At 32.7% G+C, this 72,089-nt stretch overlaps 4 protein-coding genes across 5 annotated transcripts in view; 1 reads left to right on the forward strand and 3 right to left on the reverse strand.

Annotated features, from left to right (window-relative positions):
- Window positions 1-22,516: 22,516 nt before the first annotated feature.
- LOC134687081 (dopamine beta-hydroxylase-like) lies at window positions 22,517-33,854 on the forward strand. Of its 2 annotated transcripts, XM_063547058.1 has the most exons (10): window positions 22,593-22,722; window positions 23,076-23,109; window positions 23,897-24,107; window positions 25,579-25,714; window positions 26,555-26,656; window positions 27,337-27,516; window positions 28,184-28,347; window positions 29,059-29,302; window positions 30,716-30,812; window positions 32,615-33,852. In XM_063547058.1, the coding sequence occupies exons 2-10, from the start codon at window positions 23,090-23,092 to the stop codon at window positions 32,949-32,951; spliced, it is 1,491 nt and encodes a 496-aa protein (XP_063403128.1). In that variant the 5' UTR covers window positions 22,593-22,722; window positions 23,076-23,089; the 3' UTR covers window positions 32,952-33,852. The 2 variants fall into 2 exon arrangements, with proteins under 2 accessions (XP_063403127.1, XP_063403128.1); XM_063547057.1 differs by lacking the exon at window positions 23,076-23,109 and having other exon boundaries at window positions 22,517-22,722; window positions 32,615-33,854.
- Window positions 33,855-36,543: 2,689 nt separating this feature from the next.
- On the reverse strand, window positions 36,544-37,607 carry LOC134686099 (baculoviral IAP repeat-containing protein 3-like). Its single transcript, XM_063545777.1, has 2 exons — window positions 37,264-37,607; window positions 36,544-36,817 (listed from the first exon to the last, which is right to left on the reverse strand). The coding sequence occupies exons 1-2, from the start codon at window positions 37,586-37,588 to the stop codon at window positions 36,615-36,617; spliced, it is 528 nt and encodes a 175-aa protein (XP_063401847.1). The 5' UTR covers window positions 37,589-37,607; the 3' UTR covers window positions 36,544-36,614.
- Window positions 37,608-39,889: 2,282 nt separating this feature from the next.
- LOC134687776 (uncharacterized) lies at window positions 39,890-43,527 on the reverse strand. The gene is made up of 4 exons (XM_063548233.1): window positions 42,824-43,527; window positions 41,849-41,887; window positions 41,083-41,216; window positions 39,890-39,994 (listed from the first exon to the last, which is right to left on the reverse strand). The coding sequence occupies exons 1-4, from the start codon at window positions 43,470-43,472 to the stop codon at window positions 39,890-39,892; spliced, it is 927 nt and encodes a 308-aa protein (XP_063404303.1). The 5' UTR covers window positions 43,473-43,527.
- A 27,165-nt stretch (window positions 43,528-70,692) lies between these two features.
- LOC134687082 (uncharacterized) overlaps window positions 70,693-72,089 on the reverse strand; it is a 5,941-nt gene continuing 4,544 nt past the window's right edge. Inside the window, exon 4 of the mRNA XM_063547059.1 lies at window positions 70,693-72,089. This exon is cut by the window's right edge and continues 950 nt beyond it. The gene's annotated coding sequence lies outside the window, so the exon portion shown is untranslated.

Below are 72,089 nucleotides of genomic sequence, written 5' to 3' on the forward strand. Positions count from 1 at the left end.
TTAATGACCCAACAATTACTTGTGTAAAACAATAAAAAAAACAACAAAAAAAACAAAAAAAAACCGGCCCAATTAAATATACAAAAAGACAAGAAATCTATCCCATCAAAAAAATATATATTGTATAGGAGCCTGTATTTCAGTGGTTGTCGTTTGTTTATGTGTTACATACTAAGTACTTGTTTTTCGTTCATTTTTTTTTTATATAATTAAGGCCGTTAGTTTTCTCGTTTGAATTGTTTTACATTGTCATATCGGGGCCTTTTATAGCTGACTTTGCGGTATGGGCTTTGCTCATTGTTGAAGGCCGTACGGTGGTCTATGAATGTTAATTTCTGTGTCATTTTGGTCTCTTGAGGACAGCTGTCTCATTGGCAATCATATCAGATCTCCTTTTTTAATTATAGATCCAACGATACAATTTTCAAAAAACATCAAATTTTCCACTTTGTCGCACATACATATTGATAAAACCATTACAGCTTATGTCCCATTGGATGTAGAGCAAAACTTTGGTTAGCTTGCTTGCTTTGTTTGTATATTGTACAACATATAAAATATACAAGTTAAACTATGCCTATATATATATATATTGTTTAAAGATGTCAATCTTATTTTCAAAGCTTGTATAAACAACTATACGTGACAAACAAAGCAAGCAAGCCAACCAAAGTTTTACTTTGCAGGTATAAAAAATCAGCTGTAATGTTTTAATTCAGTTTTTCAAATGTCCGAGCCCGTTAAAAAACGAACAAACTGAAACTACAGTTCTGACTTTACTACCTTCAAAACAAAGGGAACAGTTTGGGAGTCCCATATAATGAAATGTGACCAAAAATATACTTATAGATCGCGGTTTTGTTAACACTGCCATGTATGTAAATATTTCTTCGCCCTTTTTACGAACACACAATTCAAGGATCCCACATTTGCCTTTACTTATCTATACGAACATTGCTGTACTCGTGAATATCAGCACCAAGTGTTATCGACGACTTACTTTACACTAGTAAGTTTGTCTCATGGTAAGTGTGTTTTTTCGCTGTTGTTTCGTTGCTGTCTGTTGGACAAATACATGAAGTCTCTGTGCCATCATCAAACATGTTAATGACTATATATCGGGTAATTTAAACCCTTTTTTCTTCGCATAGAAACCACTCTTCGTTAATCTGAGCATGGAAGTAATTCTTTATATCACGAACTATAAATGAGGATACACAAAATGAAAAACTAAGCGAAATTGTGAATCCCGCATTGCACGAAAAAATGTGTTGTATTTCAGTAAATAACACGTGTTCTTGGTTGATTGTAAACACGTAGTAGTCCAATTTACATTGCGACTCATTTAGTGGATTGGTCAAAAACCTAGGTAAAAATAAATTGCGTCACATGTAAGTAAACAATTAGATGTGCGAGAACATAAGTATGCTAATTTATGCATTTTAATATAAGGTAGTGGTCCCGACCTGTTACAAGGAACACATTTACAAAATAAAGTTTTCTAATTACTTATAATAAGTGAGTATTTCACTCAACAAGAAAAAAAAACAGATGATATTTTTTCAGAAGTCGCTGAAGCATGAAAATGAGTTTAAGGCAACTGAAAGACGATGCCATTTGGGAATAAACATTTGAAAACTTCATATCAGAAGATACATCATGTTTTTGACGGACACTTTTCACACATCGGGTAGGAAGTATTCAGGTCTACTACCTTCTGAAATATAAAAATGTATACATATTTGAAGATTTAATATAGCTGACTATGCGGTATGGGCTTTGCTCATTGTTGAAGGCCGTACGGTGACCTATAGTTGGTAATGTTTGTGTAATTTTGGTCTTTTGTGGATAGTTGTCTCATTGGCAATCATACCACATCTTCTTTTTTATATATCAAGTAATTTAAGCCGCTTGATTGTACTCCCTTTGTCTCGCATTCTGCGACTTTCGTGGCAGACTTGACAAACATTCTAAGTTATATTAAATATACCAAAATATTATTGCAAAGGCCTACTGGAAGAAATAATCTTTTTTTTTAATATGCATTGCGGACATTGCTACATGTAACATATGAGACTGATCATATTTGAATCTAATAAAAAGAAATATGATAAATTAATCTGAAATATAAACCTATTTATTATTTATATATAGTTATTGAAAGGAAATAGCTACTGTACTCTCAAGTGTACCTAAATTAAAGTAAAATGATAATTATTTACATGTATGTATGTTATAATTTGTTCTTTCACTTTTTTTTTCTTTTTCCTCTAACATGACGTGTAATTATTATTACTAGTCTTAATAGCGAATTCTATATATGAATAGTGATCACATGACTGAAAATTTTCAACCTGTAATTTAAACCACAATAAAAAAAAACAAGATATACAGTTACATGTACACGACCGTCCAGTTCAAGCTGTTATGATTGTTTAAAGTGATTTACTAAGCGTTTCGTGTTTCTGTAGATTATATTTATATTACTGTAACATGTAGATAATTTTAGAAAAGGTTTTTCTCAAAAATTCGTTTTGTATATATATTTTTCTTTATGTTTATAAGAAGAATATTGATAAGAAGACACGTTCACAACGTCGTGCTTTTCTCAAATTGCTAAATAAAAAATGACGTATTCACATAACAGTGTTTTTAGTCTGGAAAGTCTTGGTTTATTTAGCTGCAATTGGGTTTGAACCAACTTTCTCTTTCCTTGTGTAAATAAATATTACATTCAATAATGTACCTTTTGTAGTTTTGTTATTTCATTTTGCGAGTTTTGCCGATCAATCAGGTAAAGCGATTTCCAATTATTTTCACGGTTTGTTCTAAATTTGTTCTATTTAAAACCTGATCAGGGTAGAGCTGTGCGCTAATGAACATTTTTTAACGTAGCAACATTATGTGTATGCCAATCCAAAGTCAATACCTTGAAATTCAATGGTTGTTGTTGTTGGTTTTGTTTTTTCTTTAAATTGTTTTATCCAGTAATAGTTACTTGAAAAAATGGGAACGTTGTGTAACTGTAATCCATAGGAACGAAAGAGTGATTGGTTCAACTATACTGATGTTTTATTTTCTTTTGTCTTAATAGTTCAAACTTATTTTACAATGTTAACGACTTTTTAGTTTTATAATTAGTTATTCGCATGCTTTTACTGATCTTAATGACCTTTTATGGCTGACTATGCGGTATGGGCTTTGCTATGTGTTGAATGTCATACGTTAACCCATAACTGTTAATTTCTGTGTTAGATGGTATTTTGTGAAGAGTTTACTCATTGGCAATCATATATACCACATCTTCTTTTCTATACTAATCAACATAAAAAGGTTTCATTTATCACAAGGTACATTTTAAACCAATCAGACAGTGACTAAACCTTTTCAATATCTCTCGACACCGACTAATGACACCTACAGTTTACAGGTAAAATGGATGGGTCGTCTCAAAGACAAAAAACATCACGATTCTCATTGCGTAACATATTGGATTGGCGATTATATACTGAGTTAACTATATAGCTTCAGAATATATATTAACCAAATAAATAAATACATATATATCTCTATCATATAATCTTCCTATTTTGTATGTATTTAGAAATAATTTCATTTTGAATTGATAAATTTTTTTATACTGCAATCATTATGCATCCCTACAAATTAATGATTATGTGAGTCTTCATCAAATATTTGCCGCATGCTAGTCACGATCAATTTGTTGGTGTAATAGGTTTTATGAAATATTTCAATTTTTAAAAAAAATAATTACTTTCAAGACTGTCCGTCCGTCCGTCCGTATAAACACTTGTGAACACGACCAACTTGGTGTTTTTTTCACCGATCTGTACCTTAGTTGATGTACATATTCAATTTCTGGAGCGAAAATCACATAATGATTGTTAAAGTGGAAGGAAAATGTCACATCTATTTTTCATCGACGGATTTCTCCGCTTCAAGATATCTGAGAGTTGATGTTTTTCCTTGATGAATTTCGAAAAAAAATATGACTTCTCGTTTCAAGGTTTCAACATTTAAGAAGTGCAATTTTTTTTGGTACATAGTTGCGTATGGAATTAAATTTATATTTTAAGTTGTTGGTTTATACTACAGAGTTTGTTTAAAACATTTCAAACTCTTTTTGGACAAGGAAACAACATACCTTGTCCCTTCGTCGAAGTGTCCTTCCCCCGTTCATGAAAATGACCTTTTGGTTTCTTACAAAAAGTTGATAAACATTGTGTTGATTTTTTTAATACACTGCCATTGCTATATTTTGTTTTGTTTTTATCGGGTCAATATTTTTTTCTCTATATAGATATAGGATAATGTGGTGTGAGTGCAAATGAGACAACGCTATGTTCAATTCCGGTATAAAGTTTCGGTTATAGAATAAAAAAGAGAAATGTGCCAAAGAGACAACAACCCGACCATAGAGCAGACAACATCAAAAGATCAACAACTGGTCTTCAATTCAGCGAGAAATTCCCGCACCCGGCGGTGTCCTTCAGCTAGCCCCTAAACAAATATATATACTAGTTCAGTTATAATGAACGACATACTTAACTCCGATTTGTACACAAGAAACTCAAAATTAAAATCATACAAGACCAGAGGCTCCTGACTTTATTTCTGATTAAATATTCACTATAATAAAACATGATATGTTCTTTTCTTTTTTCCAAATTCCAACAGGACAGCTAGAAGCTCAACGTCTTAAAACATGAAATGTGACTTAGATAAATAAAAAAATCCATGTCATTTGGACTCTGTAGGAAAGTTATATCATTGTCAATGAAAGCAATAAAATCAATAATGATCTCCTTTTTTTAATTTTTGAGACGACCCCTCACATTTTACCTGTCGTAGTCGTTCTCAACTGTAGGTATCGAGAGATATTGAAAAGGTCTATTGAGAAAATCACCGACCTTCGATTTGAAAACTGACACGAGCGAGATTCGAACCTCAGTGTTGACTGGCTAGCGATAACAGGAGTATAACTACTCAGAAGCTCCTAGCAATTATTTATTTATTGATTGATTGTTGGTTGCTTAACATCCAGTGGCAAATGTATCATGCATATTCAGGATGATGTAATTATTGAATATCTAATATACTCTACATGTCATTGTTTACTGTTGTTTTCAGCTTTTAATTAATATACATGTATGTAAGTTGTTGACTTTGTCATGATAGCATGTATACAAGTATATATGCATTTGCAATACAGATTCATCAATCCATTCATTGATGCTACACTGATACATTTAACGTACTTAGGGACGACATCAAAAGTTCAATGAAGGATAAAATACTTAATTCACATAGTTTTTTCACTGACCCCACCCCCCCCCTCTTTAACTTAATTTAGGAAAAATTGATTGACCAATAAGGATATATGTAAAAATCAATGTCGAATAAACAAAACTTGCAGCAGTTTACCCCCCCCCCCCCCCCCGCCAAACTATTTGATTTAAGTTTTTTATATTACATAGATCTTTTGATGTCCTCCCTTAGCGAATGGTTAAAGTCATAAGACGATAAGTGTTAGAATGTGGTCCTTAATGGGGTTTTGGTTAAAGCCAGATGTAAGTAGATATTGGTTAAACTTATCACAACTTGTGGTGTTACATGTAGCTTAGATTAAGTAACTTTTTACAATGAATGTTTTTTTACCTTAATATAATAATTTTATTGCTCCTTTAAACTGACTAAAATTATCCGATACACAACGAGTGTTGTCAAATGAATTGTTGTAAACTTTCATTATACTTATGTGACATAGATACAATGGATAAGCGTTGATTCTTGAAAAAGAAACCATTAGCCTTTGACTGTCTTTGAGTGTATTGATACGTGAAAATACATCTGAACAAATTAGTCTAAGCTATGATCTCACGGCCGGCACACGGCTAACCGAGAGATGGGTCGGTTAATCTATATTGAGTATGCGGCTATATTAGTTGAGCAGCTTACCACACAAATCATGCAAATGGTGATACAAGCATGAAACTTTGTAAGAACATGCCTTTAGGTGTATGTAATCATATTAGGGGGGTAGCCACGAAAAAAAATCATCCGATCATGGCGGCCATCTTGGATTTTTGAAATGACGTCTTCACAGCGAAAAGACATCATATTTATGGTCAGTTTTAGTTGTATTGTATCCAAAATGTTTCAAAATGGAGTAAATCATTGTTTTAAAAGATAAGGTATCACTTTCGGTAAAATTTCGGTCGATAACCCACTCCTGGTTTTATGAAAATCCCGAATGTGACTGTTTTATAACCAGAATAATGTCAGTTGTTATATTCCACAAATCTTTGACTAATCTTCGATTGCTACATTAGGTTCGATAGGTTATAGGCCAATAGAGGGCGCAATTTTATTCTAGTAAACCTTTTTGAGAGTGTGTGTTCTCATTGTTATAAGACGTGGCTCGGTACTTGTCTATCCGAAGTTCATATTTTTAGTTACGAAGTGTTTTTTTTTGCAATTCTGATCGGATACTGATTTGAAGGAATTCTGTCCTTATTATAAACTCCTAAACTTTTTAGGTGTACTCCTCGTTCTAAAGATCAACAACACAATCCAGTTGAAAATGTGCATAAATGTTTCATTTGTGATAAAGTGTCACCTTTATCTGTCTTAAGAGAGGCAATGACAATGAAACTAAACTAACGACTAGTGGATTGTGCAACAGCTCTTCAGGATAAACAACTGTTGGCAAAGCTGAGTAGTGGTGATGTTATAGCACAAGAGATGAAGTATCACCCGTCTTGTCTCGCAGCTGTATATAATAGAGAGAGATCAAAGAAGAGAAAAACAGAGATCAAAAGAAGTTGCACACAGGAGGAAACTATAATGAAAGAAACTGCATTAGCTGAGCTGGTCACATACATTTTTTAAACTCAAAGAAACTCTGAAGAGTCGGTTGTATTTCGATTAGCAGACCTGGCAAACCTGTGCGAGGAAAGATTGGCACAGCTTGGTTCTCCTTCTGAACAGGTACATTCTACTCGACTCCTCAGAGAGACGTGGGTCAACTGTTAAAGTGAGTCTAATCTGCTTAATGCCATTATTTCAAGAACAAGCTCACTCAGTTGCTACCATAAAACATTAGATGGATAAGGTCAGGGATGTTGTGTCGTTTTTTAATCCTGGCCAAACTCCAGTGATTACAGCAGACCAACCGCTATTTGTTTTGGCAAAGCAAATTCAATGGGAATGGCCAAATGAATACGGTGAAAACAAATTCGTTGTTATGTTCGGTGGATTAAATATTGAGATGGCATGTTTTAAGGTTTTGGGTGATCTATTGCGAGATAGTGGTTGAATAGAGGCTTTATCAGAAGCAGATGTTGCATCCTCTGGGACTGCAGAATCGTTCTTGTCAAATTCTAATACTACTAAAACTAGACTAGCACATCAAGTTACCGTATGTGTATTGTTCGATTTACTTATGTCTGCTTATGAATCTTCTATTAACGAAGATCCTAATGAATCAATAGAATTTGACAATTTTATACAATGGTGTGAAGAAAGAAAAGTAGGTAGACCTCATTTTGAGTTTTGGTATTCGGTTCTTGAATTTCAGCTGTTGGTTTTTTCGTACATTCGATCTTTACGAGAAGCGGATTTTGAGCTTTATAAACAAACTTTGTCTTCCTTGATTCCATACTTTTTTGGACTTGATCATAACAACTATGCTAGATGGCTCCCTATTCATCTTCGTGATATGGCTTCATTAGAAGAAAAAAAAAACAGACATATACAGAGAATTTATAAAACGGCATTTCACTGTTAAAAAATCAAATCGTGTTTTCTCAAACATGGCGATAGACGAGGCTCATGAACAGAACAACGCTATTGTTAAAGATGATGGTGGTGCTGTAGGGCTGACCGAGGATCCCGCTGCTTTGCGACGGTGGATGGTGACCGGGCCAGAAATCAGTAGACTGATTAGCCAGTTCGAGGAATATTCGTCTAGAAGAAAGAACACAGATGATAGACATCATGACAATTCTATATCTATGCAAAAAGATTTCATTGACAAAGTGAGAAGTCTTAAGACTGTCATGAATGATTATGGAAATCCATTTCTTGAGGATTCTGAAGATATTTACAAGATGGACAGTAAAGATATTGTTCAAGCAGGCACAAGGAAACTGTCACAAATTAAACAAACGCAGAACACGGCAAGTATATATGAGCCTATTAAGAAAAATAAGTTTCTGTTGTTCAGTCGCCAACCAAAGAAAAGTTCATGTGAAACAAAAAGCAAGCTTGACCTCGCCCGAGAAGACTGCAGTTTGTTTTCAAGGCTTTTCATATCCTGTCAAAGCAGACAATGTGATTTGGAAGAGTTTTTCAGCCACGAAAATCAGAAATTTCCTCCATCTTTGTCAAGTGGAAAAATCAATATTGGCGTCAAATCACAGCTAATGGAAATCCTAGAAGCTAAGGGAAATTTACCAAGAGAGGAACCTGTAACAGACATGGTAGTTGTTGATGGTGCGGCTATGGTCAATTCAAGACCACCGCGTGGAACATACACTTTTGATGAATACGCAAACGATGTGATTTTGCCGTACATTATCCAACTTGCTTCAAAACATGCCAGAGTAGATGTTATCTATGATATTTACATAGAAAACAGTCTTAAAGCACAAACACGTAAAGCGAGGGGTGCTGGATCCAGGAGGAAAGTTGTCGGCACCAGTAAGTCTCCGAAAGCTTGGTCAAGCTTCCTTCGAGTGAACGAAAACAAAACGGAATTGTTTTATTTCCTTGCCGACAAAATTTGCTCGATTCAATCTGACAAAATTATTTTTGTGACTAAAGGCGAAACTGTTATGACAAATTCTAATGATGACCATGATGATCTGAGTCCGTGTAATCACGAGGAAGCAGACACAAGGATATTTGTTCATATCAAAAGTGCAGCTGAAAAAAGGGTGTAAGTCATCACTGATAATCAGCTCAGACACTGATGTAGAGGTTTTGGCGGTGTCTCTTTTCAAAACACTACAAATAGAAAAACTTTGGGTTGCCTTTGGAAAAGGAAATGACCTGAGATGGCTTCCGATTCACGAAATTAATCATGCCCTTGGTCCTAAATCAGAAGCTTTGCCATTTTTTCATGCTTTATCTGGATGTGACACGGTCTCCGCTTTTCATGGAAAGGGGAAGAAATCGGCATGGCAGACGTGGGAAATATTTTATGATGTAACCGAGGTTTTTGAAAGATTAAGTAAGAAACCTGAATTGGTCAGTGACGCTGATATGGAGTTGATAGAGGCATTTGTTGTGGTAATGTACGATAGGACTAAAACAACATTTGACATCAACGAATCCAGACTTGAACTGTTTGCACGCAAACAAAGACAGTATGACACCATTCCACCAACTAAAGCTGCACTGCTTGGACATACCAAACGAGCTACATACCAAGGTGGCCATGTATGGGGACAGGCAGTCATACATGATCAACATCTACCTAGTCTTGGTGATTGGGGATGGGTTAAGGAGAGAACGCAGATGGAATGTGGATTCCTCATTGAACACAATTAGCAGCAATTGCTGCATCTTGTCAGATGTTACACAAATGTGGCTGCAAAAAACTTGTTCTGGTAGATGTAAGTGTTACAAAGCTGGCTTGACCTGTACAACTTTGTGTTCATGTAGTTGTTAAAACTAAACAGAATACATCGGAAAATATCGTAGAATATTACACTGATCAATCCTCCACATGTCTAACATAATTATCGATAGACCAAACGGAAATTTTTATCATATATCTATACCACTATTATCTCACTTGAGTGTACGAACTTTTTCGACCAAAACCGGAAGTGGTGCTTTTTTTTACAATTGTTGTGTGTTTGACATATTTTCATATCATTTTATTGTATTTCAAATAGTTTTAATGACATATATAGCGTTTAAAATGGTTAGGGCAGTTTTTCAATGTCAAAGATTGAGCAAAATGATGTCAATTTTGAATTCAAGATGGCACCCGTGAAAAAAAAATCGAAAACATGTTGGCTACCCCTCTAATATGATAAAGTACTACCTAATGAACGTCTATGCCAAATCCCTTGCTTGTATCACAGTTTGCATGATTTTGTCAAATTTCGGTACTAAGCCGCCCCACTATATCGGCGGTTGATCTGTTAATCGGGTGTTATCGATAAAATCATTCCAAGTTCAGTATGTTTCATTGTATAACTTTTTAAATATATTTTTATCATAAAGATTATTCATGTCTGACCAAACAATTCAATGTACAGAATCCAGTGGTGTAATTACTTTTTTCTATATAGCTCATAAACGATCTATGAAATGAAAAGGCGGGTTCCTCATCAATAAATTTATACACATTTTACACACACAAAATGTACACAAAATGACACGTTGGTTGAATTTACTTGCATGCAATATTTTGTACATCATTAAAAGACATGCATTTTGTTTGTTTACCATATTTATATCATTGTGTGAAAAATCTACACGAAAAACTGTATTTTGGTGACATTAATCAATTTTTATTTAAAAACTGGTCTGTTAATGGGTCGGATGTATAAAACCCGGTCTGTTAATTGGTCTGTAAAGAGTTATAAATGACAATAAAAGTATAGTTGTATTGCTATATGGGGTGTTATCGGATAAACTTGGTTGGCACAAGACAAGCAGCTAATATATACGGAAACAACACACGAACAATGGAAAATAAAATATACGGAAAAAACAGACGAACAATGAAAAAATTTAGACAATGGAAATTGAAAAATGACGAAAATGGTTTCAAATAGTGTAATATTAAAGTAATATTAATTTCATCCAAGAATGGTCACATATATCATGTGGATTCTGTTTAATTGTCACGAATGACATCAATTTGTCATCTTCATTGGTAATCAATACATGAATCAGAAATAAACGTCGTAATGTAACTAAACATCAGTGAGTAAACTATATTGGGAAGCTAAAATATTAAAAATAGAGAACAAATATTGAGAAAGATAAATAAAATGTACAAAAAAGTGACATAACAATTTAAAGAATACAGAAATAAACACCCCCAATCCGAACCCTCATGGCATATACGCGAATTTGGATGGAGTCGCAGAATTCATTCATTCATTTCTTTATTTCCTCTATCAAGAGATTCAATGAACAACATATATGTTAACAAATTAAATTTCAAAGTTTTACAAAAACAGGCAACACAATACAATATTACAATATTACACTATTTACAATAACTAAAGCATATTACCAAAAGAAAATTTTAAGACAATTGCTCTCACTAACGACAGTTCATGTACTTAGCAAGCTACCGTATTAACCCTCTCGTTACTCTGCTATACTCAGCAATACAGAGTGCAACGTGTACGTGGCACAAACTTAGAAAACTGTCAGTGTCGATATTTACTGTTGTTATGTGCTTGCCCAAAAGAATGCAGTATAATTGTTCATTATCGAGGGTAGTAAAGGGTTATTTTCGTGCAACGTTTTCGGCCTTTTTATTTCACGTGTCTTCGTGTTTTGAGTTTTCATTTCTCGTTTTCTCGTGTTTGGCTCGATGTGCGTGCTTCGTGTTTCCCCTTATTTATTTTCCGTGTTTCGTATCGGTACACCTAATTTCCCGTGCATGCTTGTCCCGCATTTGATGAAAAGTAAAACGGGACTAATTCAAAGTCAGCGTGTTATGATACCTTCTGAAACTTGTGTAATCTAATCATAGAAGTTGATGTACATTGACTTCGATACCATTCTACTTTTGCAATTATATTGTATATATATGTATGGTATGCGATAAGGTCCATCAAATTACTATGAATAAATTTTTTTTTTTTCAAATCAGATGCGACTAGCGAACCGTAAGTAAAAGGTGACCGCAGGGTCTATATGTCCATTGATAATGACTGCATGATCTCAAAGAACGGCTGACTTAAGAACTTCTAGTAATTTTTTCCTTAATATATACGATTTTATTTCTCGTGCTACGTTTTTCCTGATTTTTATTTTTCGTGCAACGTTTTTTCAATTTTTATTTCACGTGTTTCCGTGTTCAGTACCCCCCTTTACCACCCCCATTATCGTATGAATACAGTTCGACAAATAATTGCAATGGAAACCTTTCAATAATGAAATCCCACCATGTATCTCTGATTGATTGAGTACCACAACAACTACAACACGCATGTACGTACACATCTAGAAATGGTCTGTCGCATAGCTCGCAAGTGCTTCCCGTGTTGTTAGGGATGTCAGTTAGTAATTTTGTTATGAAGTATGCGTTTAAGATTTCTCTTGATGATCTAGCGCATTTCCAGAAATCAGGGACTTTGACCGAGAGATGAATATTTCTAAAACGAGAAAAGTTATTGTCACTCTGTATTCGACGAGTCTATTCATCAGTTTGTACTTTGTCTACCGTATTATTCACAATAATTTTCCAAGATTGTTTTGTAGGGAAAACTCCATCTCGCATAAAGATAATCACATATTCATGAAGATAATATTTATATAAGATATCCATAATTTCTTGAATAAACCCATAATGTTTACGTTCGGTGTCAATAAAATAAGAGTACAGGCGCGCAAGAAAAAGTTTTTTCGTAAGGAATTTACCATTAAGGCTACAAAGTTTTTGTAAGAAATATAACTTCTTTATCTCTATAGTTGAGGTAATGGGATGCAATCCAAGTACACTTTGACACATATCCGACCTAGTTGAAGTTCTCAAGTCTAAAATACGCTTGACTATAAAGTGCTGAAAACAATTCAACGTTGCTATATCGTTTGACTTTAAATTAGTCCACATTTCACAACCATACAGTACAGTAGGTAACACAATAGATTTATACAATTTAAGTAGAACGCATGGATTTGCTGACTTGAGACATACACCGTTAAGAGCGAAAAATGAGTTTTTGCCTCTTCTACATGCATTAGAGGTCCTTTCTGTCGATCTAAATTTATAATTTAGTTCAATACCCAAGTGAGTATAATCCTCTGCTAACGGGAGAACATTGTTTGCAATATGCCAATCGTATTGAAACCGAACTTCTCGTGGATTTAGGGAGAATTGCATTACACAAGATTTCTTCGCATTGAAGCAAAATCGCCATCTATTAGAATAGCCAGTACATGTATCTAACATTCGCTGTAAACCTGACGGAGTTGTGCTAATACACGAAATGTCGTCAGCGAGAGCAGTAGAGCAACTGGCTATATGATATACACCTGTTTTCTGGTAACATTTTTCAAGTTCAACCAACATTTCGTTTGTAAATATTAAATATAATAACCCAGACAATACTCCTCCCTGCCTTACACCTTGTAATACAGGAAAAAAATCAGAATGACATTGGTTAACAACAACAGAACTCATGGTACCAATATGACAGTCATTTATAATTGACCACATTTTACCCGTTACCCCTATATTATACAGTTTATACATTAACCCAATTCTCCATACAGTATCAAAAGCTTTTTTACTATCTAAAAATGCAACAAATATTTTACTGAATAATTCAAGGTTATGATAAATAGTCTCATGTAGGTTAAATGGTGCTGTTAAGCAACTAAGGTACTTTTGAAATCCTTGCTGTTGGAGATTCGGAATGTTTTTATCAAATAGCACAAAATTTATTAACCGAGCTTTAATAACGCTTTCAAATAATTTCAAAATACAGGACAGTAAACTAACTGGTCTGTAGTTATCCGGTGAAGTCTTGCACTTGGTTCCACCTTTAAAGATAGGAACAAGGAGGCCTAGCTTCCAGTTCTGCGGTATTCGCCCGTGTTTGACTATGATATTGAATATAGCGGTTACACACTTCACAACAGAGATACCTCCGTGACGCAAATGTTCGTTTTGGACTCTGTCATGTCCGGCGGCTTTTCTATACTTTAACTGTCCTATTAATTCAGTAACTTCTTTTTCAGTTATCAACCCACCAGGTAAGTATTCACCTTCAACACCACATGTTTTAATAATGTCATTGTATGTTCTCTCGATAGAACATTTAAAGTCATTGTCAAAATTATTATCTTACCTCCTATACATTTCTAGGAATATGATTGGTTAAAAGCGACCTCGTGGAGACCGTGTATATTCAATATTAGGTTAGTAGGGAGGCGGGGCTTATTTCAATATTAGGTTAGTAGTGAATTTGCGACTTAGGCACTGTTTGATTATTTCAAATATTGAAAGTTCTTTTTAATATTGTTATATCAAGGTTGTTTATTATAAATATCTATCGTTTACATTAGTTTTTTTTAGTGCATATCAATTGAAGTAGGTTCTTAAAATTGAACACCTGAACACTTTAATACAGAAATAAGGAGATGTGTTATGAAAGCAAATAAGACAACTTTAGTCTAAATTCAGCACATAAAGATAGTCGGTAAGATAAATTCGTTACATAGTGTGCTAGTGACCTAATATGATATATACAGGGTAAGTAAATTCCATATGGGGTTCGAGCTTCGCTCTCACCCCATATGGAATTTACTGACCCTGTATATATCATATTAGGTCACTAACACACTATGTAACTAATATTATCATCCTTTGGTTGGTATATATCATGGAAATATTTGGCAAAACAGTTTGCTACAGATTTAGGAGTATTACACACTTTATTTTCATACACAATCTCGGGATAAACTTTAGACGAACGACCTTTAAAACGTTTTATTTGTTTCCAAAATATACGCACATCACATTCGGCAGTTTCATTGAGATCATCATAACAGCTCTGTATATACTGTTCATTAGCCACTTGTTGTACACGTCTAAACTCGGACTTGGCCCTTTTGTACATTCGATAAGAGTCAATATGCATGCCTCGAGTACGACCTTCTAGTACCCAACATCTACGCTTTGATCTTTCGTTGTCATGTGCTCGTTTTACATCTGCGTTCCAGTAAGGTTTTGTATGTGGATTAAAACCGCATTTCGGGATTGCAACGTCAGCAGCAGTGTGTAAAATGTTAACGAACTCTTCATTGATGGCGTCGATATCGACATAAGAAAAATACCTAATTTTATCAATCAACATATCAACGGGATCATTCAGCAGTGTTTTGTATTCATTTGTCTGCGCATCTGAAACTTTATGCCAAGCAGGTAATTTGTCGCAAGAGTTCATCACACGGTGCGGGTTTGAGTCGATCACAAACTCAGCCATAACTGGCAAATGATCGGACGTGCAACTTATCTTCCCTTCATCAAGAATTTCATAGTACCTTAGTTTTCTAAACATACTTTCATTGCATAAGATATAATCTAACATTGTTTGTTTGGTTATATACGAATAATTTGGCCCCTTTATTTGTATTTCACCCCCGGCATACAACAAATGATGCCTAGATACAAATTTTAATAACTCTTTTGATTTATAATTATTTGACATAGGTCTGTCTTTATCTAAGCAGCTAGCAATTAAAACACCTGCAATTATACAATTACCATAAACACTATAGTATGTATATAAATTATCTAGTACATTTAATTCACTCTTATAATTTTCAATAGAGTCATCAGATGGCAAGTACGCACCAAGGATAAAAAGTGAACCATAAGACTGGTTTTTAAGTTCAATACCAGCTATTCTACTGGAATTAATGTCACTTATCTTACCTCCTATACATTTCTAGGAATATGATTGGTTAAAAGCGACCTCGTGGAGACCGTGTATATTCAATATTAGGTTAGTGGGGAGGCGGGGCTTATTTCAATATTAGGTTAGTAGTGAATTTGCGACTTAGGCACTGTTTGATTATTTCAAATATTGAAAGTTCTTTTTAATATTGTTATATCAAGGTTGTTTATTATAAATATCTATCGTTTACATTAGTTTTTTTAGTGCATATCAATTGAAGTAGGTTCTTAAAATTGAACACCTGAACACTTTAATACAGAAATAAGGAGATGTGTTATGAAAGCAAATACGACAACTTTAGTCTAAATTCAACACTTAAAGATAGACGGTAAGATAAATTCGTTACATAGTGTGCTAGTGACCTAATATGATATATACAGGGTAAGTAAATTCCATATGGGGTTCGAGCTTCGCTCTCACCCCATATGGAATTTACTGACCCTGTATATATCATATTAGGTCACTAACACACTATGTAACTAATATTATTTCATTTACAGAAAACTGAAGTGAAGTTTTGTATAATATGGCAATACCACCCTTACCATGATATGCGCTATACCCTATGGACAATGCATCAGCTTTACTTATACAGTTGTACCCTCTTTCTATAGTAGATAAATAATATAAAGACCTTTCCTTCAATTTATGTTCAGATATAACACATATATCACATTCAGTGTCCTTTAAAAATTTACTAAGACAAATAGTAGAGGACATGATACCCCTGACGTTCCATGCTACTACCTTAATACTAGACATAAAAAACAAAATAAGTAATACATTCAGCAACAATACAACATTTGAAATAATAGTTCTATTCATTATGACAGTTGTTAGTGTTCGCCTTGTTTTGGGTCGCTTGGAACCTCGGAACTTCGTTGATACCACGCCTGGTTACTAAGCCACTTCCTACAATGCACACCACTAGGCCAAAAGTTTTCACCTTCAATAATATCAGCACAGTGTTCGGATACGTTCAATTTAGCAGACACATTGCGTAAACTATTTCGCGATTGAAACAATCTCAGGTATGTCACTTGCACATTTCTACTCTCTAAATAAGTCATAATTCCGGAACGGGTTAACTTCGAATCAATTCCTGACAAGTAATATCTTGCGGACCTTTTCCGTGAAACACCAGTAAAGAAGTTGTCATCAGTGGACTGTACTGCAGCAGTGGAACCCTTTAAGCAAACAGGTATTTTGAACGTCGTTGGTTCATCATTTTTATAACTGTCGTCTTGTTTTGCAAGGACATTTGTATGGAGTGTTTCGTGTGTTTGTTGTGATTCTCTAACTGTACCGTTAGAAATCTCCGATTCGGGTGATCGCATTCGTGAATTATAACTCTGAGTTGTACTATCAGTTGAACTGACCGAAATGCTACCTGGGGTAATGTGTGGGTTAACTTTTGTCGCGTACGACTGTTGACCCGACATTTTTAGTTCGTTAAAACTTTTTTGTGCACTTAGAAGTAGTTTGCTATGTCGTATCTGTTCACTGTCTATCTGTTTATTTTTTTCCGAATACAGTACATGTTGAAATCAAATTCACCAATTGCTTTCGATTGCTGATTTAATAATTTTAAGTTTGCTTCGTATTGCGTGTATTTACGTTCGCTGAATACAATATGCTTACTCAGTCTCTCGTTTGAGTCTTCCAACTCTCGTCTCAACTTCTCATTCTCAGTTTGTAATTTTTCAATCACTGTACGGTTAGCTTTACCCAACTTTTCAACTTCGTTCAACCTATCAATAGTCATATGAAGCGTTGTTTTTAACTCGATGAGATGGCAATTCAGCGGTACTGTGTTATGTTCGCTTACAGATTTAGGCTCGTCCTTACGAAAAACTTCATCAATGCTAGACGGGTCGCCAGAAATAAATTGCTGTAATAAGTAACAGTCTTTTGCATACTTTTGAGAGGAGGAACCTCTGTTTGTACTTTTCCTCGTGATTAGTTTCCCTAAAGGACACCCTGTATTGACTTAGCTCGACTGGTTAACATACTCCTATACCATGTTATCGTATCATCAGAATCATTCGTTAATTCAATTAATTTTACAATATATGAGTCTCTAGGAAGATCTATCAATTCAAGGTCTAACATCGCAATAAAATCTTGGTTAGGTATAAAATGTGTCCCTTGACTACTGTCTTGAGAATCTTGACTATCAACAATGGAGTCGTCATTGTTTACATTTTGGCGGACAGGGGTGCCGATTTCTGTTAATATATGCACTATCTGACTGTTCTGTGGGGAGTATTGCTTGAAAGTGTCATTCATATTGTAAAAGGAATCTACGTTACCACTTTTATCAGCTCCTACATCAGACATAATACTTGTATCAGACAAATCAACACCTGTCGTCTTACATGTACGTCCATTCACATCGGACGCCATATTCACTGGGTCATGAAACGGTAACGGATTGCGATTTACTCAAATTGGTGACAAATGCTAAAAGTTTACATGCGGACAACTGCAGTTCTCCTCTGCACGTATATATGTAGAAAGGAACTAAACGGAATAAAAGGAATCTAAACCTAAGATAACCAAATGCATTCGCTCCTTTCCATTTACTTCTTCATGATGATTTGTAAACAATATAATTATGATTAAGTAATAGAAGAAAAGAACCAATTGGATGATGCTGGCGAATTAGGATTTAACTCCCAGTGACAAATATCATGTACATATAAGAACGACAACACGTTTCATTCCACTTCATGTTGAAATCAAAATTTAATTGGTTGAAACTATCACACATGACATCGAACAAAATTTCATATTCCCTTCTGCTCATGAGTATCATATTTCCCTCTGAACATCGGGCTTGCTTTGTGCGACGTAACCCACGGTTAGTGTTTTAATAAAATATTTTGAAAGGGGTTTGTTTAAAAAAAGATAAAAAATCTTTAAAAAAAAAATAAGAAAAAAAAAAATTAATCAATTAACTTTAAATCGGTACTGATTATCATTTTGTATGTAACAGTTACGTTTAGTTATAAATCCAAACGGATAAGAAATCAATTATGTGAATTTTATATTCAGAAGTAAAAAAAAGTATAGGCAGTGGAATAAAACATTCATTTCGCTTGGCTTCGTAAGCTATGAAGATTTGTTCACCCTCGAAAAGTCATATTTCTTTTAGGCGATGCCCTCGTGAAATATGATTGTTCTTGGATGAACAAATCAGCATATTTCCTTAAACACGGGAAATAAATGTTTAATATGTACCATGTGTTGTATTAGAAAGACACTTTCAGTCGGATTTATGAACGTGCTACTTTGAACAGACACAAAAATTAAGGTGAAAACGTTAATAATAAATGCATGTATATTCCAGTGAGCGAAGTGGCACACACTTCAATAAATGCAATGAAATTCAAAATAAAAATACACTTACTAGAAAAGGATACTGTCACACCATATTGTCATTTTTTTTACTCATGAACATCACTTTCGTAACCTTTTCCATTGGAAAGTATAAACTTTAAGGTAGCAAAACTATTGTCGTGGCTAAATAACTCTGAACTGGTACAATTTGAATTGTCCAACCCATTAACAGACTTATTCTCATAATTTTCGCTAAAACATGGTATTATTCACGTTTTATCACTTGTATCTATAGTTTTTAGAGAATAACATATCTATCTATCTATCTATCTATCTATTATATTATAAAATATTTACTAGTGTCAATTTTTTTTTAGAATCAAAGTACTATTTTCTGTCCTTTAAATGAGATGTAAAATTGTTTGTTTCGCCTTTTATTAAAAAAAACCCGCTATGCGTAATTAAGCATAAATACTGCATACTTACCCGACGCCTTTTAGTTTTACCGAAAACTGCACAGTCTATGAAACGTTTTTACAGGTGGAAAATGTTCGTTGTATGGTAGATATAATTTTGTCAGACACTTTTCTTTTTTTTTTTATTTCGTTCTTATAATATGCCAATAATTTATATTTTAACAGAGTTTAACATTAAATTGTGCATTTAACTCTTAACAGACGTATAACCAACCCGATTAACAGACCAACCGCCCATATAGCTGCATACTCATTTAATATAGATTAACCGACCAATCTCTCGGTTAGCCGAGTGCCGGCCGTATACCTTAATGTTAGTATTTTAGGTATGGTTTTGTCAGTTTAGTTTTAACTTTTGAGTTTGAGTATCCCTTTGGAGAATTTCGCTCCTCTTTTAATAATGTTAAGGTTCATCATAAGGAATTTAAAAATATGGCCGTGATTACCACTCAAAATTTACTATGAGTACAGAAAAACTGGTATATCTAGGAAAGTTTTAAGACATGGCAGGAACTAAATATATAAAAGTTATATGAAGTATACGTTTCAGAAAATTAAAACCTTACCTGGATTTTGATGTCCAGTTTTTTCCAGTCTGTAGAAGATAGCAAAAAAAACAAGCACCCGAGTTTCATTTGATACGGTCCACTCATTTACACTGTTTAAATCACCTATTGTCTGCAGATTTCAATTGGTCATCTAAATCAATATTAACTCGCAACATGTTTTTATGAGGGGAGATTCTCAAACCTCTTTCCCGACTTAGTTTATTTTGGCACCTTCTACAGGAACGAAAAAAACTGGAAAGCAAATTCTAGTAAAGTTTATAATTTTCTTAAACAGAAAATGCAGTTAAAATTTATTTATCTAGTTCCTGCCATCCCTTAAAACTTTTGCAGGTGAATAGGTTTGTCTGTACTCATAGTAAAACTTGTGGTGTAAATATGGCCATATTAGCCAAAAGGTTATGCTGAACCTTAAATGTACACACACACACTCTCAAAATTGTGCTAAATCGAGAAGGCTATGGGGTTTTTTCTGGGCGAATTTTTTTTTCGCCTGCGACGAAAAACAATCTATTTGTTTTCGCGACAAGTCGAAAACAATTTTTTTCCTTCAATTTTAGCATTACAGATAGTGGCAGCTGAGGGTGAAACAAACAAATTTTTTTTCAGAATCAAAAACAAATAATTTTTATCTTTTAAAAACATAGCCCCCCCCCCCCACCGAACATCAAATGGTTGGTGCCTAAGAGAGAGGCGAAAGATACCAGAGGAACAGTCAACCTGTAAAATCGAAAATGAACTGACAACGCTATGGCTAAAAAAGGAAACGACAAACAGAAAAATTATTGTACACACGAAACAGCATAGAAAAATAAAGAATAAGCACGAACCCCACCAAAAGCATGGAATGATCTCAGGTGCTTCGGAAGGGTAAGCATATCCTACTCCATATGTGACACCCGTCGTGTTGCTCATGTTATTACAAACCCTTTAAAATTAACCAGTCTACTATAAGTTGTGTTAGTTCCTTTGGTACTCATGTATCTTCCACTAAAGTCATAGTTGATAAACTTTTTATGCAATATTCACATGAATTCTAGACTTAACTACCGCAGATTTCCGGATATTTAATTTGCGATACATATGGGAAAATGAAAGGTTTCATTTAACCTTTTCGATACTGATCGAACTTGTGAATCATATTGACACGTTATCGTGATGACTAATATATTTGCCGCTGGACACTAAGTAGCCGACAATCAATGAATGTATCTATGATTTCATAAGCGTGTGTATTAGAGTAAATATAAAAACAGAAGATGTGGTATAATTGCCAATGAAACAACTATCCACAAAAGACCAAAATGACACAAACATTAACAGTTATTATAGGTCACCGTACGGCCTTCAACAATGAGCAAAGCCCATACCGCATATAAAGACTTGTATACACTTGCATTTAATGTTCAATCCGTTCTTTAGTCTGCTTTTTTTTTGGTTTAATTTGATGTTGGTCTACTTTTTAAACTTTGGATACCAAGATTAGTATAAGATTGGTCACTTGTATCATGGCTATGTTTTTTTCAGGTATGAGCGAAATCCATTGTAGTATCAGTCAACATAATTTGTGTTTAGCCATCATGATACCAACTCTCGCAAGGATTTGTATAGTCACTCAACAAATCCTTGACTCTCGTTATTCAATTTAAATAGTAATAATAAACTCGCCTAAGACTCGTTGATTATTATATTGAAATAAAATAACTCGAATTTATCATGCAATAATATCCAATTCTCCCTCGTTATGAAATCTAGAAATGTACAACAATCATTGAAGCGTGTCAGTCACAAATTTCATGTATTCGCTTTTGACATTTCTGTAAAAAATGTCTTGTCAACAATTACTGATTGAAAACTAGTCAATATATGTCTAATGGACGAAACAATGCACCCAGTCGGCATGTCGTTGCCTCTTCACTAAGCATTAAGGGGTAGATGTTAGGGTTTTGAACTATCAATATTTTATCACAGTAAAATTATTTGAAATTTAGCAAATGATATTTGGGCAAACTTTTAAGTTTGGTAACACACATATATTTTCAACGTACATTTTTCCAAATGGTCTTAGTTTGATACGAATTCGACGATTTTTGTGGTAGCCATGTTTTCGTGACTTCTCAATTCTATGTTATGTATTGCTTCAATCGTATTCATTGCCTTGGGCTGTCACGGAATAGAAGTAACTGTTCCTTCATAATATAATTTCCAAATGGAAACAATATTCTGGACTATTATTTCCACTGAAATAAATATAATAGTAAATGTTCCTTACGGAATAAATGGTATAGAATATTTTTTCCAACAGGAACAGGTATTATGACAAAGTTTATAACAAAGTTTCCATTGGAACTTCTGTTAGGTTGAACAAATATACGTTGACAGGGCCCAGGTTTCGTCTTTTAATGTTTTAATCGCGTAATAACCAAATATACGTGTATGGATATACCATGTTTCCGATCTTAAAATGGAACAGCCGAAGGCATCACGGAAACAGGAAGTTGAAATGATGACAAATACATACCTTTTTATCATACATGTAGGTGACAAAATATGTCTTCACGAATTCAGAAAATTCAGACATTTAGTTATAGGAAATTACATTCAGTTGAAGGGAAATTTACACATTGCGAGAAAAGAAACAAAAGTTGTTGGGTTAGTACTACATTAGTATACTATTGTCAATTTGTCACACAAGCAATGTAGTTTGTTTTTTTGCTGCTGCAAATAACAGGGATTGATTTGTAATGTGTAAAATCATTAATTATGTAAAAAATTACTTATAATGTAAAAAAAAATATCTGAAGGGGAAAGTACTCATTATAATTAATCTTTGAAAGGTTCAAACATTCCATTATATTACTTTTACAGACAGTAAAAAAAAATAAAGGGATTCATAAGTAAATGTACAAATAATATCATGAATTAAAAAATATACATGTACATGTAAAATAACTGAGACTAAAACTTAAAAACTGCTTAGTAGTTACACATTATTTTTCTTACAGATAATATTTTGAAAATGAAGACTGAATTAAAATAGTAAGTTACTGAGCCGTTTAGGGAGCTACCATTTGATTTTTATTGGGGGGGGGGGGGGGGGTAAAAAAAGTCAGGATAAACTAAAAAAAAAAAGGCAGGACCGAACAGAGTGAAAAATAAAAAGGCAGGACAGAGATTACAGCTAAAAAAAAAAGGCAGGACAAAATTTTTCATCCTAGCCCCCCCCCCCCCTAAAAATCAAATGGTAGCTCCCTTATAGTAATTTGAATTATGTATGAATTATTAGCGGATCTATTGAATTTTCAAATTGTAAATATAAAACAATAGATGTGGTACTATGATTGCCAATGAGACTACTCTCCTCAAGAGACCAAATGACACATAAATTAACAACTATATGTCACAGTACGGTCTTTAACAATGAACTATAAATATTATATATATATACTGCCATAATGCAATAAAAGGCCATGAAATGACAACGGTAACACGATTTAACCGAGAGAAAAAAAACAGCCTTCTATTAACAAACGACAACCACTGAAGTACATGCACCTACAATGTATATAAAAAATGAAGCTGGGGTTAAAACATATATGCCTGTTTTTAAATGAAAATTAAATTATTAATCAAGAAATTGTACTCCAAATCAACCAAATTATCAGCAATTAACTCCCTCACTGAATCCGCACTTGTGTACTAGTAGATCCATCGCTTTTAGAATTAGAAGGTAAAATAAAATTTCAAAGTATTTTCTTTAAAAATATTATAATTTTCAGTTTGAATTTATTACATTTTCAAGAGTGATCTTTTTTAAATTTGACAGCATAGTGATTTGTGCATGTTTAATGACCTTGTTTGACGGCAGCTGTTCCTACCCGTCATACCAATCGTTCATTCCAAATGGAGATAAAGTCCCTCACCCCTGCCACCAAAACAAACTTTGGAATGGTGTCGGACATGAATTACCCGGAGGAGGAGGAGCTCTGAATCCTTTCGGAATTGATCTGTATCAAAACAAAGTAAACACTGGAAAGGTAAGATTAGGAGCTAATTCCCTAATGTTTGTAAAGTAAAGCTTGCTTGCTCTGTACGTATGTTCACTCAAATCTTGTTATTAAGATTTTTATCTTTAAACAATATATAGAGGCATAGTTTAAGTTAAATCGTATATTTCATATTCAAATTTGATTGAATGTTTTTCATACAATGATTGTACAATATACAAACAAAGCAAGCAATCTTACCAAAGTCTTGCTTTACATACATTAGGAAATTAGCTCTAACTATGCATACACATTTCTTGTATGGAGGATTGTTATTTACAAGTACTAGCCTTTCAAAAAGGGCTAGTCGTCTCTTAGCTGATGAAAATGGAAAGTGCTCTCGCTTTGTAGATTAATCCATTTACTAGAGTAACCAAGTGCATCAATTAACACATTATACCACACACGTGAGGTAACATGTTATTGTTGTTTACGAAACTCCAGAAGATTCGGCTATTTATAGATAAAAGTTACCTGTGTACCAAATTAAATATCCTGAATATGCATGATTAATGACCTGGCAAAATTTAATAGCTAAAATAGAGAGGACAATTCAAATACTCTACGGGATTGAAGGACATTTACTAGGTTTTGATTGTCTAAAACAATCAATAAACTTTGATTATTCACGTCTCGTACGTTATATCTTCCAACCAGGTAGTAAGAAGCATTCACCCACTGACTGCCCACCGTTCAATTCTTAATGATAAGAATTTATTGTTCATGTAATGTATCTGAAATTTACCATAATAACTAATAAGTGCTATATTCGTATTCGTACATTCGTTTTTGTGTGTACCTTTTTATATATTGGTATTTATTTAGTATTTACATTTTTGTATATTCTCCTTCGCATTCGTATATATTCGTAATCATTCAGCAGTTGAAATTAGTGTACAGATCAAAACCGAAAATGAGCCTTTAAATGAATCTGTATACTGTTTTGTGACATTGTTTCTAGCACGTTCGGTGAATTATACGTCAAGCTCCAACATAACGTTTTGTAAATCCCTAATATATGACAGATGAGGCTTTCCATAACAAAAGTTGAAAAGTGTCGTAATTTCAATTTCCAAATGCAGTAATAGTTTCAGAAGATGTTTCATAAAAAATGAATTTAAAATGAAATCTTACTAGTATTTTTTTCTGTCATTGAAATGATACCTTAATTAATTGATTCTCTTCACATGCTTCAACTTTTTAACTTTTTTTCATTCGAGCGTCACTGATGAGTCTTTTGTAGACGAAACGCGCGTCTGGGGTAAATACCAAACTTAATCTTGATAATCTACGTAGAGTTTATTTACCACTGCTTGTATTTGTAATTAATATACATTATGTGAATCGATATACTTTTTTTTCTTTTTCCGGTTTAATAGTCAAAACCTCCCCTTTTTATTGATAATGATAACACATCTACGTTAGTAAATTAATTACAGTCCTGTTATTCTGATAATTTTAGATCTGGACTAAATCTATATGTGAAGCTGATTCGGATGGGGATGGTCGCACCAATGGACAAGAACTTGGAGATCCTGACTGTATGTGGACTGAGAATACCAGTCAGTTGTTCACGAATTCTACAATCACCCACCCAGGTAGGGTCATACACTGTCACTCAATTAAAATATAAACATATATATCTAAATCTACATCTACATCTTCATCTACATGTACCTCTACATCTAACCTACCTCTACCTCTACCTCTTCATCTACATCTAAATCGACATATACATCTACATCTTTATCTAAATCGACATCTACCTCTACATCTAAATCGACATCTACATCTATATCATTCTACATCTACATCTACATCTACATCTACATCTACATCTACATCTACATCTACATCGTTGAAATGCAAAGGTTCTTAGACCCATCACACACGTGCTAAACAATAATGGTCTTACATGTGTGAACTGTATCCTAGTAGCATATGTACTGTAGACCAACCTAATTTTTGAGAGCGATTTATTTTCGTGACCTTCGCGAGTAGAAAATAACGATAGTTTCAATCGTCGCAAAAAAAAAGAAACCCTGGACTTTTCTTATCAAACAACATCAATTAAGGTATCTTGAAAATTGCGAATTTAAATCGCCGAAACGGACTAGAAAGGTCTCAATGCGAAATAAAATAGCCACGAAATAAAGTATCCGCGAAAAAAAGTTGGTTTACAGTATACAAAAATCAGAGAGATCGCCCATTCGTGAATCTGCTACCTGAAAATAATACTATATCAGAATATTTCAAAGCTAATGTAATGTAATGGGAAAAGTTAGTGGTTTATCTGGTGAATAATATAGCTTACATGTATGTGCAATATATCATAAAGTTCATGTTCCAAACTTGTCTCACAAAATTGTAATTTGATCTATTCAAGACAGTTGTGTATTTCTGTATAATGTGTGCATTGATTATGTTTGTCATTTAAGGAATTTGTGAACCAACAGATAGCGAAAACTGTAGAAAAAAGAATAAATGGTTGAAATGTGATGACAATAATTTTCATTGTCCTGCAATTCAAGAAGATCCTGGTTAGTATGGAAAAAAATGATTTAAACATGTTAAGTAAAAGTACATTAAATGTAGGTACTAAGATATTTATTTCGCTCTTTTTTTCGCTTTTTTTTCAATTCTTTTCCTCAAACAATGGTTACAAAACTGTTATTTTAATAAATAATACCTTTTTTTAAAGAAATTCAATGTTCAAGAATTTAACCAATAATGAGGGCTTGGATGGGATTTACAAAATAAAAAATATTGGACAAATACTAATGAAAAATGGACCAAAAAATTTAGAATAGACAAAATAAAAAAAATTATGGTATAAAATATAATTGGATACATAAATAAAGGAATTGAGAAAAATGGACAACAAAATATTAAGTATAAACAAAAGGGATTACAAACTTTAGGATGTATTTTCTAGGTGAAAATTGAAAAATCTAGAATCGAAAAAGCATCAGTTAAGAAACGAAATAAGCTAAGATAGTGATAGCTAAGTTATTGGCTCCTATTCAAGATATTTGATATCTGACACAAATTCTCAAACCTCACTTAAAAGTACATCATTAAACAGAATACAGAATCGGTGGACCAACCATCCCGAGACCCTTGATAAACATAGAAACAGTGTCAATGGCATTTGAGTGTTTGAAGTTTCATTTACAATATCTACCCATTAGTATATCAGATTTCACATGTTTTGTTTCAGATGTTAAAGAGTTGACATTGAAAATTCCAAAAACTAAAGTGCAACACAAAGGCAGTAGATACGTATGTACACACCTACATGTACCATTGGATGGAGATTATCACGTGATTGCAGTTAAGCCTCACGTTGATAACAGACGTGTTGTTCATCATATTCTACTCTTTGGATGCGATGCTGTAGGTCTGTACTATTTATTTACACCTTGCATAAAGAAATATCTCAATGCTATAATAAACAATAATTGACGAGCCGCGTACCCAGTCAAACTGCCTTTGCATCAGTCGAGTCCATAATTTAAAATATTCAAATACGGTTATTTCGGTTAGTAGTAATTATTCAAATTTAATGTTTATGCATATATATGGATTTATAAAATTGTATCTTGATCGTTAAGGATGTTCGCTTGTCCAGTTTTCGAATGTTTGTCAGATTTTCGAAATCCGCTGGTTTATCCATTTGAATGCCTAAACATACTTTGCCAATTAACTAAAAAGTTTTTTCAGAAATTAAATCAATGATTAAGCTATGAAAAATCAAGAGAGAAAATTTTCCCGCAAAAAAATCAATGGCTTATATCTCGAAAAAAAGGCAAATTGATATGGGCGTCACTGATGAGTCTTATGCAGACGAATCGCGAGTCTGGCGTACTAAATTATAATCCTGGTACCTTTGATAAGTATACATTGACCTATTATATTTTATTTTTGCTCTTTTTGGTCCCTTTATTGATCCCCTATCAATATATACTAGTGTTATGAAAAGCTTGTTATTTTAAACTGAGAATCGAACTTTCTTAATACTCATTTTAAATTGAGTTCAATTATTCACACAATGATTTTACTTACAGAGAATCAGCCAAGAGTGAACGAGGCACGTACTTGTGATTCTACTGAAGGACCTTCTTATTGTCGCTTAGTGACATTCTGGGGTATTGGTGTCAATGGTGAATGTTTTCCTGATCAGTTTGGTATCCCAATTGGTAATCACGGCTTTACACGGTTTATGTTACAGGTCAGCTATTTAGTTTAACATGTTAAATGTCAATTATTATTTTAAGATTCAATTGAGAATGGAAATTAAATGGAGAATGTGTCAAAGAGACAAACACCCGACCATAGAGCAGACAACAACAGAAGGTCACCAACAGGTCTTCAATGTAGCGAAAAATTCCCGCACCCGGAGTCATCCTTCAGCTGGCACCACAACAAATATATACTAGTCAGTGATATCGAACGCCATACTAATCTCCAAATCGTACACAAGAAACTAAAATTAAAATAATACAAGACTAACATAGGCCAGAGGCTTCTGACATGGGACATGCGCAAAAAAAGACACTGTTTGGAAACATATGTAGCAATATAGAATAACAACCCAAACGACTTAGACTATGCTCAAATAAGCAAAATGCACATACTAGATACTATATTGTTATCTAATGCATACTTTTTTTTTTTAATTAGAGATAAGTGTTTCTATAGTCCGTAACAAGTTTTAATCGTATTCTAGTTTCTTGCTAAATAAAAGTTTTTTCCAACAACTATAGCATGAAATCTTGTTTGATCAATGGATTTCTATACAATGTATACCGTGAAAATCTTCGGTGAGCCATTGTGGCGAAACCGCACCAAGACTGGATTTATTTAAAAATGATTCAGCTCCACTTATTTTGTTATATGATTGTTGTAGTAGCTGTATTTACATAAAAGTATTTTTTTCCAGATTCACTGGCAAAACTCTGAAAATGATATAGTACAAACAGACAGTTCAGGGATGACCTTGTATTACACTCCAGCACTGCGATTATATAATGCTGCCGTTTTAACTGTCGGTCAGTCTATGTTTCATTTGGGTCCTGGACAATCTGAGGTCAAAGTTGAAGGGAACTGTACCGGACGATGCACGAAACGTGAATTTAAAGGACCTATATACATCCATTCTTCAGCCAACCACATGCATACTTTAGGTGAGTAATAAAATACTGTTTTAAATTCGAATACCTAAGAATTCTTTCAACATGAAATTTAATAATTTGGTCTATTAGAGAAAACAGTTTACAGGCAAGACACACGCCTCAAGTGTGCAAGACAAAACTAATTGTTTCCGGGTCGTCATGTTATATAATTAGCTCGAGACCAAAGAGTGGGCAGATAAACATGGTTTGAAACTATTTTCTATATAGAATATTTATTTAATTACATTTCTTGAAGTATTTTTGAGGATTTATATGCGTTTTCTTATTTGAATACTTTTGACATTACGATAGTCTTTATCTAACAAGAAAGAAAATGATAATAAGATCATGGTTATCAAGTCGTTTTTTAATTTTTGAAATACTAAGGCTTTTTTTTATCTCAGGAAGGGTGAATTTGTCAAAACTTTTAGGAATTTTGGTCCTCAATCTATTCAACTTCGTACTTTATTCGGCCTTTTGAACTTTTTTTGGATTCGAGCGTCATTGGCGAGTCTTTTGTGGACGAAACTCGCGTCTAGCGTAAATACAAAATATAATCCTATGATGAGTTTATTTATTGTTTGGGTGCGATTCAAAAGATAACACTTAATTATTGTTGTCAATTATATTAGTTTAAATGCTTCATTTATACTTTGTCTGTGCTGTCCTTATATACAGTTCGAGTTGTCTTATTGTTCAGTCTGATTGTTCTAGGTTCGATCTGTCTCCGGGCCGAGTTTTCTCGCATTCGTTTTTTTTAATCCATTAATATTAACATTTGAAGAAAATGTCGCTTGATTGCATAGTGTCATAGTTACATCAACACACTAGCAAAGATTGATTGCTGGTTGGCTTTTTCTAACGTTCAGGGCATATCATGACTGAGTCCATGCATATATACAGGACGAGAACAAATTAATAATAAATCATCTGAGCATGCATAATAGGGGTCGGCATTTTGCCTGGCAGTAGGCCTTCTTGACTCTTCAAATTCAACAGAATTTTCAAGGAAGATACACTTTAGTTAAAAACCTATATAGACGATAATTTACAGCCGATTGCATGGAGTGTGTAGGTAAAACTAATATATTTGGTTACCTTGTTTGCTACCTGAACTGTGAAGTCATAATATTCGGTAAGGTATATAACCCTCCTTTCGAAGAAGACTAATCATACAGACAGATAGATTGATTATCTGTCGGACATGTTTACTCTTAAAGGAAGGTAGTTAACCTAGTAATCTAAATTAAACAATGACTTCTCGGTTCAGCCAGCAAGCAAGCTAACTAGAGATATAACTTTACATGATTTACCTTCACACTCATTACAATCGGCTGTAAGACAAACGCAAATATATTTTAATAATATTGTTTACAATTGGTTTATTGATAGCATACACATTATAATCATGTTCTACATTCACAGGTCGAAAACAAAGAGTAGAACTATATCGTAATGGGTCATTAATTAATATAATCTCAGATCAAGATCATTTTTCATTCCACAGACAACACATAAAAAAGTAAGTATTATTTTCAATCCATATTTGACCGTTGGTTTTCTCGTTTGAATGGTTTTACACAGTAACTTTGGGGCTTTTTGTTCGGTGTGAGCCAAGGCTCCGTGTTGAATGTCGTACATTGACCTATAATGGTTTACTTTTATAAGTTGTTATTTGGATGGATAGTTGTCTCATTGGCACTCACTCCACATCTTCCTATATCTATTTACGTTTTACTTTATAAATAGAAAATGAAGCTACCGTAGGCACAATTAAGTTAATATAAAAAAGAAGATGTGGTATGATTCCCAATGAGACAACTCTCCACAAGCAACCAAAATGACACAAACATAATCAAACTATAGGTCACCGTACAGCCATCAACAATGAGCAAACCCCATACCGGATATACAGCTACATTTTATAAAAGGCCCCGAAATGACAATATAAAACAATTTAAACGAGAAAACTTACGGCCTTATTTATGACCAAAAAATGAACAAAAAACAAAAATGTAACACATAAACAAACGTCAACCACGGAATTACAGGCTCCTGACAGGCGCATAATTACAGATCGTGGCGGGTTTAAAAATGTTAGCGCATTCCGAACCCTCCCCTAACCTGGGACAATATTGGTTGTTAAATATGCAATAACAGTCTTCAGAAATAAATGTTTGATACCGGTTTTGTTAACTTGGCACGTTATTCTTTAATTTTCTAAACCATTGTTGAATTTTATGTTTTAATTTTAATAAAACATGCCGTGAGAGGGCTGTAAAGCCAGTCAAGATCGTAAAAAACTTCCATCATCATGTTTTAATTTTTGAGGAATGAAGTAAAACACCAGTATGTTCGCACGTGCACGTCAACATCGATCTAGTCTTAAAGTTACAAGATACCGAATGTCGTTACGCCACGAGTTATCGTTCCTGCTGTCGTCGCCATCCATGAAATTGACGACAGACGTGCGGTCTCGAGTTCTGAATTAAACAGAGACAACTAAACGCATATCACGAATATTTTATCACATGAATTTGAAATAAAAAAAATATGTATCGACAATATCAACAGTTGACGATGTCTCCATACCTTTTTGATTTGTGAAGTATTTATCAAATTTAAGAAAAGAAAATGCACCAAGTTCGTTTTAGTCAATCGATGCCCAATTTTGATTTTTTTTTACCACTCAAAAAGCTTTGAGAGCCTATTTTGAAAACTAATTTAGTGTGTTTAAACGTAGTAACGGTAAGCAATGTGATCAAACAAAATATCTAAGCCCATGTAAAGTCAATTCTCCCTTGCAGATAAAATTAAGAAAAGAAAAGGGGAATTTATCAAAGAGAGTGGATAAAAATCGAAGGCCACCAATGGGTCTTCAACGTAGTAAGAAAGTCCTGCACCCGGATGTGGGCTGTAGTTGCCCACTAATTCAAATTTATAAAAAAACAACATATAAACATTTCAAATTGAAGGCAAAATGCACTGGGGTTAGACATGTTTTGTGAGATCTCAACCATTCCCTATACGTCGAGCCAATGTAGAATTGATAATTCAATAATCATTACAAAAACTCTGACTTTACTGGGCAGATGTTTTCGGTCGTAGATGAACACAGTAGTAATTAAAACTAAAAATTCGGAAATTCACGGTTTAATACGCATAACTGCATGTATCTTTATCCGAAACAAAATGTGATAGTACATAAATGAAATTCATAACAGTCTCACACATTTGAAAAATAAAAACTAGATAAATACGAATAAATACTCTTAAAACTCTTAATAATAATGCTTTCAACGGTTATCTTTTGTTTTATTTCAGACACAATTCACCAATAGAAATACAACCTGGCGATGACTTGCGAGTTACCTGTACTTATGACACAACTTCTAGGAACGAAACAACATCGTTTGGAGAGGGAACGGAGCACGAAATGTGTTTTGCCTTTTTAACCTTTTACCCTATTGAGAATGTACATTCTAATTTCATGTGTTACCAATGGCTTAAATTTCCTCATTGTCTTATTCGTGATGTAGAGAATTTGTGGGGAAATGTGAAGAAAAACCTGCTTTTAAAAATTGGGATAAAGGCTGCAATGAATTCTTTACTGAATCAGTACACGAATAAGAAACTTATTAATTCAGTCTTAGATCCATGATTATTTAATTAGAAGTTATTGACTTTGAACTAGCTGTCAGTAGCTAAGACTACTCTAAGATCTGTACTAATTAGTGTCTATTTGATGTTGGCCACGTACAAGTACCCAGCCACGTCCAGTCCGGATTTTTGTTAGATTTATTTTTGTTTGAATCCATCAGATGAGTTTATTCTTGTTCAAATGATTTGCATAGTTCGTTCTTATGTTGTACCGTAACAACACTTTCCCAGGTTAGTGGGAGGTTTGGAACCCGCTAACATGCTAAACCCCGCCTGTAATTCAATGGTTGTTGTTTGTTGATGCGACAGTGATGTAGCAGCACATCATATTAACAAACTTTAAAAATCAATTTGTCCAACTTAAGATCGGTAGGAGGCAGACAAAACAATATAATGTCAAACAATAGACACGAAGCATCGAAATAAGAGAACTCGCCGTTACTGAACTAGTTCAACGCCAATTACAATTAATTACTATAGTAGGCTAAAATAGCAATAAGTACACATCCAACGGATTTAATGTGAGGACGTCGTAAATAGTCTAAGTAACGAGTTATCAGTTTCTTCATGATTACAAAATGTATTACCATCTTTAGTTGCTATACAGGGAATTCTTATACATACGGACATATTTTTTTGTTATAAAACACCCATGCAACCAGTGCACGCATAATATATTGACTGATATATATATACATGAACCGACACTATTTTAGTGTTTTGGCAGAAAGAAAATCTTGGGATGGTCATCTTAAGAGGCATTAAGATCATAATATTATTTGATATGAAAATGTATATATTGCTATATTTATGTTTCAATTCTTCATCAATAGATTTAGTTATTATGCCAGATACGCCATCATCAGGAGTTTAACTTTCAATTTTATGTTAAAGAGTTTAACATTGATCTACTAAGCATTTCTGCAACACTTTGTGCAGCATTGAATATTTGTACACAGTCTTTGTAAGACTGTAATAAATGACAGTATTTAGTGATACGTTTTTTTCTTATTTATTTATGGGTTATATTTAGTTAATATGTAAACTAAAGGAATATGTTATTTTTCTTTCGATTTGTTTAGCAGTAATACTTCTGTACGATCAATTGATAAATCAGCATTTATTTAGTACTACTAGTATATCATCTATTCCGACGTTATCATAAGCTTTCAGGAAGAAATTATTTAGATTGTTGATTAATTGGCATTGGTTTCCTTGATTATATATAAATGAGTTTATTATTTGATAAATTAAAATAATATATTTATGAATAAGTATGTATAACTACTACTTGAATATAGTCAATGTATGTGCCTGTCCCAAGTCAGGAGCATACAATTCAGTGGTTTGTTTGGGACAGGCACATACATTCATAATTGAACATGTGAACGGGATCCCAACCCTCGCCCTAACCAAGGACAGTGTTATAACAATACAGCATATGCACGAACTATTAAAATCAGTACTCATCAGATGGTTCAAATAGAAATATATCCAACAAAAACACAGTTTGTATAGATATATGTACAGCTATGATTTATCTTTTCTGACTAAATTCATGTAGTAATTATACATACTTATTCAGAAATATATTATTTTAATTTATCAAATAAAAAACTCATTTATATATAATCAAGGAAACCAATGTCGAAAGAAACACCTAAACGACAAAAATAATCTTAAAGAAACCGAATGCGTCAACAGTATATGCTTCTTCGGTTTCTTAAGACTATTCTTGTCGCTTAGGCGTTTCTTTCGGCATTGGTTTCCTTGATTATATACAGATGAGTTTATTATTTAATAAATTAAAATAATATATTTCTGAATAATTTCGGCATCATCTTTTGTATTCATGCGATTTAACACTCAGACAGAATGTCATAATTGGAAAAAAAATGGCAAGAAGTACAGATCGAGTGACTATACTAGAACATAAAGATCTAAGACTGCGAAACATTTCGCTAGTAAGCTACGACACCGACACGTGGTACCGGTAAACCAACTCTGTGATGGTGACCATAAAACTTAAAATGACGTGTCTTTTTTATTCTTCTTCTTCATAATTTTGTTAAAGCAGTTTATGTGTAAGGAGCAAACCATAAAACGGAGACGCCACAATTATCTATATATATTGGTAAACCTGTGTTTTGCGGATTTATTTCTTTTGTATATTTCTTGTTGCATTTGAAATGTTTGTCTTTTTTTGCTCGGTTTTATCAAAGCTGTTTGAAAGTCCAACTGAGCCATGTTCCACAAGAAAAAGGAAATTAATTTTTCCACTTTTAGTTCACAGTTTGATGCTGCAACCGACTTACAAATAATATAAACTAAGCTAAGACCATGCAGATAAAAAAAATATTTAAAAAACCTATCATTGCTTGAAACAAAGAACAATATCAAAATTGGTTACTATATCCTAATTCCCATAATTAAAACAGCTTACTTAGTTGGCTTTAGGAAAATCTTAACATTAATCTTCCATAAGACGCACCACTAGTACATTTCCTTATGTAATTTATCATTAATATATGAATACGTTATAAAATTATTTTGATATATATTCTCCTGATCCGCTACAGTCATCTGAGTTTATTTTCTTATACACTATTAAAGGCGTAATTGACGACAACAAAACACCAATAACTTATGTGTCCCCATATGTATACATGACATTGACATATTCATTTCAAGTTGGAAGTTTCTCCAGTCGATTTCATATTTAATTCAAACATCAATGTGACAAAAATAAAAACAACAGTTGTATACTGTATAGAAAAAAAAATACTTCGGTGTTGACATGAATATAAATAATGTGGTCATTTTTTTTTTATAAATTTCCTGTTTACAAAACTAAGGATATCCTTATCCCAGGCATAGATAACATTAGCTGTATGGGTACAAATTTTTGGAAAGTTGGATCCTCAATGCTCTTCAATTTTGTACTTGTTTGGCTTTATAAATATTTTGATATCATCGTCACTAATGAGTCTTATGTAGACGAAACGCGCGTCTGGTGTACTAAATTATAATTCTGGTACCTTTTATAACTATATACCGCTGTTCGAATGTCATTAATTGATTGAGAGAAAACAAATCTGTGTTGCAAAACCCAAGAGAAACACAACAACTAGAGGAAAACAACGAAACAAAAGAAACACTAAAGTGCAACTAAAAACAAACGAAAATGCAACATACAGAAACGAACTATAAGATAAACAATGCCATTTGCCTGACTTGGTACAGGACATGTTAAGAAAAAGTAGTGGCTTTACCATGGTTTTTGAGGGGGTTGGCCATACCTCACGCTTTTATAAATAACAATGTTTTGTGAAAGGTATGTTTTTGAATCATTCTAAATTGGAGTTAAACACTATTAATTTTCGTCATTCATAGCGGACGGCTATGTAAAATTGACAAAAAAGTGTCTTGTAAAGCGTTATAATTTTTATTATTGTTTGATGAGTTCATTTCTGTTACAGAATGAAATGCGAGCGATAGAAAATATTATGCTGATAATACTTCCCGGACAGGCAACATGGGCACATTCTTCGCACAGTTCAGTGCATATCACAACATGTATCATCATACAAATTAGGAAATACAATTTGTGGTAATGGCTTTTAATGTAGTAGAGATATTCGGTATAAACATAAGCATTAAGATGCTATATTTTCGTTTGAATTGTACTCCGGATGAATGTTCTACAAAGAGGACACCTTCTTAATTTTGGTGAGCACTGTGCGCAAGTCACCAAATGACCACACGGGAGGAATGTTACACCTACTTTTTCGTCTAAACATATTTTGCAGGTATAAAGATCTTTCATTTTTTCTATCTCTTTTTGTAGTTCTTCGGGATCATCCTCAGCTTAAACAGAAAAAAATATCCATATTAAATTACGATGTTACATCTAAATTTGGATTTAAAGCTTGCATAGCGAAATTTTGCTTACATGCCATGTCATTATGCCTTTTTTGTGTGTTTTTTTCATATGATGTGTACTTATATATCCCGTCATTGTGTGATTGTTCTAATAATTGTACACCCGGTCGTTGTGTTATTGTGCCGATGATTGTTTACATATTTGTCTGTTTTTAAAGTGATTAAGATTTTGACAATGTTGAGTTTTGTACCCCTTTTTAACATTTTTACTTATTTTGTCTGTTTGTTTTGTTCATACATCATAGCCATTTGATTATGGAATATTCTTTTTAAATTTTCCTCGGAGTTTAATTTCAATTAATTAACAACTGCACATAAATCAGAAATTAATAATAATGATATTCATAATTTTTTAAATGTTTGATTCATACCTTTCTTTGTCTTGTCAATTTCAACAACTGCTGTAATCGACTCTGATGTGGATAATTTGATCTCTGTTCCACGTAATGTTTGATTTCCATTTTCAACAGGACAATCCATGCAAGGTTTATGTCCATGGGATTGACTATTGGCCGCTTTATTGTCGATTGGAGTAGCTTCCTCTACTGCACTCATCTCAAGAATGGAGTCGACAAGATGATCAGGCGTTATATAATTCCAACCTAGAATATAATCACCACTAAACGTTTTTGTAAACGCATAATGTTGTGGAAATAATTTTGAATTCCTAAATCTTCTCAATCTATACCATTTCATCGCATTTCCTCTATTCAAGTGTTTATGTTTCGAGATAGAAACAATTTATAATCATTAATTAAAATAAATAAATAAACATTAAAAACTTAGAAATATTACTATTTTCTTACTTTTTACATGTTTTATCTGTGTGCTAATTGTTACTTATTTTTTATTTCCTTTTTTCGTTTGCAGTGTGTTTACAGTAGAATGCCAGTAGAAAAATCTAAAAAAAATCTGATTAATACTTAAAATAATATTCAATAATTCCATATATCATATCAAATACCTATTGTTCCTATAAGCGATATCACGCAAAGTTTGACGAGTTCCACGTCATCAAATATCTTTTCTGATAAAACATATTGTGCAGCGGCATGCTCGAGTGGATTTCGTGTAGATTGTGTTATGTCTACAAATATAAAATAAGTATACTATATTATCAGTGTAAGTACCAGCAGCAATCAGCATTATCTTCTAGAATTTTAAATGAACACTTATTCATGTTATTGGCAAAGAGGAAACAACTCTGTAAGATTAGTTTGTTACCTCTGACGGCCATTTAATGATTGGCATCCTCTCCTCTTAGCAGTATGTTAATAACTGAATGTGACTACGAACACAGAGTTGTGGCAATAATGACTTATAAAAAAGAAAATATATTTAAAGTCAATTGATAGTGTATAATAAGATAGCACCAAATAATGCTTTCCCGTTCAAATCGCCTTTCAACTTGACAGGCATTTACTTTGCTAGCAGATTGAGAAAAATCTAAATTTTCTTATAACTATTTCTTGGTTAAACATAGATTAAATAGTAAGAAAAATCGTTGCAACATGTTATATAATTGGCATTTTGTGCATTCCTTGTATTCCTTGTTTTTATAGAAACCTACGCTTTAGTTTCCTCGTTTCAATTGTTTTACATTGTCTTATCGGGACCTTTCATAGCTGACTATGCGGTATGGGCCTTACTCATTGTTGAAGGCAGCACGGTAGCGTATAGTTGTTAATGTCTGTGACATTTTGGTCTTTTGTGGATAGTTGTCTCATTGGCATTCATACCACATCTTCTTTTTTATATTTGAATACGAAATGAACATTATTAGTTACATAGTGTGTTAGTGACCTAATATGATATACACAGGGTCAGTAAATTGCATATGGGGTGAGAGCGAATTTACTTACCCTGTATATATCATATTAGGTCACTAGCACACTATGTAACGAATTTATCTTACCGACTATCTTTACTTTAATTTAGACTAAAATTGTCTTATTTGCTATCATAACATATTCTGTATTATTTTTGTATAAAAAGTGTTCAAGTGTTCAATTTTAAGAACCTTCTTCATGGGGAAAGAAATCACAATAGAATGCATTTGAATCCGGTTTTTAAAGAGCGAATTAGTGTAACATTCCAGTACATTCACGAGAATGTAAAACCTATTTATAAATTGGATTCCATATATATGGTTCATTGTTGATATAAAACATATAAGTACCTGTTGGTTCTAGTTGAAGTGGTTCCCTTTGCATGTTTTCTCCATCCTGAAAGAGAATAAAAGTTAATTAGGAAAACAGCATCTGGATTTATTTTTTCCAATTAGAGTTGTAGATGAAATAAAAAAAAAAATAGGTGATGTCCGAAGGGCTGTTTGAAGTTTTGTTCCGAGAGGACACTCAAAAAGATAATTTGTAAGTCAATGATGTTTCAATACTTTATTAGCGATATGACCAAAATCCATATTAATAGGACAGCCAATAACAATAAATGGTCATCTAAAATGACACAGTTCTTTGGCACATGCGTTACCTGTGTATTAAAAGTTAGATTATAGAATCGATAGAAAAGTTGCAAAGAACTGTCAATGACTGTACCTGTTTATTCACAAGTTCATTCGCAGACTGACACACGTATGAAATTAGGATGGATAATCGACATTATTTGCTTAATATTGTAACATGTTCAATTATGGATCATAACTTGTCCCTCTCCACATCGTCCCAAGCAACATTTAATGACTCCTATATCAGTGTTCGATGAACATGGACCACTTTTGAATAGAGACATGGGATTATCTTTGTATCACATAATTCAACGCAAAAAGATACACTACGACGTTTCAGAATTACATTCTCTGAACAAACACATCAATTTTACTGTATTAGTTCATTTTATTTATTTTTTTCTGTTAAAATTTACTTCTGAGCTATTATACTCTACATGTATATACTATATATATATATTAACACAACGAGAATCGTATCTGTCCACACTGTTTGTTAAGAACGACATGATATCATAAGGAGTATGGAAAAGTTATGGGTCATGTATAATTAACTTCGACATGGATCGAGCATAGTTGAATTCATCACAATACATAATAGCAGTACTTCCTACAATGAAGAAATTTGAAGGAAAAGGCTGCAGTAAGGCATATTTTAGAATGAGAAAATTAACTTGTGAGCATGACTTCAGACATATATGCCCTTTGTTATCATTGGTTAAATGCATATGCATAACATCAAGACATCTAAATGAATTTAACAAGTTTTAAGAAACTTATAACGTAACAATTGCGTCTTTAATTATGATTATTTCACAAAAATGTTGAAAAATGTCGACTTCATCCGATTGTTTGTATTAAGCATTGTTCTTGTGCAATTCTATATTTATCCACTCTCAACAATTAAATCTTAAATATTTAAAACGCTCAGCTAGCGCCGCATTTTAAGTTTGAAAATTTAACTGTCTCGAGTCGATAAATATCATATCACACACGATTCAGTAATATAATCAAGGGTAAGTCATGAAATGCCAAAACTGATGATTCTCCACACAACACGCACAATATACATATTTGTTGAATGCCTTTGTTCTATCATCATTGGTTCTTACTAAATTTTAGGCTATTTCAGGTTACTGTTAAATATTTTGGTTACATATTTATTTGTGGTAAATGGCAGCTTAACATATTTACAATAGCCATAATGGCATATATTCTTCAAATTTGAGATGAGATCGGATTTTTTATAAAAATATTGTATCAAATGATCTTTTTGAAACACGGCAACTCGACTTAAGTTGACGTTTTGTCTAGAAAATAATCTTGCAATCTAAAATACTCATCAGACCTCTTTCAAATTTTTAAAGTAAACATGAAATAGGGGAAGCCATTTTTCAGGAGGAATATAATTTGTTCGCTTGGATGGCACATTCATTTCTGATCAGAGACTCGAAACACTTTATGAAACATTCAACTAATCAGAACCTATGATGCATTTGCTACATTAGGGCTATTTATATTTTGGAATACTTGCAAAATGTATCAGGATCTATTATATTTGATGTGGAGCACTCATGACATTATTAAAAAAAAATGATATTTTGTCACAACATTGTCAATTTAAACTTCCCTACCAATCTTACACTCCGCTTATTTTACTTAACGTTTTAATCGCATCTATATTCTATTGAACAGAACTTGATATGGTTTAGCAAATAAAACTTACGGTGTTTAATCCTAACATTTGTACAACGGTATCAATGAATTCTGTTCCTTTCCGTAAAGTGAGGTACTGACATTTTTGTGACCATCGTGCATGTTCGACCCACACATTATCATTGTCTTCCCAGTTCCTTAAACCTTTAAAAGATAAAAAAAAAATGAATATGCAGATGAATCGATATCAGGACATATAATATTTAATAATATCTAACATTTCAACTACTACGTGCTGCTCGGTCTCATAGTGCTTTGTGAAATTTTTCTTTTTTTGTCTTTTCTTATATTGTTTGCCATGGCGTGGGGTCTTTTCTTTTTTTATTATTCGTGTCCCTTTGATTTGTTTTATCCTTCTTTTACGGGTTACATTTTAACAGAAATCTAATATTAGGACTATAATTCGCCATTTAAATGATGTATAAATACTTATTCACATAATTTTACGAAAAAAACCATATCTGATTTGTTTCAAATTGTACTTGTACTATACTGTCATGACTGTATAGACGTATTTTTTTCCTTTACAAATGCCATCTCGTACGCAAGCATCCTTGTTAGTGCAGTTCAAAAGGTTTGGTAAGTACTCGATACGTAAACACGGGATTTCTAATGTAACAAATCAGGATTATTGAAATGAGAAAGTATGCAATGTTTTGACTTTCAATTTTTTCTGCCAGTCGGGTTTGTTTGGTAACTGAAAACGGATAGATGTGTGTAATAGATTTTTGAATTTGATTGTCTTTCACATATGATTGCGGTCGATCAATACTTACCAATGCCGCACTGGAAACATCTAACACAGTCTTCAAAATCTACATAAAAAAAAATACGAACCTAACATTTGCAAGCTTCAAAATTCCATCGATCGATTGAGTAACCGATATGAATATAAACCTATAGCTATTAATGTTAACACAACTAGAGTTAAATTTTGAAGTTTACTGGAATTTGAAAATTAAAGATTTACAAGTATTGAAATATTAGTCAAAAGTTAGGCATACAGTACTGTAAATCAATCAAGTCGATATTAGGTGTTAAAAGTTGCTTTTTAAGACAACTGTTACCAGCTATATAGTTCATATAGATATTGTATCATAATTATAAGTAGATAAACATTATAGCCTTTATATACATGTATTATATGATTGGTTTGTTTAGAATGGATTATATTCTTATCTATTGTTTTTTGTTATTCAAAATCATTTTAACTGAAAAAAGCGGCTTGTTCACATCTGTATAGTTATAACATGTATAAGAGAGATTTGCAGAGTGGGTGTTGTTTCCTTTTTTATGCACCATTTATGGGCATTATGTTTTCTGGTCTGTGGGTCTGTTCGTCCGTTTGTTAGTCTGTTCGTCCGTCCGTTCCTCCCGCTTCAGGTTAAGGTTTTTGATCGAGGTAGTTTTTGATGAAGTTGAAGTCAAATCTACTTGACACTTAGTATACATGTTCCTTATGATATGATCTTTCTAATGTAAATGCCAAATCAGAAATGTTCTCCCATTTTAACGGTCCATTGCACATAGAAAATGATAGTGCGGATGGTGCATCCGTGTACTATGAACACCGTCTTGTTTCCGAATGTCTTTGATGAATATTATGAATACTAAATCAATTCAATATTAAAGTTCATTATTTTTATTGAATTTATATTGGAATCGAGCTTTTACAAATATCAAAATCATCGATATAACTATATTCCTCATGTTCATGGGAGCATTGTACATTGTAAAATTGTAATACTCACGGGTGAAGAAAAATCCGCATTCAGCGAGATCATAAGGATGAAGGAAATCCCTGTTTGCTGGCCAGTCAAAATAAGAATCTCTCCTTTTTTGCAATGGCTCGTAATTTGGATATTTTGTTTTCATCAGTCTACCGTCGTATTTAAAAGTTAATTGTTCTTGATTGCTTTTCAATGATCCGTTCTGTGTTATCATCGGTTGGTGGCTTACAGAAGGCAGGTTGTTACGTGGATTTTGAGTTACACTAGATAAATATGGCATTTGCTCTCCAGATTCTAGAGAGAGAATGTTAAAACTATCAGTTATGTTTGTATAACCGTCGACTGATATTTCTCTTGTATAAGGTGCAGGGAACATTTGACTTCCATTCGTGATTGACTCGTGAGTTCCCGTACCTTGTGATTCGCTGTTTTGATTGTTTGACACGCCATATTCTCTTCTTATAACATTGTCAGAATAACCTTTCCCTCGAGATAAACCATACTTTTCAGAAATGTATGGATATAATTCATTTCCATTTGCCTCCGAAGATGTTTCTATTTGTATAGCTTGTCCTATGGTTCTTGACTGATTATTTAGTTGTTCATCATTGTTATTATTGGACACAATCAAGTTCGCAGTCATTGCATTATTTCCATCATCTGTACACATGATCGACAAATCTGAAGACCTTTTCTCGTCGCAGGCCTGTTCTGTATTCCCATTTGGTTTCCCTTTAAAATAATTGCATTTTAATTATTTAAAGGGTGTTTACATAAGAGCAACATGTTGGTTGAAATTGACGCGTTGTGTGTGCATCATTAAAACTTTATGTTTGTATTCTTATGCCATATTTTGTTTTACTTAATTAGTAGCGTGATTATTACATATTATACCTTTTACGTGTATCAATAATAGAGCCTCAACTTCAAAGTAACGAAATTTAAAAAAAAAACATGGAACTTGATACATGCCAATCAGACAGCGTGGAAACGACGCCAACAAATACATTCAACAATCTACAATTTAGTACAACAAAGAGGTCGTTTTGTGAAAAACGAGTCATCAAGTTAACATTCACTAAACACGTGTTACTAACAATACTACCAAGACTATCATTTGTCAGGGTTTTGAAATAAAAATGGCGAATTAACATGTATTGGGGTTAAACAATGTTTTGTAATATGTGCCTTAAGAAAAAATTAAAATGTTGTCTCCTAATGAAAATCAATAAAAAAAAATACTGTACTCTTTGATAACATATCGATAACAAAATAAATATTTAAAACAAGTGATAGCACCGAAAAATGGTAACCAAACCATATTGACAACTTTCCTCATACTTCATACTCAAAACTAAAATTATGGAATCATTGTCTTTTCTACCATCAAACATTAATATAAAATGTGTGAACTTCACAAATCTTTTTTTTTTTTAACTTGAGTGATGATATTTCAATAGATCATAAACTATGTATTGTTACTACATGTAAATCATGCTGCTGCAAGCAAACCTGTACATAGACTATTTTTCTATTCTGTATGATTGTCTAGTTTAAAATGTCCTTATACATTCCAAATACTTTTTATTACAAAGTGTTGGTCTCTATATCATTATATAGAAGATACAATATGTATTAGTACTTAGTACGTGTTTTAATCACCACATCATGCAAAGTTATACCTGTTATAGCGAGTTATCTTTTTTTTTTAATTTCCTTCTTGTCATGAGCTCCTGATTAAGTTTGAAAGTAGTTGTTCACCCTTGGCCTTATCATATTTAGTCTTAAGCGGTACCAATCAATTAAGAATTGTTTTCATTAGTAGGTAGCATCGGTTTTGTGGACAATGCTCTTCAACTGAGTATTTTATTTGGTCTATTATTTTATTTATTATTCAAGCGTTACAGGTGAGTCTATCTAGTGTAAACGAAACGCGCGTCCGGCACAAATACAAAATTCCAATTCTGGTATCAATGATGAGTTTATTGATTTGTAAAGGATCTCCAATTTGTAATATTTATTCTAAGAAATCAAAAGATATCGTGAATCTACAGAAAGGTACAACTTTTAATATGTTTAACAAGTCAATAAAATTAAAATAACTTTGTAGATAATAGTAATCAAAGGTACCAGGATTATAATTTAGTATGCCAGACGAGCGTTTTGTCTACATGAGACTCATCAGTGACGCTCATATTAAAAATATTTATAAAAACAAACTAGTACAATGTTGAAGAGCATTGAGGATCCAAAATTCCAAAAAGTTGTGCCGAATACGGCTAAGGTAATCTATGCCTGGGCTAGGAAAATCCTTAGTTTTTCGAAAAATACATAGTTTTGTAAACAGGAAATTCATAAAAATGACCACATAATTGATATTCATGTCAACACCGAAGTGTTGACTACTGGGATTGTGATACCCTCGGGGACGAAACGTCCACCAGCTGTGGCATCGACCCAGTGGTGTAAATAGTTATCAAAGATACCAGGATTATAATTTAGTACGCCAGACGCGCGTTTCGTCTACAGATAAGGCTGTTGCTTAATTTTTTCCCAACAATGCTGTCCCTAAACTTTTCGAAAAATTATCATTTTACCTTTTTTTTTTATGTCAGATACGTTAATTTCAAAGAACGATATCACGATAATTTTTTTGGCACAATTCATTAAGCAAAATTATGTTTTTTTCTTAACTCCTCTCTATAAGATAATCAATTATCCGCGATACTAGCATAATTGCATCACTGTAATAAAATTACTATTTAAAGCAAGTCGGCTTTTGACGCCTCTGTGTGTGAATTATTCGGCTTTTTTTAAGGAGGGGGGGGGGGGGGGGTATGCAATCTTTTGCGTATCGTCTTTGCAAAAAATAGTATCTTGGGATGTAAATGCTTTTGTGGATTCTCAAGTTTTTAAATATAGTAATTGTAATAAAGTGAGGTTTATAACTCCCTCCTTCTAAGCGTAACTCTTTGAATTTGACTTTACTTTTCAGGGTTCCAGATGTATTTATGGCCTTTTCTTGTTTTATTCCCATGCGTACCAGCTGAAATTTATAAAAACGAAAACGATAATATTCATTAAAGTGGCACATATCGTTTTACATTAACTACAATTCTTTCTGCCATCAAGTCATATGAAATGCGTGACAGTTAAAATAAGGTTTATCAAATTATTAAATCAAAAGATATAGATATATGTGGTGTGAGAGCCAATGAAACAACTTTCCATCCAAATAACAATTTATAAAAGTAAACCGTTATAGGTCAATGTACGGCCTTCCACACGGAGCCTTGGTTCACACCGAACAACAAGCTATTAAGGGCCCCAAAGTTACTAGTGTGAAACCATTCAAACGGGAAAACCAACGGTCTAATCTATATAAAAAGCGAGAAATGAGAAACCCGTATAACTTACATAAACGAACGACAACTACTGTACATCAGATTACTGACTTAGGTCAGATGCAAACATTTTCAGCGAGATTAAACGTTTTAATGGTACCAAACTTTCTCCAAGATTTATATATCATAAACCAAGTCTTCTGTACAAGATTTTATCATTTTATTTACGAATATCTATTAAAAAAAATATCTCTGCCTATTATGATGTAAAAAGATGGCAGCTAATTAATTGTCGTTTTTTGAAGCCGTAGTTTACCGATTGCCACCTCATTGTTAACAATCAAAAGTGAAGCATAGATATTAAGAACGTGACTGTATGATATGTTGAATAAGTTAATAGTTTATTTCAATGACAGATTCGTGCGTATTGCCATGACCGGTGTTTTTCGGAAAAGGTCATGCTGAGTTCAGTATGTTCATTGCATACGTTAAATTAATCTTCGAATTGTTTACTGGAATCAAACAATTAAAAAGGTAATGTTTCTTCTAAAATTGGAAACATTACAATTTTTTTTGAGAAATAAGTATATCTATGTAAAAATAATTCATAATAAAACCAGCCATTTAGTTATAAAAAAAATATAAATGCATTATTTATTTTTTTTAATTTGAAGTTTCATATGACTTTAAGTTATAGTTATTGACCAAACAAGCCGGTATATAGAAGTTAATCTGCACAGCTCAGGTGACCCTAATCAACCCGAACGACGAAGAAGTTCGGGTTAGAGAATGACCCTGAGCGAGCAGATTAACCTCTACATACAGATTTGATTGGCCAATAACTGTTTTAACACATGACGTCATTAATTTACGAGAACGTTTTAGATGTGGACGATGTTTCGCAATCCACGGATCCTATGAATGTGTCTTGTAGGCTTGTAGGGTAAAGAAAGGGGGAAATACGACTTGGGTAAGTTTTAAATTGATAACTTTTTTTTTGGTTTAGACTTACTGTAAAATTGCGATTTAATGGTAGATTTTTTTTTTAATGTTTCTGACAAATCTATTCCCATTTTTTGTTTGATAAGTGACGATTAAGACTTTGACAAATTATGTACTTTCAAATCGTTGTATGAAAAAAAAACACAACTGAAAGGTTTATAGAGCTTTTGAATTTCTTTCCCTCAATGATATGCTTTAAAAGAGAAAGATAAACCGAGGAAGATTTACCCAAATGTTAATGTTGAATAAACAGAAAATACGTTTCTCTTTCCAATCTTTTACTTCCCCTCCCCAAAATTGCTTTGTATCTACTGTATTAATTTTTTTTAAAAACACGTCCATCTAAATGAAGTCTGTTTGATCTCCAGCTTATCTCCCTGTTTTAATAGAAACCGTTAACATGACCCACTTTAAATTCGATCCAAAAATATGGGGAATAGATATTCAAAGAGTCGTTATAATTTCCATTAAGTCTAAAAAATAATCCAAATCAGAATTCCTTAATTCGGATATTCTGAGATAAGTTTCTTTTTTGGCAGAAATTACCATCTTTGTGAATTTAAAACACTGATAATACATTTTATGTTCAAACTAAGATGAAAAAAGGAATTAGAAACGTTTCATTTTTCCTTTTTTGAAACTACGATGTTTGTACAAAGTTCAACTTTGTCGTAATTTCAAGGCAGATGGATGATTTGGGGTGGGGGGGGGGGGGGGGGGGGTGGTGCTAACATGCCGTCACCCTAGTATTGGACAAAGTATCGTGTTTAACTAAAAATATTCAATATTGTTCTTAGTCTCGCCACACTCGGAGATATATTTTTTAAATTTCATAGAATAACGCCCCTTCAAAATATAGGAACCGCCCTAAAAGGTAAAAATAGATTTGAACTGTGCAGGATATCTGAGGTAGTTAATGCACACCTGTGCATTATCCAGATTATAGCACAGTAAGAACAAAGAGATTTTACTCATGCCATGTGTTAAAGAATACTTTATGCATTGCATAACATTATCAAAACAACATTAAATTATGATTGAACATTTTTAAATCGCATCAATCAAATATTTACATATTCATAAAACAAAGAAACGTTATGATGATATCAAAAATCCATATTAATTCTTTACAATGGTTATGATGTCATTATCAAATTGGAATGAATTAAACAAAAACGAAAATATATTATATAAAATATGCATTAAAAACAGCAACAAACATACTCAAAAACACATCATATGAATTAATACTAAACTTCTATACCAGATGCTCAGTGGGTGTAAATATCTATTTGCGTTATATACACATGATCGATACAAAATCAATATATGTTCATTAATCGATAATTTCAAGTTTTTAAGAAGTGAAATTAGTGTTTATAAATAGAATTGTGTTTTAAAAACTAAGGTCACAGTATAATACTCATTTTCGAGAAATTAAATGTTCTTTGTATAACATATTACCGGAGAAATTATTACAATATCTATTCATGTAATTCGAATATATGTAGGTATGATAAAATTGTATGCGATTTTCATCAGAGAATAGGATATGTCACCAGTGACATTTTAAGCATATAGCAAAGACTCTGATGCCCACCTACCTGCGGATCTCATATCATATTTTTTTCTTTACAGGCTACTGACTTGGGACAGGCACATACATAAATAATGTGGCGGTGTTAAACATGATGCATGTTCTGCAAGATATATTTTTAATTGATGGCATGCAAGATCTCATTCAAATTGTTCATAATTCATCTCTATTAATTTTCTATTACAGTTGTTGGATAGTGTAAACTTCCAACTAACCATACGCCTTGACATCATTCACCCCACACCATAATACAATACACCCAGGGTCATTACACCATACACATTACACCTTTGTCCCTTACAACTTCCAAATTCCATCTACACAATCCGAAATTACCCAAAATGCAATCTAGTTTCAAAGAAAGCTCACGACTAAAAAATATTTATTTATTTTAAAAAACGAATTAACTTTGATCACAATATTGTAAATAAATGTACAAAAATAAAAATCATTTCATATCAATATTTTGTATAGTTTTAAACTTTATATAACCCCTTTATATACTCGTTGCACAATCAGACCATTCCTCATACATCATTACACATTTCTCCTTACACCATACACCATAACACCATACACCTTCCACCATTGCATCATATGCCATACACCATTACATCTTACACGTTTTGGAGATGTTTACACCATTCAAGGGCTGAAGATCTTTAATTGTCTATTTGAAACATGCACTTATTAGACTGTTGTTGTTTTATGTGATTTTTTTAATTAATCATTGTAAAAGAATAATTGTGCTTGACATTTTACAAAATATGGAAAACTTTAGTTTCTTTCTAGTATCATTTTAGGTATCTGCCCTGAATTGGTCACATGTTGTATTTGTGTTAAAGTTGTCTCCCCTTTCAAAATAATATATACTTTTTTTTAATAAAGATCAATTAATTAGTTGTTTTATGAATTATTAATAAATGACAAATAAGGCTATTGAATCATTTCTATTAGTGGGACAATAAATATGAATTATTAATAAATATTTTAAGATTTGAAATCCCCTCTTAATACTTTTAAGCACTAACACTCTTTCATTTGATCTCAATATAGAATTAAAAAATAGAACGATTTAAATCACGGTATAATAAGTGGAACATTTCAAATTACGAAACAAAAAGTAGATATTTCTTAAAAGTATTATGCATTTGAAAAGAACACTTACAAAAATTAGAATTTTTGAATTTTTTTCTACCTCAGGCATAGATTACAATAGCTGGATTTGGCAAAAATGTAAGAATTTTGATCCTCAATGCTCTTAAACTTCGTACTTTATTTGGCCTTTTTAACTTTTTTGAATTCGAGCGTCACTGATGAGTCTTTTGTAGACGAAACGCGCGTATGGCGTATATACAAAATTTAGTCTTGGTATCTATGATGACTTTATTTACATTATAAACAAGAACATCAGAATGCACATAGCATATTTGGTACAATTCGAGTAATTGTGATGATATGAATTATCTTGCATATGATCATAATTGAAATGAACTGTGTAAAACCTTTAATATTTTTTTGAAACAGTAGGGAACTTTTTTTTGCTGTTTAAATTTTTTATCCTAGAATTTATTTTTTAATTATTCCAGGTCCGGCTGATATAAAAACTTTGCGGTCCCCAACTGTACTTTCGGCCGTCGAACTGCGAAGTTGCAATTATACAGCCCCATGTTACACTACTACACGAAGGTTAATCTGCACATATTGTAATACAGATGTTATGAACAAAAATATGTGAATATACTTTTTTAAACTTATTCAATAAAAACAAGATTATAAAAATAAGATGTGGTATGATTGACAATGAGACAACTCTCTACAAGAGACCAAATGACACAGAATTTATAACTACTTAGTTATTAATAGTCAATCGAATTATCAATACATTTATTAATAACCATGATAGCGGTTTAAAAAGTAAGATGAATACTTGAAAGCTTTAGACTGTGTGCCAAATTTTAAAAAGTCTAATATAGGAGATTGTTTCTATTGTTTGGTGTCACATTTGACCATCCAGTCCAGTTTATATTTTAAAACAGGACAGTCTATTGAGATGAATGGCCTTTATTTTGTTACTTGCAAACCCGAGTATGATACATCTTCTGTAACTTTTCATCGTTGTTTTTAATGTATTAAATACATTAAGTAATAAACCTATTTAGTATTTTTCGTGGGTAGCTTTCCAAAATTCACGTATAACGCTAAAAAAAATCTTTTAAAGCTTATTAATTTTATACCATTGTGAATTTCATTTAACTATACCAGTCAAAATAAATTACTATATAGAGTTTATGTGGCGGCATTTCATTTCAACGATTCTACGACGACTCTAATAAATATACTAATTTAACTATTATACATGTATTTAATAAATAACGGAGCATTCTATACCAAATAACTAAATTATAAATGAGATAAATAGTCTATATTCGTTATTATGGTTTCGTTTGGGTAAAATGGTTTTATTAGACTAAATATGTACTGTATAATACCTCGACATGCTCAACATGCTCAAAATATAAACTAACCCATTTGTGTAAAATCTTCTAAACAACCCGAAGCTTCAAGTGGTACCGCAAATTTCTTTTTTATGACATGTTGACAGTTCGAATAATGATTATTGACATATGAATGGTCGCTGTTAGGGGTCCAGCCTTTCACCCGATTACCACAAGAGTAACAGACCAGCTCATCATCATTTCCTTCCGAATAAAACCCATATTCAGCCAGTCGTAAAAGACTTATTCCGAACACAGGAAAATTACATAAAGTCGACAGTCGCAAAAGCTCGCTTTCCATTATTTTGTTTGACATCAAAGTATGACCTTCTTCTTGTCCTCTTGTTGACGCGTTGACTGTTTCTCCATTTTCCAAACTTCTTGTTGGTATTGGTGTACCATCTAGCTGTTGTCTTATTGTCGCTGGGTCTGAAGTCTTTCCATAAATAGGAAATACGGTGACGATTTGTCTTGGATACAAAGGCTTTACAGTTTGCTTGAACAAGGACTTAAAACTTATTTTATCTTTATCTTTGTTGATGTTTTTCAAATGACGTTTCGAACAATAAGACATTAAAGGACATTTAACCGATGTTTCTGCGAATAATTTATGTATAATATGTGTAAGTATCTTAAATGCCTCCATTGATAAAATCGAAAATAGTAACAAAAATGCGGAAGAATGCAATGCAATTATAGGATAAGCATGTCTTGGTACGCTACAACAACTTCTCTTAGTAAGGTTGAGCTGTGATAGATTATATATGACAATGTGTGAATGAATTATAGTAAATAGCAGGACTGAATACCTCAACCACTTCACTAAAGCCAAATAGCAGCAATCGCTACAATAAAACTCATATAGACTCGATAACGGAACACCGCTATTCATTTTCAAAACTAAAATAACTTCAGTAGTATAATGTCTTTTTGTTTGAAAAGTATTCATCAAATCAAAATTACGATTCCTTTTTAAAACAACCATTCTTTTTCCATGAATTATAATCTTACGATTTAGTTCAGGTTTTGTACTTACAATCGTGTTGAATTTTACGATCAAAGCACAATTATATCCTTTTTTCCTGTGATTTTCCTTTTTCACCTGGTAATATATCTCCAGTATAATATCAGTTGCAATCGTGTGTTTGTAAAGAATAACTTCACATTTTTCTAGATATATCACAAGAATCGATTTGCTGCATACACTTTCCTTCAAATTATGCTTCAGTTTTTTAACAGTTCGTAATGATCTGAAGCAGAGACTTGAATGCGAAAACCGGAAAATAAAATACAAAGCCATTGTGCTATTACTTGAAGTACTATCTATCCTTTGCTTGGCGACCAGAAATCGCTATTTATATTGCAACGTTAGTCACATGTTATATGAATTCCTTTATTGGCAATATCAGTATTCATTATACATGTGTATGTCTAGTGTTATATATATATATATAGATCACGGTTTTCCATATTCTAAATATAACTGTAACATGTGTAATATCCACAAATAAAAATTAAACCCTTAATGTGAGTTCAACAGATTGACACAGACAGATTGTAACAATATAGAACACTATGTTCGCTTAAACATAAGTATATACATGATATAATACACTTAAGAATAATAGCGAAAATGTGCTGAATATTAATTTTGTCAGAAATGTTCATGTTCAGTTGTAACGTACAGTATATAACACACAAATTGATATATTGAATTTCAAATAACAGTCAAGTTTTACGATAATGTAAATTATTATGTAAGTGATAAATTTTCTATAATCTGTCTGTCAGGGTAATCGCCCAATTTAGAAATATATATCAAGTTTTTTCGTTCTATTTATTTATCTTAAAATAATGGCATCGATCATTATTAATGTTTTATTATTAGAATGTGTTTTATCTTTACACTGAACCGAGCAAAGTAAAGTGTAATGCTATCGAAAAAGGGTATGAAATTGGAAAACAATATCTTACCTAACTCATTAATGCTCGCAATGAGTTAATGGAGTTGTTGTATGTTAATGTTTAAATTTTTTTAAATGTTATGAAGTTTGAAAAAAAGAGGGACGAAAGACACCAAAGGGACAGTCAAACTCGTAAATCTAAAACAAACTGACAACGCCATGGCTAAAAATGAAAAAGACAAACAGAAAAACAATAGTACACATGACACAACATAGAAAACTAAAGAATAAACAACACGAACCCCAGAAAAAACTAGGGGTGATCTCAGGTGCTCCGGAAGGGTAAGCAGATCCTGCTCCACATGCGGCACCCGTCGTGTTGCTTATGTGATTACAAATCCGGTAAATAGTCTAATTCGGTAGGTCAAATTCATGAAAGGGAAGGGGATTGTAGTTTTGAACATATCCGATATCATTTGTGAAACGGTTATTCCATAACGGTCAACCAACTCGTGATGGCGTCCGTAAAATTTACGAAGGGATGATTTCAACTTCACCATTTGGAACTCTTGGTTTAATAGCTTCCTTGTGAGCAGTAACCCTCTATCAAGAAAATCATGATAGGAAATGCAAGCACGGGAATATCGTATCAATTGGGAGATATATACTCCGTATGCAGGTGCTGCTGGAATGTTGCTACTTAGAAACGGAAAGTTCACAATTGGAAAGCTGAAATCATCTCTTTTGTCGTAAAGTTTTGTCTTCAACCGACCCTCATTGTCAATTTCTAGATGTAAGTCAAGATATGAAGCCGACTTAACTGTATATGTAGTATCCTTTATCTCCAATTCGATGGGATAGATGCGATCCACATAGTCACCAAATTTTGAATTGTTTAGTGAAAGAACGTCATCTATATAGCGGAAAGTAGAGTTAAAGGATATTGCTAACTTTTATCTTTCTTCCTAAGAAGTTCCTGCATGAAGTCAGCCTCATAATAATAAAGAAACAAGTCAGCAAGTAGAGGGGCACAGTTTTTTCCCATTGGGATGCCGACAGTCTGTTGAAAAACACGTCCTCCGAACGTAACAAATATGTTGTCAATCAAGAAATCAAGCATCTTGATAATATCGGTTTCAGAGAATTTTTTGTTTGAATCAGAATGGTTCTTTACAAAGTATGATTTATCCCTCCCTAAGAGAAGATACTTGTATCTACGTTGGCCATTCTTCTTTATGAAGCAAAGTGAAAGTGTGTCAAGTTTATGTGAACATGTATTACTAGAAAAAGGTCTATGTATATATGTGTATCTTTTTAAAAATGTTCAGTATATCGCAAAGTACTCAGTTAACGGTTTCTTATTCACTTTTTTTTTATTACCAAATGTTGGATAGTCATAACAGATCACTGAAGTATCAGGTTGTAATTCAAGACGATGTCGGTAAAACACAATTTTTTTTTAGCATTGCTGATGATAGATATTTCCTCCAGTGAATAAGCAAATACAGTAAATAGTTTTACGAATATATTTTATGATAGTGATGTTTTATTTATATATGTCGTGTACATTTTATTATTTCGTACAGGTTATTACTTGTACAAAATTTTCATACAAATAATTACTTGTATGATGCCATCGTACAGGTTATTACTTGTATAAATTTGATTGTACAAGTAATAACCTGTACAAATTTTGTGGAGAAAAAGATAATAACTTGTACAATTCACTATCTTTCGTATTTTTTAAAATTTATATTGTGTTTGTTTTTTCTGTTCTTATTTTCAAGTGTTTATCTGTATTAATTTTGATATGTTAGTAGTTTACCGATGAACGAAGGTCGCAAAGTAATAATATAAGCTAACGTGACACCATGTGCAAATTTGGCTAAACAGCTAGATGCCACGTACATACGGACATCTGGTTCATAGTGACATGGTCATTAAAAGCAAAAATAAATTGGTACCCTCCATTCATTCATTTTCAAACATACATCATGACAAAAAAATTGTAATATTTATTTGGTGACTATTTTGAGACCCTGTATGAGCCATTGACCTTGAATTTAAGTACTGTAATAATTCCCTTCGATTATTATTTTGCAGAATATGTGGAGCTCCCAAAAGGGGAAAAATGTCAGCGAGTTGGTAAGCCACTTCAGCTGCTCCTTTAAGGGCGCAGTACACTGAATTTGGTTAAGTGGTCCTGGTTGTGCATGATCCACCTGTATTATCCATCTGGATATGAATGATAGTCAACAAGGTCTACTTGACATGGGAATTAAAGTCTGTAGAAGTGATAGGACGAACAACTAATTTTGTGGTTTCAGTACGACTTTTCTTCAAAATACACTGACACATCTGAATAAAAACTCTTATAATTTCTCTGCTGATATTGGAAAATTGTTTTTTTAACTCCTTATATGTCTTATGGATGCTTCTATGGTCAGCTCTAGAATGTGCAGTTCTAATCAACGGATAAAGTTCATCTACTGTACAATAATAAAAAAAAATCGTCACCTTAGCAAATGAGTTTATTCAATGCATGCTACACTCAAAACGTCATATTGCCTTAAGAAATATCTTTGAAGAGCAGTCTTTTTGGAACCTAATTTTGCCTCCTTTACATTCCCAATAGTATCTCTGTATCTTTCATGTGTAAACATTAAATTATTAGAAGATTTATTGTCATCCCACAATTTAATTATTTCATCATGAAATTTCTTTTCTATACTGTTTTCCATCTTGACACTTTAGTTTTGACTACTTAAATGAACAGTTTTGTTCATATATTTGATATATTATATACACTCACATATTAAGAGTTTGTACCTTTAGGCAACGTAATGAATTATATGTTAAAATGGAAACAATTTGTTGTGAACTTCAAATAGGCCAAGGTAAAATAATGATTTCTACAAGTTATTATCTTTTTCTCCACAAAAATTGTACAGGTTATTACTTGTACAATTATATTTGTATGTTATAACCTGTATGATGGCATCATACAAGTAATTACTTGTATGAAAATTTTGTACAAGTAATAACCTGCACAAAATAATAACATGTACACGACATATACACTGTATTTATTTCTATTTATAACTTGTATGACGCAAACACTAATACCCTGTTGGTGTTTGCCCCCGATGTAAAATTGTTGTTTTTCAATAAATATATATATCATATGACTGGACTGTTGGGTGGATACGACCGGGCTGGACTAGACTATCATATACTCATCTTTGTAAAACAGTTCACTTATTTGTATTTGCTTATTTCATAACGCCAGTACCTAATTGTGTTAGTTTGAATTTACTTGTCACAAGAAGTTGTTTTAAAAATGTAACTGATAACTGATGACATTTGACCTCCCAACGTGGATTTCTATTAATATCTAATTAAATAAAACAGCATCCGAGTCAACATAATTTAAGGTATAATAAACATACAGATGACAAAAAAATAAAATAAAACTCAAGTGCCGGAAGTTGTTTTAAAGAAATTAACAAGTGAGAGTTCAGTCCAGCCCAGTCAGCTAAAGATTTCTCTTTGCCCTGTCCATTATCATGTCTGGAAATTGACTTCCAAATTGAACTTATATAGATTATTACATTGAGACAAGTGGATTATCGGATTTATCCAATCGAGATAGTTAAATTATCAATTTTAAAGACCGAGCCTCGGCGAGGACCTTAAAATTTATAATTAAACTATCGAGATTGGATAAATCCGATAATCCACGCGTTACTATGTAATAATCTGTTTCTCTAATGAGTAAAAGTAAAAAAAAAACTTTTTTCTTAAATAAAATCCCCTTCGAGTGCCTTCCACTTTCCATGAAGTTTTCAATTTCATGAACACCTGTTAGAACATTTTGGTCATTTCAGGGCGCTGAGAAAGGTTATGGTCCTTTGACTCAGCCAATCATCTTCTGAGATCACTCGCAACCACACGTTGATTAAATTTTTTTATACAATGGGTTCGGAAAGGGATATTTTCCCACAGAATTAAAGAAATTAAATTATATAACGCAGACATTAGAGTCAATTCTCAATTTCGTTATTGTGTTGGTGTATCAATCATTGTCGTGAACTCATATCCTTACACATGACACCTCTGTAGAAAATTATTTCAAATGAGATAAATATAGCACTTTCTTATATTTACAAAGATATTGTTTACCGAGCACAGAAGTTTGGAAACGAACCAGTTTACCAATTCAACACTGTAATTAGATTTTTACATAGAGATGACCTTGAGGTCATTCCGATGTATTGCTATCGCCTAAATTTCCATTGTGCAAATTAGTTATGGATTTTCAACCGATCTATACAACTTATAGTTCCGCGGACATTATCTAGTGCAAAATAACATTCCTTATCGCTTAATTGGTGTAAATTTATTTTTTCAATGGATACTCCTATAAATGTTATTTTAAAACACACATTAATAATACGAAAACGTTTTGTCGTTAGAAAAAAAAGTAAAAAAATCATTGAAAACATCTGTGCACGCATACCGAAAAATTATAAGCTTGCAAAAAAATATTTTAAGAACGTTTCGCGACACTCCCAGCTAGTACCGGTAACTCTGTAATTGTTTTTGCGGGGAAATATGAATGGCCTCTCATATCCAATCTTTTAGAAGAGTATCCACTATGCAATTGCACTGCACTATTACTAGAATAGTAGAATAGAATGATATGCAAATAGAGGATAATTATATATACATGTAACGCTTATATTAATATAATATATTACAACAAACCAGTGTATACTCTGGGACTATTATCATCATAATCCCAGGTATACTGATGTGTATCACTACAATATAATAGTTATTACGTTGCGATTAAATTTCCTGTCCTTTATTCATCATCCACGCACGATCTTGTCTGAGAAAAAATATATATCTTTGCATTAGCCTCGGTTTCAGATAAAGAGATGTGATATTTTTATGTGACATGTGCTTTGGACCATTCACAAGAACTTGCGGTCATCCGATGTTCAGTACGTCAGTACTTTGATTTAATAATGTTGCATTGGTATTGATATTGATTATGTTATCAGTAAATTAAGATAACACTACGTATTATTTGTAAAAACATTTGCACATCATATAAAAAAGAAGATGTGGTATGGCCAATGAAACAACTATCCACAAAAGACCAAAATGACACAAACATTAACAACTATTATAGGTCACCGGACGGCCTTCAACAATGAGCAAAGCCCATACCGCATAATCAGCTTAAAAGGCCCCGATAAAACAATGTAAAACAATTCACACGAGAAAACTAACGGCCTTATTTATGTAAAAAAATGAACGAAAAACAAATATGTAACACATAACGACAACAACTTAAGTACAGGCTTTGTTTGCATATTAATTTTGTTTTCAATCATTAATTTGAACATAAGTTATGCCGTTATTATTTCTCTGTGTCAATTGGTCTCTTCTTATATAGAAGAGGCCAATTTTTCAAAATGTGTAAAAGTCACATATTTCAAACTCTGTTTTTTTTTTAATGTTCATGTGTTGTTTCCGTTTTCTTCATACATGAATGCACAATTTAACCTTCACAATAACTTTTAAAATGTTGATTACATGTATGAATACCTTCTATAAATATATCAAGGTTGTCCAAATACTTGAATTAAGATTATTCAGGCTTACATTTTGTGATAAACATTCTAAATCTAAAAATAACTGTTTTTACTATACTTTAAATAAAAGCTAATGTTTTTGGTGAGCCATCTACATGATCTAGGGCTGAAAATACATTGTACTTTCGCTTTTGCCAAGAGTATTTAGAACGATATAGATGACGTGTAAATCCGAAAGAAGCCAACACAATCGATCTTTGGTTAAAAAAAATCATAATGTATAATTGCTTACTTTATTTTAATAGTGGTTGTTTATAATGTTTTTGTAACAGTTTCTTTTTAGTCCCTGAAATCCCCTTATCTTAATAGATGGGTATAGTATGTGATTTAGATTTAAATGACCCAGTTCAACTGAAAATTTTCTGTGACAGACATTAAAATTATTTTGTAAAAGCTTCAACCTTCAAGCTAGAAAAATAACGGCCTTATAATGTACTAAATTAATGAACCAAAAATTCAAATTTGATACAAAGTAACAAACGACAACTACTGAATTGTGGTGGAATCAAAATCCTTTCTCGCCTGTGACAGTGGTGTAACTGTACGACATAAGAACCTTCTAAACTTAGAATTCCCAAATTATGGATTTTCTTGGTTTGTTACAAGATCTTTGCTTTTTTCTCAATTATCGACTGACTTTTATTCTCAACTATTTATCTTTTTGTTAATAAATCAATATCGGTCACACAAAGCTATTACATTGTCATTAAATCGACTTTCAGCTGACCTTGAATAAATACATGTCTTGTTTATCTCTAAACAATAATACGTTTCATTTATAATCATTATGAAAACTTTACAGATAGGAAGGATATATGCCTATATATAAATATAAATGTATATTCAGGAAGAAGTATATATAACAGTGTTCTCCTTTTTGGATACATATATGTATGTGATTAATAATTCAATGCTATCGCTTTTTATTTTGAAAAAACAAACACAAATAATTATTATAATATTTAATTTTAATAATGCATAGCTTATCGTAAAGATTGATTGCAATCTATAATAATTTTTCTTTTTTTTGGGGGGGGGGGGGGGGGGAAGGGGGGGGGGGGGGAGATCCGGACTAGGTGTAATTTCATTGTTCATTCCCGATAATAAAAAAAAAGTTAGTTGAATTTCAGAATTTCTATTGTTAGGACATTGTAGGCCAATCGCACCGTTTTGGTGTACGCTTTGGATAAATTCAATATTACCCAGAATGCAAGTACTACTGATATTTTCCGTTCATTAAGCATCCAAAAGAGATGATGAAACATTTAGTTATACTTCTCACAGGCACTTGTTTCTGTCAATATGGGGTTTACTATCCATACCAGTACAAAAAAAACACATGGTGGCTAACGGGAATTTTCAATGTGTTCGCTTCAACCAATATTTTATTACTTTCCCTTGCCCCTTTCACGAATAAAAGTACACCAGTCTTTCGGTAATTGAATTATCTTTACAATGAAACAACTCTCACGTACCTTGAGAATACCCCTCAAACAGTATAACACACTTGAGATGAGAATTATTGACCTTTTTCCAGACCATTGAATTTGGAAGGACTAAACTTCCGGTTTACTTAGGAAATTAATAAAACTGAGCAATCCCATTGGTCACATTTTTCTGGTTTCTGGTAACTAGTATAAATAAACAGGTAACCAGATGAATTCGACCAATCAGATTGCTGTGTTCTATTAACTTCCTAAGTAAACCGGAAGTTTAGTCCTTCCAAATTCAATGGTCTGGAAAAAGGTCAATAATTGACATAATTCTCATCTCAAGTGTGTTATACTGTTTGAGGGGTATTCTCAAGGTACGTGAGAGTTGTTTCATTGTAAAGATAATTCAATTACCGAAAGACTGGTGTACTTTTATTCGTGAAAGGGGCAAGGGAAAGTAATAAAATATTGGTTGAAGCGAACACATTGAAAATTCCCGTTAGCTACCTTGTGTTTTTTTTGTACTGGTATGGATAGTAAACCCCATATTGACAGAAACAAGTGCCTGTGATACTTCTGTATATACTATCTGTCAATTATTCTTGATGGTTTACTATTATCATTAAAGAAAAGTACAATTCACTCTAAGATAAGATACTGAGATAAGATAATTATTATTTTCCAAATTAGGTCCCCAGGGGGCATATACACATAACATAATATTTGATTAATACAAAATACAGTTTTTTACATAACATTGTGAAATAAACTATTGAAAAAGTCATACAGGTATTATGTGTTAAATAAAAAAAGTATTTGAGATTTGCTACTCCAGAGATGTGGCAAACTTTATTTATTTTTTATTTTTTTATTTTTTTCTCACTTGATTTTATAATATTTTGCTGAAAATGTATACATATAAAATAAATGATTGTTTAGCTGCAACGGACACCAAGGGACGATGCTCTAGGATTGTGATCTTTAAAGCTCTAACAATCTTCCTCGTATCTGATGCAGAAAAACAAACACAAATTAAAAAAATTCATGTACATTCACAGCAAATAACATATACTGCAGTAACTATGTATTGAGAATAGTGTAGGTTTCCTTACTGCAGCAGACACCAAGGAGCAGTCCTCAAGGAGCTGTGGTATTTGCACAGTCCTCCTCGTGTCTGAAGCAGACAAGAAAGCCACATAATTAACAATTTTTCGAAATAAATTTACATGCAGCAGTCTGAATAGACTTATCTTCTGTGTTCATAAGCCATATCAGTTTATCTCTTGCGTTAAGAGTTAAAAAGTTGGGGCAACTTTTAGTTATCTCTTGAAATAGATGATTGCGGTCATTATTAAATTTAACACATTGGAATACAAAAATGTTATTCATCCTCCACATCTCCGGAGTTACAACGAGTACAAGTTCTGTCATTTATGAGAGTACCCTGATACCTTCCGAACTCAATTCCTAAGTTGTTTGATGAAATTTTGAGCTTTGTTAAGCTTCGTCTCTGTTCAAAATTCCCAATAATGGAAAGATATTTTTCTCTTCCAAATACTGATTTAAATGTAACATAAGTTCTAAGTTTACCATCTGAATGCTTTACCAATTCAGTGTTCCACAAGTCTATAAAATATGATTTTTTTTTTTTCATATAAGCTTTGAAGCTACTAATTTTTGGTAATGGTGAAGATAGATGATTGATGTTTGGGATCATTTCAAGAATTGACTTCATAGAGCCATTATGATACCAAGATGTTTTTTTGAATGAGAAAGATTCTGTGATGTAAAATAAGCATCTTTAAGAAGAGATAATTGGGAATCAAGATTTTCCAAGCGATACCAGTAATTTAACATGGATTTAATCATATCATAATATAGTGGGAATCGTCCTAGCTCGGATAAAATTCCAAAATTCATGGATTTTTTATGAACACCTAAACATTTTAAACTGGAATAGATTTTTTCAAATGGTAAAGTTCTATTTCTGAATCTTGATGAGAATTGATTAAAAGTTCCCCATATTTAAGACCCATATAGGAGTATTGGTTTTATGGTATGATCAAATACATGTAAGCTGGTACTTATGCTTGGGTTAAGTGGCAATTTATAATAAGCCTTCAAGGACTTTTTATACAGTTCATTCTGAGCATATGAAAAGGACCCTGATGCACTAAAGAACAAACCAAGATATTTATAATTATTAACACTATCAATCAACATATTTTCATAAGTAATTTTTTCACAAATGTGTTTACCTGCTTTGTTGAATATCAGAACCTTTGTTTTTGGTGTGATTTACACTTAAACACCAATCTTTAGTATATTTTTCTAGGTTGTTTAGTCTTGTTTGCAACCCTTTAGCAGATGTTGATAAAAGGACCAATAAATAAGAATGAAAAGAAAAACGCCTAATTCTGCAGTAGAGTAAAAACACATCAACAACAACACAAAAAAATAGTAAACATGGTTGAATAAAGGAGAAATGCTTGTTTTAAGCGTGAGAACACAAAATGCACCGCACTTAACATGATGTCTTCTTATTTGCAAAATTCGAAATGGTTAAGATCATTATAAGTTATTTATGGTAGTCATTTAAGTACAAAGTACAAGTTGTTCCACTCACATATATATTATATCGTTGTGATGTCAGACCATGTGAACCAGATAAAAAGCATGTTTTATGCAAGACGATCTAAATATATATTATGATAATTTTGATATTACGTAATCATATTATGAAGCATGCAGATACAATCTATGGTATACATGTACCGTCAAATAATCGTACTTATACTGTGCACCGGACCTTTTAAGACACACAAGTACTTTGGTAGATACAGTCTCCAGTGGTGATTGTATTTTTACGCTAGTGAACCGGTATTTTTTCCAAGTGTAGAACCGATCTTTCAAGAAAAATAACATACGCTATAAGATCATACAATCGATTTACTTTTCTTGAGCTGTATAATACATCGTCCGAGTATTATCAGTTTTGTTTATCTTGGTTAACACCACTTTACATGCTGTATGGCACAGATGTTTTTGAATTGACAACGGCAACAAAATATCACTATTTACATATATTTTATTATTACTTCATAATGGCAAACTTAATTATTTAATCTATCGAATTATCCAAATACTTGCGTACCTTTCTGATAACTTTGTCGGTTAATAGGTAAAACTTTTTATGACAACTATCTATAAATAGTAAAATAAAATAGTTGGGGCTTTCCCTAATATTCACAATAAAATATCTATTGATCTATATTGTGGGAAAATGTCATACATTTGAATATATATCGTACTTACTTTAAATACATCAAGATGACATAAATATATATAGACTGTAAAATTTCATTTTATGAAGTCAGAATACTGAATAGAAATGTGATAACCGCTAGGTCGAAATCAAAAAGACTTTCTTTAAAAGGTGTGCATGTCAATATGTTTTATATTAAAACCTTAATACATTAAAATATGAAAAAATATTCAACAAGGAATACGTGTAACTATCTAATTATAAAGAAGATTCCTGTAGAAGATAATCTGATGACTTCAGACTATCTGTGAATTACATTTTTTGTTATTAACGAACGGTTTTATATCATGGATGACTGGTGAATGCATTATGGAGTGTGTTTTGAAAATGATTTCTTTCCTAACAGGTCGAGAACTATATATATTTGCATAGTAATTTTTAAAACACAAGGCCAATATGGCTTTGAATTGACCAATCAACTCAATGAACTACAATGCATTGTGGGCTACTACGAGTAAACTACTACCTAAACACGTGGAATTAGTGGGAAAACAGTCAACTAATATATTGTCTGGGACTCTCATTGTCAAAGTTTTTATTCTGCAAATATATTTAATGTAAAATATATAACGTAATCTTCAATTTGCATGCTCAGATTAAAAAAAAAATTGTTTATTGGCTTCATGATTCGACTTTCTTTTTCCCCTTACAAAAGTAGTTGAACCGGTTTTGTGCATTGTTATGAATTGAACCTGCATTAATTTCACGACATGACACAGTGAAATATCCAATGAAGTGACCACTGTCCAGTAAGAAAATCATTTGAGCTCTTTTAAACCTGTATAATGTCATTCCTAAATCATTTCTGCCTAGAAAAACACGAAAACTTTCATTGAAACACTTCTTTCTGTACTGAATAACTGTAACTAATATAGTAAGAACATCATAATATTCAGTATGCTAAAAATAAGTGTTATGAAGGCGGCAGGGGCGGATCCAACCATTTTAAAAAGGGGTCTTAACCCTAGACAAAAGTGGAGGGGTTCCAACTACATGTCCCCATCCAAATGCACTGATCGCCCAAAAAAGGTTGTCCATCCCCCGGAACCCCCGACCCCTGGATCCGCCACTGATCGGGTACGGTATATAGCTCAATACATTTTTTATAGTTTCATTCATCGATAATATCCGTTTGTTGCTAATTTTATCACAAAATATACCTACGAGTTTTTTTATCTTTCGGCTGCTGTCCTGTTGACCTATAGTAATTAGTATGGCGTTCATTATCACTGAACTAGTATATATTTGTTTAGGATCCAGCTGAAGGACGCCTCCGGGTGCGGGAATTTCTCGCTACATTGAAGACCTGTTGGTGACCTTCTGTTGTTGTTTTTTTTATTTGTTCGGGTTGTTGTCTCTTGGACACATTCCCCATTTCCATTCTCAATTTTACTATGTAAAATATCTCGAATATTAAAAGTCTCTGGACCATAGTGGGTGCCATATTACCTATTTTGTTTCTCTAAAACGTGCTTTGTATATAGAAATAAAAAGATGAGGTATGAGTGCCAAATGACACATCTGTCCAACAAAGACATAATTTAGTAAAGTAAGCAGTCATAGGTTCAATGCTGAAAAGTAAGCTATTAATGACCCCAAAATTACTTGTGTAAAACAATCCAAACAGAATAAAACCGGCCCAATTAAATATATGAAAGGACAAGAAATCTATCCCATAAAAAAATATATTGTATAGGAGTCTGTATTTCAGTGGTTGTCGTTTGTTTATGTGTTACATTGTACATATTTGTTTTTCGTTCATTTGTTTTTAATATAATTAAAGCCGTTAGTTTTCTCGTTTGAATTGTTTTACATTGTCATATTGGGGCCTTTTGTAGCTGACTATGCGGTATGGGCTTTGCTCATTGTTGAAGGCCGTACGATGATCTATAAATGTTATTTTCTGCGCATGTCATTTTGGTCTCATGTGAACAGCTGTCTCATTGGCTCTCATAACACATCTTCTTTTTTTTTAATTATAGATCCAACGCTGCAATTTTCACAAAACATCACATTTTCCACCTTGTCGCACATACATATGGATAAACTTATTTTTTGCTAATGTTTCGTTGCTGTCTGGTGGACAAATACATGAAATCTCTGTGCTTTCGCATGCTTGTTTAAATGATTGATAAACATAAGAAGACGTGGTATGATTGCCAATAAGACACCTCTCTACTAGAGACGGACAAAAAGAGATTACTGCTATAGGTCTTCAACATTTACTAAACCCATATCGCATAGTATGCTAGAAAATGCCCCGACATCACATAATTTTAATTATTAAATAATTCAAACAAGAAAACAAGAAAACTACCGGCCGTATTTATGTACAAAACAATGAATGCAAAACGAATAAGATATATATGCAGCCACAGACTATACAATTACTTAATATGTATGTTTTGAATGTTTCACTTTGATATATAATACGATGCATAGAGTACATGTACACAAAAAGGGAAATGTGTGCGCTTGTATAATCTGTTAACCGACTACACCACAATATGCCAGTACCATGTCTGTGTATTTTGTTCAATATTGTTTGCCTTTTTTTTTTTGTCTTTTTTTTCGGATGAGTTGGTTGGTACTAATAGTTGAATTGTTTTGTTAACATTATATTTTCCAATATTTTTATAGTGATTCGTGCTTTTTTAATTTATACGAAAAGAGCAAACAAATACCGTGAACACAAGTACGTTCAGGAAAAGCATCTAATTACCACTGTGTATTGTGTAATAATATAATATGCCAGCTATGCTGGCACTTATGGTAGAAGCATCGTTTTGGGACAAAGAACGATAACTCTTGCTAGACGACCCATCTGAAAAGTTTCGTCACTCTCGTTAAATCTCGTACGATTATTTTTTTTTAATGGCTGCCATAATTCTCGTTTCAACGCGATCTTGAAAAAACGGGACGGATCGGAATAATTTCGATGTTAATTACGTCATGAATTTTTATTTGTTTGCAAAAACAAGAATTCAGAAATTTTGGTAACTTTTGTAGTTTATTTAAATTTTATCGTACCACGGAAATTACCGAAGTTAGGACAACAACATCTGACGCCATGTTTCGTCTGCTACAACATGTCATTATCAGTGAGGTCAAATCAAGTCACCTAAATCATAACAGGTACTGCATTTAAAAGTCACAAAATCATAGTAAACGATAACATATTTAGTGTAAAAGTTCCGTCCAGTCATGGGAACACAGTAAAAAACTCTGCAAGTAATACATTTCGGATTTTTTTTTATAATGGCCATGCGGCATGCGGGGTAGACTCCAGTGCACCGGTTGTGGTTGACCATGACTACTTATGTTCACCTGCCACATAATTCCCCATACCAAAGAACAGTGATAATGACGTTGGTTATACTGTTGATCACGGTAAGTCATGAAACCCACAGACTAATTCAAAACTAATGATTACCCCCCCCCCCCCCCCCCCCCCCCCCCCCATAATTCACAATCTGTCTGGTTGTTTTTTTTAAGTTGGTTAAAAAACTAACAATAAATGTGCAATTTGGGTACTCTCATGTTAGCAACTTCACAGCTACAAATTTATTTTCATAACTTCCTTTGGCAAACTCTCAACAAATCTTTTCAATGATTATGTCACATAGATCCCTTTATAACTCAAAATTAAATTGGTGACTGTGCAACTATATTGTAAACAAGAATATTCTAAAAAATAAGCACAAAATAAACTTTTGTCTGGTTCATAGAAAAAGTTGGTGAAAAAAACTCACAATATAGATGCAATTTGTGTACTTTCATGTTAGCAACTTCACAACAGAACTGCAAATTTATTTTGTATGACCAAAACAAACAAAAAAGTACAAACTTAAAGGCAATAAAATGCTTTGCCATGCACAGCCTGATACGACCGCATATGGGTCAAAATCTTTAATTGTTTTTACATAGGCGGTAATGGTAACGTTTTTTCCTGTAGCTCAGTCCATATCGTTAACTTGGATATGTATGATAGCTTGTTTCGAAGCTGTGACATTTTCACATATGTGGTTAAATTTTCGGGGTACGAAGTGAGATTACTTTTTCCGTAAATTGGCAAACCCCGAACATCCTGTTGTGATGCGGCTCCTTGTGGTAAAATATCCCCTTTTTAACACAATAAGTTCTTTGAAAATTTAATACTTTGAACACATTCAATAGCTCCATAGTTTTTACACATTTATTCTATGTTCCTCTTCTTTCCTAATCACCACAAATAATTAAGTTCAGTCATTTGCTAAAAATAGAAACATGTCCAATATCACTACACAGAGATTTTTTCTTTACACGTGACTTTTGAGTTCCTCATTTCAAGGCGCATTAGGGATGTTGTCCCATATTGTAATCCATACTTCTGATTTTTCCAAATATTTTTATGTGATCTTCATCGGTATAATATTCTGAATAAATCTTTGTATTTTTGTCCATTTCTGAAAAAAAATTAAGTTGTTTTAGCACTATAAGGCAATGACACTTTCGTCGCTATATTCATTTATTTTGAATACAATGAGAATGTATAAGTAATTTCTTCCAGATTACCTCCACTAGTCAAATCAAGGACACAACTTCTGATTATAACCTTTAATTACAATACACAGACCCTGATAAAGCATTCTATAAAATGTTCTTGTGCCTTAAAGTGCATTTTGACAGAGAAATTATGCAAAACTGAAGGTTTTATAAAAAAAAAAACACCAAAATAATTATTCTTACTAGTGGAAATCTTGTATTTAATACTGTTGAAACTGCTCTAAACTACTGGGAAAGTCATCCGTATCATATAATTAGAGTGCAATATAGTGCAAATTTTCAAAACTTGTCCTTTCACATAATTCCATTTGAGAAAAAATGTTTTTTACATGTTTTTCAGTGAAAACCTTTTATCAGTGAGAAATCCACATGAGGTCTTAACGGAAACATTGTGACATCACATGTATTATGGCGTCATTAAATAACGACAGATCAAAATAGCGCTAAATATAGTTTGCAGTGTTACACGAGAAACAGTTGCCGCAAGATTTAACTCGAAATATTGAGTCCAAACGATCTGTAACTAAGCCTTTTCATTTAATACCAAGATCATAGCAACAGTTTTCATATTAGCATATTTTCAACAAACCGACTGTAATTTTAATTGCATAAATACCAGAAATAAACAATTAGAGCTTGATTAATAAAACAAAATGCTTACCAGTTATTCAGGACTTTTTAAAACCTCTAGTTTGCCATCTCAGATTGAAAAATAATGATATGTCTGGAACTGAAATGAGACAAAAAAAAAATACTAAGGCTGTGTTATCATTTGATTTAAATACAAAGTATTATTGAGAGAGAAAAATCTATTCTTGAAAGTTTAATCACAAAGAAAGACAAATGCTTCTCCCTTGTGGCTTAGCCACCTTCATTTAAACCTTTTGTATTAGAACCATGGGTAGTAGCTATATATATATAGCTAACTAGCTTAATAGTTGAATAGGTGCAGAAATATTGTTTTCAAGAAGGTTTGACCCTCCCCCTTTTTCACTGAGAAATGACAATATCCTTTGTTTTGCTCATGTGCATTAAAATAATAATTCATGATTTTCTAAAAACATGTAACTGTTTTTGTCTGTTTTTTTGTGCATATGATATCTTCTGACCAGGGGTCAAATCATTGGATAAAGGCACATGCGATGATGAATCTCACATTACTCGTATAAAGTGTGTTATCTCCCTTGATTATCAGGTATTCCTGTAGACCAGAGTGATATTACATAACAAAGACTATATTGTGTCATGTTTACTTACAATTTAATAATATTTAAAAGTTATTTCTTGCCTTTTCAATGTAGTAAACACATTCCTTTCGGATCTCTCGGAAGTAAACAAATTTATGATTGTGCCTAAAACAAGTGTTCAGCCCCGTGCTAGTAATGCATTTTAAAAGCGAAAATTTTCTTGAGTTTTTGCTGATCTTTATCAATAACATTTAGCTTAAACAATTTATAATATCAAGGTATAAATAAAAAACTACTTACCATCATTTTCGGTGGTGTACAAGGTAAAATCATCCATAAATCACATTAAGGTACAGTATTCGACAATTGATTGATACAATAACAATTGACTTTAAAACATCGATTGATACGATTGATCACGATTGATAACCAGTTTTCAATTCTATCAACTAACTAAGAAGTGCAAACCATAAATCGTTACGATAGATACGATTGATTATATAATATCAACTCAATCAACTCAATACGATATACAAACACTTGATCGTAACGATCGATACAATTGATCACGATTGATTACCAACAATCAACTCAATCAACTCAATACTAAATACAAACACTCGATCGTAACGATCGATACTATTGATCACTATTGATTACCAAAAATCAACTCAATCAACTCAATACGAAATACAAACACTCAATCGTAACGCTTGATACGATTGATCACGATTGATTACCAAAAATCAACTCAATCAACTCAATACGAAATACGACTCGATCGTAACAATCGATACGATTGATCACGATTGATTACCAAAAATCAACTCAATCAACTCAATACCAAATACAAAGACTCGATCGTAACGATCGATACGATTGATCACGATTGATTACCAAAAATCAACTCAATCAACTCAATACGAAATACAAAGACTCGATCGTAACGATCGATACGATTGATCACGATTGATTACCAAAAATCAACTCAATCAACTCAATACGTAATACAACTACTCGATAGTAACGATCGATACGATTGATCACGATTGATTACCAAATATCAACTCAATCAACTCAATACGAAATACAACGACTCGATCGTAACGATCGATACGATTGATCACGATTGATTACCAAAAATCAACTCAATCAACTCAATACGAAATACAACGACTCGATCGTAACGATTGATACTATTGATCACGATTGATTACCAAAAATCAACTTAATCAACTCAATACGAAATACAACGACTCGATTGTAACGATCGATACAATTGATCACGATTGATTACCAAAAATCAACTCAATCAACTCAATACGAAATACAACGACTCGATCGTAACGATCGATACAATTGATCACGATTGATTACCAAAAATCAACTCAATCAACTCAATACGAAATACAACAACTCGATCGTAACGATCGATACGATTGATCACGATTGATTACCAAAAATCAACTCAATCAACTCAATACGAAATACAAAAACTCAATCGTAACGATCGATACGATTGATCACGATTGATTACCAAACATCAACTCAATCAACTGAATAAGAAATGCAACAACTTGATCGTTACCAATGGAAGGCTTTGGTGAAGAGTAATCCAAAAAGACGTGCATTCGACAACATAAGTTGAAATAAATAGTATAAAATGGTTTTCATATAATTATAACTGCAAGCAGTATACTGAGTATGTATTTTTTGCAAGGATTTGTTAGTATTTATATATAAATATAAATAAGAAGATGTGGTATTAGTGCCATTGAGACAAATCTCCATCGAAATAACAATGTATATATATAAAGTTAACAATTACAGGTTAAAGTACGGACTTCAACACACATTGGCTTACACCGAACTGCAAGCTATCAAGGGACCCAAAATGAATAGTGAAAAACAATTTAAACAGGATAAGCAGCAGCCTAATTTGTATACAAAATGAGAAACTAGAAAAACTTAGGAACCATAACAACAAACGACAACTACTGAAAAGCTGACTTCTGACCAATTACATAAAATTGCATGAATGAAAACAACATTGTTTGTACATGCATATATAAATTATAATATTAATTTATTTTTTATTAATTGTTTACAGTAATACAGACAGACACATATTTCATAATAAATGCATATAAACAAGTTATTGTAATGATTTTTTGGGAAAATTGAATTTTTTACAGCCCTAATTGATAATTATACACTATTAATATTGTTTTTAATACATGAATACCAATTTAAAAGAAGAATTTTTTATATAGATAAAAAATGTTTTGTATTTTTATCGAGCTGTCCTTTTTCATGTAAAAGTCTCTCATAACTCTTTTGAGAGTGGCTATCGAATGTTTTTAATATTGTTCTGTAGTTATAATTTAAACATGTTGTATATATTGTATTTATGTTTGTATTGTACATGTAGAGAGGTGTGACTATAATAAAATATTTGATTTTATGGATATGATTTGATTTGAATATGTATGCGTAATTAGTATTTGTATGCACCTAAAATCAGTATTGTTTCAACTTGTCATAACATTGGATTTTGTGATGTACTAATAAATAAATGTACTTGAAAACGAATTATAATGTTTTATTAATTATATTTATCACAGTATGGTGTGGATGGGGTTTAAAGGTTAGAAACTTTAAGTAATGCTGGAATATAGGTTTACACATAGAGAATATAGAAAAAATAACTATTTAATTAACACTTGACAATAATGGAGTGCAAAATATAAAGAATAGATGAATTTAGTAAAAATATACTAAGTGAA

The sequence above is a fragment of the Mytilus trossulus genome, chromosome 10, assembly GCF_036588685.1.
Source record: "Mytilus trossulus isolate FHL-02 chromosome 10, PNRI_Mtr1.1.1.hap1, whole genome shotgun sequence".
Lineage (NCBI taxonomy): Eukaryota > Metazoa > Mollusca > Bivalvia > Mytilida > Mytilidae > Mytilus > Mytilus trossulus.

Excerpts from the sequence above, each read along its gene's own strand:
- LOC134687776 (XM_063548233.1), bottom strand. The coding sequence starts at position 43,472 with ATGTGTACAGATGATGGAAATAATGCAATGACTGCGAACTTGATTGTG. Across the intron at positions 41,888-42,823 it reads ATGCGGATTTTTCTTCACCC|ATTTTGAAGACTGTGTTAGA; the intron begins GTGAGTATTACA and ends TTTTTTATGTAG. Across the intron at positions 41,217-41,848 it reads ATGTTTCCAGTGCGGCATTG|GTTTAAGGAACTGGGAAGAC; the intron begins GTAAGTATTGAT and ends TATCTTTTAAAG.
- LOC134686099 (XM_063545777.1), bottom strand. The coding sequence starts at position 37,588 with ATGAAATGGTATAGATTGAGAAGATTTAGGAATTCAAAATTATTTCCA. Across the intron at positions 36,818-37,263 it reads AATTGACAAGACAAAGAAAG|CTGAGGATGATCCCGAAGAA; the intron begins GTATGAATCAAA and ends TTTCTGTTTAAG.
- LOC134687081 (XM_063547057.1), top strand. The coding sequence starts at position 22,535 with ATGGAACAGCCGAAGGCATCACGGAAACAGGAAGTTGAAATGATGACA. Across the intron at positions 24,108-25,578 it reads ACAAAGTAAACACTGGAAAG|ATCTGGACTAAATCTATATG; the intron begins GTAAGATTAGGA and ends TGATAATTTTAG. Across the intron at positions 26,657-27,336 it reads TGCAATTCAAGAAGATCCTG|ATGTTAAAGAGTTGACATTG; the intron begins GTTAGTATGGAA and ends GTTTTGTTTCAG.